Below are 72,089 nucleotides of genomic sequence, written 5' to 3'. Positions count from 1 at the left end.
TGTCAGTGTTTTTCTTTTTGCACTGATCACTGTATTGGTGTCACTGGGGATGTCAGTGACCCCAAGTTAGTACCCCCCAGTGTCAGAATGTCCGCTGCAGTCCCGCCATAAGTCGCTGGTCGCTGCCGTTATTAGTATAAAAAAAATTAAAAATCCCAGTATCTTTCCCGCCATTTGTAAACGCTATAACTTTCACGTAAACCAATTAATATACACTATAAAAGGAATAGCACTATCCTCTCTCAAAACAGACTCCCCATCAAGTTACCACCACAATCCTTCCCCTGAAGTACAAAAAATTCATCAAAGTATAGTAAACTTGATTACCATCTAATCACAATATAGTGTAAACATAATAGCAAACCCCAAAAATTAATAAAAATAAAAAAATAAATAGAATATAAAAAATAAAAAAAATATATAAAAAAATATAATAATAAATTAAAATAAGAAAAAAAAAAAAAGAAAAAAAAAAAGTCACAATTCAAACACCCAAAAAAAATGTCCAAAAAGGAGTCCCAAATTTTCCAAATCTTTATCTGTGATATCTTAATTCTTCATATCTTCCAACATTCTTAGTGATATACTTCAAACCCAATCTTCATATACCTCAAGAAAAAGAGCTCAACATGTGTGATATCTTCAAAAAAAGGTTATCTAAACAACCGTGCCACACGTGTTTCATGCACATAGAGAATAAATGTGCCACCATAACCGTGAAAAAGAAGATAACCCTCAACCTTAGGAGTCAATCCACTGCATACCACCAACGGGAGTTCATAGTTACCCTCAAAGTGATATCAAGGGTCTGAGTATTTTCTTCCACTTTATAGGTATTCTTCCAGCCTTTCCAGCCACTTCCCACAGACCTCAATAACAGACCATGGATCAGTATATATCAAAAAACTTATAACACTTTATTGTAGCAACTTACATTCAAGTAAGATGACATCAGCTTCACAAACGGTATGTTCACAATCCTTCCTCTCATCGCAAGTGTACAGATTGCCACACTATTTCACCTCCGAAGGAGGAGCGATTGCCGTGGGTTCCCAGTCCCTCAAAACCCCATGAGGATTGCAATAAACACATCCGCATGCACCAGGATCAAAGATGGCCGTCGCCGCACTTCCGGAAGAGTGTACCTACGTCACCACGTCACGTGCCCCGGACGCGTTTCGTCACATCCGGACTTTTTCAACAGGGATCCCTGTTGAAAAAGTCCGGATGTGACGAAACGCGTCCGGGGCACGTGACGTGGTGACGTAGGTACACTCTTCCGGAAGTGCGGCGACGGCCATCTTTGATCCTGGTGCATGCGGATGTGTTTATTGCAATCCTCATGGGGATTTGAGGGACTGGGAACCCACGGCAATCGCTCCTCCTTCGGAGGTGAAATAGTGTGGCAATCTGTACACTTGCGATGAGAGGAAGGATTGTGAACATACCGTTTGTGAAGCTGATGTCATCTTACTTGAATGTAAGTTGCTACAATAAAGTGTTATAAGTTTTTTGATATATACTGATCCATGGTCTGTTATTGAGGTCTGTGGGAAGTGGCTGGAAAGGCTGGAAGAATACCTATAAAGTGGAAGAAAATACTCAGACCCTTGATATCACTTTGAGGGTAACTATGAACTCCCATTGGTGGTATGCAGTGGATTGACTCCTAAGGTTGAGGGTTATCTTCTTTTTCACGGTTATGGTGGCACATTTATTCTCTATGTGCATGAAACACGTGTGGCACGGTTGTTTAGATAACCTTTTTTTGAAGATATCACACATGTTGAGCTCTTTTTCTTGAGGTATATGAAGATTGGGTTTGAAGTATATCACTAAGAATGTTGGAAGATATGAAGAATTAAGATATCACAGATAAAGATTTGGAAAATTTGGGACTCCTTTTTGGACATTTTTTTTGGGTGTTTGAATTGTGACTTTTTTTTTTCTTTTTTTTTTTTTCTTATTTTAATTTATTATTATATTTTTTTATATATTTTTTTTATTTTTTATATTCTATTTATTTTTTTATTTTTATTAATTTTTGGGGTTTGCTATTATGTTTACACTATATTGTGATTAGATGGTAATCAAGTTTACTATACTTTGATGAATTAATATACACGTATTGCATTTTTTTTTTAGCAAAGACGTCGCAGAATGCATTTTATCTGAAATTTATGACGAAATTTGATTTTTAAATTTTTTTACTGGACATGTTTTATAGCAAAAAGTCCAAAATATTGTTTATTTTTCTCAAAATTGTCAGCCTTTTTTTTTATAGCACAAAAAATAAAAAACGCACAGGCGATCAAATACCACCGAAAGAAAGCTCAATTTGTGGGAAAAAAAGGACGTACATTTAATTTAGGTGCAGTGTTGCATGACCGCGCAATTGTCAAAGTAACGCAGTGCCGTAACACAAACCTCTTCTGTAACCGCTTCCTGACCACCCTATAGCAGAAATACTGCTACAGGGCGGCATGGGTGCGCAAAATCACATATATATATACATGATTTGCGCTCCCATGGTTTTTCACACCCCTCCCAGATAGCGTCAGACTGCCCGTCAGTACACCAGTCATCACATTTAACCCCTTGATTGCCAGGAACACGCTCATGCACAATAATCCTCCATTGCTAGTATAGCGTCTGAACGGACTAATATCTTTGATCAGGTCAGCACTATACCAGCGTTCACATTAATATAGCGTCCCCAAAAACGCAGCGTTAGCAGGATCAGCCCCGGCACCTGCCAGCACCTGCGTTTAGCCCCTACCCTTACCTCCCCCCTTCTCCCCCAGCAAGTGCAGTGTCAGTAGGTCCCTGTCACTTGATACATTGCACACAAAACCACAGTGTTTGCAGAATCAGGCCTGATCTCTGTTAGCACTTGTCAGTAAATTTTGATAACTCTCATATGCAGCAGAGTGCCAGTACTAGTGCCATGCTACCTTTTGGCGCACTGGAGAGTACCAGCGGTCTAGTACATCTTGGTCTTTCACATATCTCTTAGATTGTAAGCTCCCAGGATCAGGCCCTCCTAACCCTCTTGTATTGAACTGTATTGTTCTGTGTTGTCTCCCGTTATATTGTAAAGCACAGAGCAAACTGTTGGCGCTATATAAATCCTGTATAATAATAATAATAATAATAATACCAGCACTGCAGTATGACTTGGTGAAGTGGCGAGTCCCATAAGTCCAGTACAAGCCGGTGCGGTGGCAAGCACAAGTATTGTCCCGCAACCACCAAGAATTTGCACACAGGCCCATAGAGCTCCTAGTATCCTTCCAGATGTGCTTGCAAATCTCGATTGGCAGCCCAAAAATTCTGCAGCACACGTACTTCCCCCATTCACTGCCCAACCTGGAATTCAGTTGGAAATAGCAAATTTAACTACTCCCCTTGATTTTTGGAGCTGTTTTTCACAGAATATCTGTATGCGTTGATTGTGGATCAAAGCAATTTATATGCACAACATTTTATCACTGCCAACCAAAATTCAAACCTTGCCAGACCAGTCGCATGGAAACTCATTACGGTTCTCGAATTTACATTTTTTTGGGGCCTAACCCTCAACATGGGCATTACTAAAAGAAATGAATTGCAGTTGTATTGGTCCGCAGACCCGATTCATCATATGCCGTGTTCTCTGCTGCCATGGCCAGGCATAGATATGAGAGTATAATGTGTTTTATGCATTTCAGCGACAATACACTCTGTCATCCTTGGGGTGACCCTGAATTTGACCGGCTCCACAAAACTCAGCCCCTCGCAAATCACCGTAGCCAAAAATTTGCAGATGTCTATACTCCCCAGCAAAAAATCTGTGTTGATGAGTCCCGCAATAATTTTTCTGGCCGCCTTGCATTTAAGAAATTTCTCCCCACAAGCGTGCCAGATATGAGGTCAAGATATAGAAGACCTGTGAGAGGGCAACAGGCTATACTTATAAGTTTCGGATTTACGATGGAAAAGATAGTCACGTGGAGCCCCCTGGATGCCCAGACTACATGGGGAGCAGTGGCAAGATAGTTTGGGACTTGGTGTCATCTTTTTTCCATATGGAGTACCACTTATACGTGGACAATTTTTATTCAAGCGTGCCACTATTTACACATTTGTTCAATCTTGGAACTGACGCTTGTGGCAAAGTGTGACCTAATGTGTGCCCACCACTAGAAGTGGGTGGATGCAGGGTGGTATATTCTAATGGTGGGCATACCACACAGTTTTTCTGGCAGAAATTTATTTTCTTTTTTTCATTCAGCCCACAGGCTGCATACAAAAAAAATTGTATATACACCCAACAAGGACCAGTGACGTACTGGTACATCACTGAACTTTGAATGGTTATATCAGGATGATGCCTACAGCTGCAGGCATCATCCTGGTATGGTTTTTTTCAGCCGGCGATCGGCTTTCATGTAAAAGCAATCCTAGTGGCTAACTAGCTTCAGGATTGCTTTTACAAGCAGCGGGAGATGATGCACCCCCTCCCCCGCTGCCTTCCACGGCCTTCTCAGGCAGTCTTGTGCCATCGGGGGAACCTGAGAATGCAGCCGGTGTTTCTGCCAGCTGACCATAGAGCTGATTGGAGACCAGAGTGGTGCCATCATCTCTATAGTCTAAGAATTTAGAAGCTACGAGCATTTCATCACTTCAGTTTTGCAGGATATAAACAGCGCCATTTGTAAATTGGGAAAGCATCTGATCACACCGATTTTGGGTTGATTTGATAATGTAAGGGCAGAGGAGATATCTAGAGTCTGATAGACCCCAGATTTCTCAAAAAAGAATATATGACAATGCCCATTGAAGTTATAGGGGAGATTTGAATTCCCTGTGATAGCATTAAAAGTGATCAAAAAATACAGTGTAAAAATAATTAAAAAAATCAAAATGACTAAAAAAAAAAAAAAACACCACGCACACCTGTGTGCACAAGCGTTGACCCTGTTGCGGTATGCAAACAGCAGTTGCACCATGCATGTGAGGTATTGCTGTGAACGTTAGATCAAGGGCAGTAATTCTAACACTAGACCTCCTCTGTAAATCTAAAATGGTAGCTTTTAAAGGCTTTTAAAGTGTTGCCTATGGATATTAAAAATGCATGCAGTTTGTCGCCATTTCACGGGGCATGTGCAGTTTTAAAGCATGTCAATTTTGGTATCTATTTACTCGGCATACCATCATCTTTTATATCTTACCAAATAATTGACCAATATATTGTGTTTTTCTGCATTAAAAGTAAAAAAAGTGTATTTTTTAAAAAAAAATTGCATTTGAAAAATCGCTGCGCGAGTACTATGTGCCATAAAAAATTGTAGTACCCACCATTTTATTCACTAGGGTGTCTGCTTAAAAAAAATATATAATGTTTCGGGGTTTAAATTAATTTCCTAGCAAAAAATACTGTTTTTCATGTGAACAAAAAGTGTCAGAGAAGGCTTGATCTTCAGGTGGTTAGAAGAGTGAGTGATGTGTGGCAGAAACTTCTAATGCTGGGCATAAAACGCCCCCACCCCCCCCAAAACGACCCTTTTTGGAAAGTAGAAACCCCAAACTATTTGCTGAGAGGCACGTTGAATCAATAGAAGAATTTATTTTTTTACCACAAGTTTTTGGAAAATGACAAAAAATATATATTTTTTTTTTTTACACAAAATTGTCACTTAAATGATTGCTTGGTCACACATGCCATGGGTATATGTGGAATTACTCCCCAAAATACATTCTGCTACTTCTCCCGAGTATGGGGGTACCACATGTGAGAGACGTTTTGGCAGTCTAGCCAAGTACAGGACCCCAAAATCCAATAAGCACCTTCAGGCTTTTAAAGGGCTATATTTCCTCATTACACTTCCTGACTACAGGTTCGGAGGCCCTGAAATGTCAGGATAGCACCAACCCCCCCCCCCCCCCCCCAAATGACCCCTTTTTGGAAAGTAGACACCCCAAGGAATTTGATAAGGAGTATGGTAAGTATTTTGCAGATCTCATTTGTTGCCACAAGTTTCTGGAAAATGAAGAAAAAAACAAAAGCATATTTTTTCTATTCTTTTTTTATATTTCAAAACCTTGTGAGAAAAAATGAGATCTGCAAAATACTCACCGTGCCTCTTTTTAAATTCCTTGAGGTGTATACTTTCCAGAAAGGGGTCATTTGGGGGGGGGGGGGGTTGGTGCTATCCTGGCATGTCAGGGCCTTCGAAACTGTGATAGGTATTGAGGAAGTGAAATGAGGAAGTTACGCACCTTCAGGCTTTCAAAGTGGTCACTGGATTTCAGGCTCCTGTATGCGGCTAGGCTCCCAAAAAATCCCACACATGTGTATACCCATACTCGGTAGAAGTAGCAGAATGTATTTTGGGGTGTAATTCCACATATACCTATGGCATGTGCGAGAAATAAATCATTTAAATGACATCTTTGTGTAAAAAAAAAAGTTTTTGGCAATTTCCAGAAACTTTTGGAAAAAAAATAAGTCTTACATGGACTCAATATGCTTCTCAGCAGATAGCTTAGGGTGTCTACTTTCCAAAAAGGGGTCATTTGCGGGTGTTTGTACTGTCCTGGTATTTTAGCACCTCAAGAAATGTGATGAGCAGTCAGAAAGTAAAAGCTGTGTAAATTCCATTATCTATACCATAGTTTGTAGACGCTATAACTTTCACACAAAGCAATAAGTATACACTTACTGGGATTTTTTTAACCAAAAACATGTAGCAGAATACATTTTGGCCTAAATTTTTGACAAAATTTTTGTTTTTTTGGATATTTGTTATGACCGAAATGAGAAAATGTTTTTTTTTTTTTTAAAAATTTTCTTCAAAAATTTTTTGTTTATAGCGCCAAAAATAAAAAGTGCACAGGTGATCAAATACCACCAAAAGAAAGCTCTATTTGTGTGAAAAAAAGGACATAAATTTAATTTATGTACCGTATTGCATGACCGCGCAATTGTCTGGTAAACTAGCACAGCGCTGTATAGCAAAAAAATGGTGTAAATTTCACTATCTATACCATAGTTTGTAGACGTTATTACTTTCACACAAAGAAATCAATATATACTTATTGGGATTTTTTTTTACCAAAAACATGGAGCAGAATACATTTTGGCCTAAATTTATAACTAACTTTGAGTTTACTATATATTTTTTATAGCTGAAAGTAAAAAATATTGTTTTTCTTCAAAATTTTTGGTCTTTTTTAGTTTATAGCGTGAAAAATAAAAAGCGCACAGGTGATCAAATACCACCAAAAGAAAGCTCTATTTGTGTGAAAAAAAGGATGTAAATTTCGTTTGGGTGCAGCATTGCATGACCGCGCAATTATCAGTTGAATTAGTGCAGCGCCGAGTAGCAAAAAGAGGCCTGGTCATTAAGGGGGGTAAATCCTCAGGAGGGCAAGTGGTTAATTGCCACTGCGTTATTTGTTTTTTTTTTTTTAAAACACAGAAAAAAAACACATTTTCTACAATGAAAGTTTGAAAATAAACAATCTTTCCTGATAAATTTAAGCCAACATGTATTTTGCTACATTTCTTTGGGAATAATAACCCAAATCAGTGTATATTATTAAGTCTGTGTGAAATTAACACAGGCTACAAACTATTATTTATATATATATATAATTTTTTTTTTTTTTAGGTGAAAATTGATCAATCCTGTTGTACTGACGACCTATCTTATTTCTTGAGGCCCTGAAATGTCCCCCTCCACATCCCAAATGATTCCTTTTTGGAAATTAGACGTTCCAAGGTGCTGTATTTAGTAAGCGGCATGGGGAATTTTTTTTAAGTTATAATTTTTGGGAAAATTAAGGAATTCAATTTTGTTTTGTTTTGTTGCCACACACAGCATATGAATACTTAGAATTACACCACAAATCACATTTTGCTATGCCTCCCGAGTATGGGAATACCATATGGGTGAGATTTTTTCACAGCCTGGATTCATAGAGGGGCTCCACATCCAATGAGCACCTTTGGGCTTTCAAAGAGCATAAATTACATATAAAGTACACATCTTTTGTCCTGACTACTTAATACAGTATTGGAGGTCCTGGAAAACCAGGACAGTGGAAACACCCATAAAATGATCCTGTTTTGGAAAGCAAACACTCTGATGTATTTTTTGAAAGGCAAAATAGGTTTGTTGAAAATGTAATTTTTTTCACCACAAGTTTTTGGAAGTGCAGAGAAGAAAATTAAAATGTATTTTTTTTTTTTACACAAAGTTAATTAATAGATTATTCCCCACACACATCAAAGGCATACTTATAAGTACACCCCACAACACATCCTACTACTCCTCCCAAGTATGAGGATACCACACGTGTTCACAGCCTAGCCACACAGAGGGGCCCAAAATCCAAGGAACACCGTCAGATATTCTAGGGGCATAAATTGGGCATCTAATTTCCTGTCTACCTATCACATTTTTGAAGGCCCTGGATCACCAGGACAATAGAAACACCCACACAATGATGACATTTTGGAGAGCAAACAGCCCAAGGTATTTTTTAAGAGGCATGTGGAGTCTCTTGAAGATTACATTTTTTTTTTTGCCACAGGTTTTTGGAAAATGTGGAATGAAAATGAAAATTATTTTTTTTACACAAAGTTGACAAATTAATAAGATACAGTATTTCTCACATGCAGCATGAGCATACTTAGAATTACACCCTAAAACACATTCTGCTACTCATCCCAAGTATGGCAATACCATATATGTGAGTTTTTGTTTTCATTGTTTGGACTGATTATGTACTGGACATTGTATCTTGTGTATAAGACAATTCAACCAATTGTGTCAAAACCAATGTACTGTAATGGTCATCTCTATACGAGTGGCTAGAGAATGTAGTTTAGTGTAGCATCACCTATAGCAGTAGCAGTTCATATAAGCCTAGCCTGATGGTACATGACTGCCCCCAGGAATGCCTTGTTCAATGGCCTTGTACCTCACAGGAATGTAGTCAGCAGGATGTGTAGATAGATCATTTCAAGCAGCAGGCAGAGAGATCATCACCAAACAGGCAAAGGATCTGTTGAGGCAGCAGGTGGAATTATTGTCAATAAACATGCCAAGGATAGTACAGGTGGCAGGCAGAGACAACACTGTACTGGTGTGGTGGTGAACAGGAGCACTGTAACTTGTGTGATTAAGGAGAAAAGGACTGGTGTGGTGAGGATCGGGGACACAATAACTGGTGTGATGGTGATCAGGGACTATATGATTGGTGTGGTGGTGATCAGGGACAATATAACTTGTGTGGTGGTTATCAGGAACAATATGACTGGTGTGATGGTGATCAGGGACAACATGACTGGTGTGGAGTGATCAGGGAAAGTATGACTGGTGTGGTGATGATCAGGGACAATATGACTGGTGTGACGATGATCATGGTCACCATAACTGGTGTGTTGGTGATCAGGGACATCATGACTGATGTGGTGGTGATCAGGGACAACATGACTGGAGTGGTGGTGTTCATGGACAATATGACTGGTGTGGTCATGATCAGGGACAACATGACTTGGGAAAGGAGCACCCCCGCAACTGGTGTGCATGCTCCGAAATGTCAATGCGTCACATCCAGTCACGTTTTCACGGTAAATGCTGTGGTCCACCTGCGTTCCACTGCATCCTCCAAAGCTTATCTGGCCTTGCTCTATGCCACAACCTGCCTTAGATTCAGCTCTTGTAATCCAAAAGCCTACTGTGGATCCAGCTTCTGCACGATTCCCATCCGCAGCAGGTCCACACCCGCCCCAGAAGATAACCATGTATCACAGATGTGCCTATGTATGCCTCCCAAAATTTGAGTGTATTTTCAGCTAATTTGTAATAAAGTGTTTTACAGTATGCACTCTTCTCTTTACATGTCAATTTGGAAATCTGCTTCTGCTCTACTCTGTAAGGCCAGCCTTGAAGTGTGCACTGTTCTGGAGCCCCTGAGGATCCTCTGCCAGACTCAGAGTGGGTTTCTCCTCCAGCCCCCCCAAACCTTCTCTCTTTCCCCTCAGGTGGGACTATGGACTAACCAGAGGACATTCCTTTGCGACAACACAATTACATGCATCAGGGACAATATGACTGGTGTGGTGGTGATCAGGGACACAGTAACTTGTGTGGTGGTGATCAGGGACAATATGACTGGTGTGGTGGTGACCATGGACACAGTAACTTGTGTGGTGGTGATCAGGGACAATATGACTGGTGTGGTGGTGACCAGGGACAATATGACTGGTGTGGTGGTGACCAGGGACACAGTAACTTGTGTGGTGGTGATCAGGGACAATATGACTGGTGTGGTGGTGATCAGGGACACAGTAACTGGTGTGGTAGTGATAAGGAACAATATGACTGGTGTGGAGTGATCAGGGACAATATGACTGGAGTGGTAGTGATCAGGGACAATATGACTGGTGCAGTGGTGATCAGGGACAATATGATTGGAGCGGTGGTGATCAAGGACAATATGACTGGTGCGGTGGTGATCAAGGACAATATGATTGGTGTGGTGATGATCAGGGACAATATGACTGGTGTGGTGATGATCAGGGACAATATGACTGGTGTGGTGATGATCAGGGACATTTGACTGCTGTGTTGATGATCAGATACAGTAACTGGTGTGGTGGTGATCAGGGATCATGGAAGTGTTAAATGCATTAGCAGAGTTTAATACAAATAACAAACTGAAGCCAGACTCCAGTTCACACTTTATAATCGGCTACAGCAAGCATTGCTTTTTCCTTTTGGGATAAAGGTTTTACATGTGTAGTGATGTGTTAATTTCTTTGCCCATTTTCCAGTGTATACTTCTGTTAAGCAGTGTTTGCTTTGCCCTTTTCCAATATGGCTGCTATGCTCTCTGGGCACTGAGGATGAGGTCATCAGGGAAAGCACTTATGGAATAGAGAGTGGTGTGGATTTCCCTGCATAGAGAAAGCTCAGGCTGTAAGTGTTGCAGCTTCCCCTCACGGGGACATGCAGAAAAGACTGTTAATGCTTTAGTGTTCCTGTTTGGAAGATACATTATGTTGGCTGGTTCACTGAATGTTATTTATTCAATACATGGACTTTCATATACACTGCTGTGTGGATTACTGTCTATGTGGATGATACATTTCTCAGTTGGGATTTCACTTGTTATCCACAAGCCCCAATTGAGTGGAGGCACTAGCGCTTGTTAGAGATCTTGTCCTGATCACACGGATTATATAGACTCTGCTCCTAATTACTGTACAGGTGACGCCATCATACCCCAGTAGCCGCAAAGAGTGTAAAAGTAGAGCTACACATGAATAAATAAAAGCTGCTCATTTTAATCACCCCTGTCAGTGGTAAATAGATTGTCTCATCCGTGTAAACTGATACATTCTGCTGGAAAGCTTGAACTTCTGAAAAACAGCAGAGTTTCTGGATAAATCACCAGGTGAAAATAGAAGAAAGAAAGTCTAAAAAAAAGAAAACAAATACAGCCGTCACACCAAAGAATTAACTGCAATATAATAAAATGTTTGCTTTTGGATTTAACAATGCTTTAAATGAAAAAAAAAATAAGGACCAATAAACTGATATTAGTGGAAAAGGAAATAACAATCACTATAGTACATTCTAATAGTGTCAGAAATTCTAATGCTAGCCAGTATTAATTGGTTTTGTGAAGTGTTAGGACCTAATGGATACATTCTCAGTATTGGATATAAAGTTCAACACTGTAAATGCGTATGTGGCACTTTTAAAGCTACACGGTGAATGGTAATGTAATCAGAACGGTCCATTTGGTAGGAATCATTAATGAAGGTCAAGTGGCTTTCCTGATTTCAGAAGAGTAAGCAAAGTTTTTCTGTTAAGACAATAAGTTCTTACATTCCCATTTGTTTAGAGCTAGACTCCACAAAGAACTTTTTCTTTCATTTTGGATAGAGCAGGGAAGAGTTGTAGCCTCTCTCTGGTGAGAACACACCAGACACAGGATCATTATGCGGAGTCAATCAGGGAAGTGAAACATCTACTTCCATGCATAGCTCCTTCACCATGATCAAAGGAGTGCCACACAGAAGCAGATAAGCCTTTTGGCATGAATTTTAACCAGTAAAATGTTCCTCTCTCCAGCTACAGTATTGCTAGCTTGAAATTGGCCTTAGTAGGACCTCATCTTGAATATGTAGTTCAGTTTTGGATGCTTGAGTGATATTAGTGCAGAGAAGGGCAACTAAATGAATAACTAGAGTGAGCAAAATCCTCTCTTGTATTAAAAGAGGTACAGACTCCAGAGAGAGAGATATCATATTACCCCGGTACATATTAGCCCGGTAAGACCTCATCTGGAATATGCAGTTCAGTTTTGTGCACCAATTCACAAAAAGAACATTGGGGAACTAGAAAAAGTACAGAGAAGGGCAACCAAACTGATAAGAGGCATGGAGGAGATCAGCTATGAGGAATGATTAGAGGAACTGAATTTATACTCTCTTGAGAAGAGGAGATTAAGGGGGGATATGATCTCCATGTATAATACATAAGGGGGGATATGATCTCCATGTATAATACGTAAGGGGGGAATTGATCGATATGTATAATACATAAGGGGGGATATGATCTCCATGTATAATACATAAGGGGGGAATTGATCGATATGTATAATACATAAGGGGGATATGATCTCCATGTATAATACATAAGGGGGATATGATCACCATGTATAATACATAAGGGGGATATGATCTCCATGTATAATACATAAGGGGGGATATGATCTCCATGTATAATACATAAGGGGGGATATGATCTCCATGTATAATACATAAGGGGGGAATTGATCGATATGTATAATACATAAGGGGGATATGATCTCCATGTATAATACATAAGGGGGGATATGATCTCCATGTATAATACATAAGGGGGGATATGATCACCATGTATAATACATAAGGGGGGATATGATCTCCATGTATAAATACATCAATGGTTCATATAGTGAACTCGGTGTAGAGTTATTCACCCTGAGGTCATCACAGAGGACAAGGGGGCACTCTTTACGTCTGGAGGAAAAGAAATGTAATCTCCAAACACGGAAAGGTTTCTTCACAGTGAGAGCTGTGAGAATGTGGAATAGACTCCTTCAAGAGTTGGTTCTAGCCAGCTCAGTGGATTGCTTCAAAAAAGTCCTGGATTGTTTCTTAGATACACAGAATATAACTGGTTCCTAACATTTATAGGTAAAGTTGATCCAGGGAATATCCGATTGCCTCTTGGGGGATCAAGAAGGAATTTTTTTCCCAGCAGGAGCAAATTGGATCATGCTTTGCTGGGTTTTTTGCCTTCCTCTGGATCAACTGTGGGTATAGGACAGGGGTGGGCAAACGTTTTGACTTGAGGGCCGCAATGGGTTCATATATTGGACCTGGGGGCCGGACCAAGAGTAGATGAATGATGTGTATGTGTCATCCATAGTAAGTATAGTAATATTCCCCCATAGTAAGCATAGTAATTAATCCCCCATATAGTAATTCATCCCCCATAGTAATTCATCCGCCATAGTAATTCATCCCCCATATAGTAATTCATCCCCCATAGTAATTCATCCCCCATATAGTAATTCATCCCCCATATAGTAATTCATCCCCCATAGTAATTCATCCCCCCTATAGTAATTCATCCCCCCTATAGTAATTCATCCCCCATATTAATTCATCCCCCCTATAGTAATTCATCCCCCCTATAGTAATTCATTCCCCATATTAATTCATCCCCCATATTAAGTCCTCAAGTCCCCCTTGTGTCAATTCACTTACCTTTGCTCCGCGCTTTCCTCTCGCCGTGTTCCCGCGCCGTTACGGTGTAGCATGAAAATCTGTCTCCTATGAGGATCTGTCCCCCTTGACGTATCTGCGCATGTGCCAGTTTCAGGCACATGCGCAGATACGTCGAGGGGGACAGATCCTCATAGGAGACAGATTTTCATGCTACACCGGTCTTCAGGGTGGACTGTGAGAGGAGCCTAGCGGGAGCCTAGCTCCGCGGGCCGGATTAAAAGGTCCGCAGGGCCGTATACGGCCCGCGGGCCGTAGTTTGCCCATTGCTGGTATAGGATTATAACCTTTTTTTTCTATGGATGAACTGGATGGACTTTTGTCTTTTTTCAGCCAGCCTAACTATGTAACTTTGTAACGGGAATGGAGGAGCTGAACCATGAGCAAAGACTAACTGAACAGAATGTATTCTTTCTTGAGAAGAGGAGATTAAACCTTGGTTCACACCTTTGCATTTTTTATACCCAAATGTATGTTCCCCGACAGTTTATACTGTGACTTTTAAGACAACTCAAAACAAATAATGTAAACAGGTAGATAATTTATTACAAAATCATTGTGAAACATCATAATTTAACACATTACATGTGTGTTTTACACAAATGTTAAAATCAAACATGAGAAGTAATGGCAAAAGCATCTGTAAACTTGCTGTAGGATGAAAATTGGTATTCATCCTGTCCTGTGTGCCAGAAGAAAGTGAAGGGCGAGTCAACTTTAGCTGAAAAGACCCGACGCGTTTCACAGAAAAAAACCTTTCCTCGGGGGGTATGCTGAAGAGGAAGGATGGCCAAGAAACATTCTACAGAATATAGTGGACATGAGTAAGAATTAGCAAAAAACATCACTAATAATATACAGTCAAAACATTTATATATATATGTACATCCTACATACCATCCAATTTTCATATATATAATTTAGCTCACCACAATTGTACAAAAACAAAGAATGATCTTCTCTTGATGTGCTCACCAACGACACCTTGATGCACCAAGGCTAGATGGAAAGAGGGGGGTGTGGAGAGACCAGCCCCCAGAGTGAATTTCTCACACAAGGATCACCGTAGTGGAGACAGTGAAAACCACTTGAGTGGCTAAAAGAGACAAAAATGAATCTATAAAAAACAATATAAGCTTTTACTATGAAGTATGCCCTCATGACTTGGGATGCCAGTTATCAGGCAAATCAACGTAATATGATAAATCAAGGAAAATTAAAAATTTAAAAAAATAAATCACATATATATATGTGAATTTACTGAAATGAAATGACATATCAACACCAAAAGCTTTTTGAGGTGAAGGCATATACATATACAGTGTATAGGGATATGAATATATAGGCTCCACAATAACCACAGGCTCCCTACACCTAATGTTATCCAAACAGTTTAAGTCCTGTCGGGCAACTAAACAAGATAATTCATAGATTATATATATGGATCTAGGTATATAAACTTTTAATAATATAGACGTATACATATATATAAGTAGCTGTATATAAGTGCCACAGTAGCCACAGGCTCCCTGCACCTAACATTATCCAAATATTTAAAAATATTGTCAAAATCTAGGCAGGATACTGAATGGACCACATACACAGATCAAAATATATGTGTAGGGATTCATTTTTACTAGCATAAAGATCTTATTATAGAGGCACTAGATACAGAAAATGGTCAAATGCATGATTTTATTTCAGGAATATCCTGCATAAAAACAGCAAGTCAAATACAACAGAGGGCTTTTTAAATACCCCATCAAATCCACCCAAGGAGATTAGTTGTACAAAAATGTATAACCAAAAAAAAATAGAAAAATAGCCCTTTCATACCTATATCCCCACAGAGGTCTCCTGAGGTGAGCTCATCGTGATAAGGCAACCTGTGCATCAGACGGTCTGCAGTGTACTACATGGATCGAGATTTAATTATGGCGTTGAGATGTCCGCACGTGCGCAGTGTGTGCTGAAAACCACTTGTGCGCAAATCCGCTGTTATGGTGACCCCCCCTCCCTCGAGGCGTCTACACGTGTCGCCACCCTGCCCAAAGGGGCAGGATGACGTCACCCGTAGCGCCCCGCTCCAGTTCCAACAAACTGGCAAAACGCCAATAACATGGCAGGATGGATTCACCCAGAAGGAGGGAAGTGCACGGTAAAACCCTCCACTCCCTCTCAAAAATCCTGGAAAACGAACAGGGCCAGTCGGAGAGACCCGGCCCTGATGCACTGGGTGGAGAAAACACACAATTTAGGGGAGGTACCTCCCCAAAAACAAAACTCCGCAGCATGTGAGCGCTGGATCACACCGTGGTGACATCTGGTGGTGGCAAGGAGAAACATACAGTTGCAAGAAAAAGTATGTGACCCCCTTGGGATTACGTGGAGTTTTGCATGAATTGGGCATAAAATGTGTTCTGAACGTCATCTAAGTCACAACAATAGAAGAACACAGTCTGCTGAACATAATACTACACAAACATTAGATGCTGCCATGGTTTAATTGCACACAACATGTAAAAATTCACAGTGCAGGGAGGAAAAAGTATGTGAACCTTTGGACTTAATAACTGGTTGACCCTCCTTTGGCAGCAATAACCTCAACCAAACGTTTCCTGTAGTTGCAGATCAGACCTGCACAACGATCTGGAGTAATTTTGGACCAATCCTCTTCACAAAACTGTTTCAGTGTAGCAATATTCTTGGGATGTCTGGTGTGAATCGCTCTCTTAAGGTCATGCCACAGCATTTCAATCGGGTTGAGGTCAGGACTCTGACTGGGCCACTCCAGAAGGCGTATTCTGTGCTGTTGCAGCCATTGTTTTGTTGAATTACTTGTATGCTCTGGGTCATTGTCCTGTTGCATCACCCATCCTCTGCGGAGCTTCAGTTGGCGGACAGATGGTCATACGTTTTCCTGCAAAATGTCTTGATAAACTCTGGAATTCATTTTTCCATCAATGACAACAATGCCCTGAGGCAGCAAAGCAGCCCCAAACCATGATGCTCCCTCCGCCGTGTTTTACAGTGGGGATGAGGTTTTGATGTTGGCGTGCTGTGCCTTTTTTTCTCCACACATAGTGTTGTGTGTTCTTCCCAAACAACTCAATCTTGGTTTCATCTGTCCACAGTATATTTTGCCAGTAGTGCTGTGGAACATCCAGGTGCTCTTTTTCAAACTTTAAACGTGCTGCAATATTCTTTTTAGACAGCAATGGCCTCCTCCGTGGTGTCCTCCCATGTACTCCATTCTTGTTTAATGTTTTCCTTATTGTAGATGTGTCAACAAAAATGTTAGCATGTGCCAGAGATTTCTGTAGGTCTTTAGCTGACACTCTGGGATTCTTCTTTACCTCATGCAGCATTCCGCGCTGTGCTCTTGCAGTCATTTTTACAGGGTGACCACGCCTAGGGAGAGTAGCAACAGTGCTAAACTTTCTCCATTTATAGACAGTCTGTCTTACCGTAGACACATGAACATCAAGGCCTTTGGAGATACTTTTGTAACCCTTTCCAGCTTCATGCAAGTCAACAATTCTTGATCGTAGGTCTTCTGAGAGCTCTTTTCTGCGAGGCATGGTTCACATCAGACAGTGCTTCTTGAAACCAATAAACCCAAAACAGGTGTGTGTTTTTTAAGGGCAGGACAGCTGTCAGCAACACATCCAATATCATCACACTGATTGGAGCCAAGTTTGGCTCACTCCTGGCTCCAATTAGCTCTGGGAGAAGTCATTAAGCTAGGGCCTCACATACTTTTTCCTCCCTGCACTGTGAATGTTTACATGTTATGTGCAATTAAACCATGGCAACATCTAATGTTTGTGTAGTATTATGTTCAGCAGACTGCGTTCTTCTATTGTTGTGACTTAGTTAACGTTCAGAGCACATTTTATGCCCAATTCATGCAAAACTCCACGTAATCCCAAGGGGTTCACATACTTTTTCTTGCAACTGTACATACAGATTGATCATTGAAATTAGACAATACAGCTTAGTATAAACAGGCTAAATATGAACATAATAAACGTATATTGCATAGAACTGGCAAGCATGAAACTCAAGGTCTCAGATCTGGGAGATGGTATAATGTATAGGATTACACCTTAAGGTCCAACATTATGGGAAAAAAGACCCCATGGACATACAGAGTGACATACAGGGATGGACATAGACCTCAATTTATCTTTCCCACCTATCCCAGACAAAGCCATCCAAAAAGGGCTTGAAACTCGGTGTATCATTGAACCCTGGAGGGGTGGTGGCATTAAGAGATACAATCCACCTGGTCTCATTTTGAAGTAGAAGTTTGTTCCAATCTCCCCCTCTACCACTGGGGGGGACTCTGCCAAAGACGGTAAAGATCACTTTGGGAAACTTGCCGTCATGAATATCTCTAACATGATGACCCAGAGGCAGATCAGAGTTTGCTGACTTCATACTGGAAATATGGTGGTATATGCTTGTTTCCAGAATTCATGTTTTGTTTTTTCAATATAAAAACCTCCACAGTGACAACTTAAAAGATAAACTACTCCTACAGCCTTACAATTGGCAAAATTTCGAGGCCTATATCTCTCTCCATTAAGTAGGATGATGTTACTGTTGATATTCATGTATTGACAATAGCCCCCTCATATAAAGGTGCCCAAGTTTTTACAAGGGTCTTTTCTAGAGCAGCCTACAAAATCACTAGGTACCAAATAATCTTTCAAAGATATCGCTTTACGTTAAGTTATTGTAGGAATCTCTGAAATATGAGGACTAAGTAACGGATCTAATTGCAAGAGATGCCAATATCTCTGAAAGATTTTTCTGATTTGTTTATGCTGTTTAGTATATCTCGTAATAATGCTGACGCCTCTAGTTTTTGTGGCGGAAGATTTCTTGGAGAACAGGAGATCCTGTCTAGATTTTGCTCTTGCTTTTCTAAAGGCTTTTTTAAGACAAGTGGGGGTATAGCCCTTTTGGAGTAATCTCTGTTTTTGTTAAGCTGCTTGCACTAGGAAATCATTATCATTTGAACAATTGCGCCTAATGAGCAAATACTGACTGTATGAAATTGATGAAATAAGGGACTGAGGATGTGAACTCTGAGCATGGAGAATCGTGTTACCTGCTGTTGCTTTCCTGTAAAGATTACTTGTAAGAACTCCATTTGAATCTTTGTTAACCCCTAGACGCCGAGCGCACGCAAATATGCGACCTCTCGGCATCTGGGCATTCCATTTAAAAATGCATACATTGAGGAACAGAAGTTTTTGAACACCCTGTGATTTTGCAAGTTCTCCCACTTAGAAATAATGGAGGGGGGTCTGAAATTCACATTGTAGGTGCATTCCCACTCTGAGAGACAGAATTAAAAAAACAAATTCAGGAAATCACATTGAATGATTTTTAAAGAATTTATTTGTCTTGCACTGCTGAACATAAGTATTTGAACACCTAAGAAACAGCAAGAATTCTGGCTCTCAAAGACCTGTTACTGTGCCTTTAAAAAGTCCACCTCTACTCCACTCATTAATATAACTTAGTAGCACCTGTCTGAGCTCTTTAAAATACACCTGTCCACCCCACAGTCAGTTGGACGCTAACTACTACCATGGGCAAGATCAAAGAGCTGTCAAAAGACACCAGAGACAAAATTGTGGACCTCCACAAGGCTGGAAAGGGCTACGGGGCAATTGCCAAGCAGCTTGGTGAAAATAGATCAACTGTTGGAGCAATTGTTAGAAAATGGAAGAGGCTAAAGACGACTGTCAGTCTCCCTCGGACTGGGGCTCCATGCAAGATCTCACCTCGTGGGGTATCACTGATGATAAGAAAGGTGAGGAATCAGCCCAGAACTACAAGGGAGGAGCTGGTCAATGACATGAAGAGAGCTGGGACCACTGTCAAAGGTCACTGTCGGTAGAACACTACGCCGTCATAGTTTCAAATCATGCATTGCATGAAAGTTTCCCCTGCTCAAGTCATCACATGTCCAGGTCCGTCTGAAGTTTGCCAATGACCATCTGGATGATCCAGAGGAGGCATGGGAGAAAGTCATGTGGTCAGATGAGACCAAAGTAGAACTTTTTGGTCTAAACTTCACTCGTTCACTCGTTGCATCCCAAGAACACCATCCCTACTGTGAAGCATGGAGGTGGTAACATCATGCTTTGAGGGTGCTTTTCTGCAAAAGGGACAGGACAACTGCACTGTATAAAGGAGAAGATGAATGTGTGAGATGGGGAAACAGCTCTCATTCTTTGAACACTGTTTGTTTGCAGTAAATTATTGTGTGGAGTAAATTAAATGTTCTGGAGTGACATTCTGCGGTTTAGCCACAAGATGCCACTGTTTTCCTAACACAGCCTCAGACTGCATAGATATTTCTATATTCATGAAGAGGTGGGGTTTTCACACAGAGTTTAAGAGAACAGTAAGGAGAGAGACAGCAGCCATGTTTAGAGGATGGTGAATGCAGGAGCCGTGTGAGCAGAGAATCTGATGGCATCCAGGTGTGAGAGCATCCCTCAGTAACCAGAGCTGCAGCTAGGTGAAGCTGATCGTGTCCAAGACCCTGATCCTGTTCAGAGAAAGGAAGATTGCTGCCAGGAATGCTGATGAGAGCAGAGGAACAAAGCAACATACACTGCGATACCGCATGCACATTGGAGAGACATTTGTTCTGTTCAGAGTCACCAGTGGATGCAAAGCAGACCCAGGTTGGTAAGATCGTGCACGCACCTCATTTCAGTGTTGGCACCTAGAGACTGGGTCCAGGCCTATAGTTAGTTAGTTAGGGTCTCTGTTTGTGTCAGGTCACAAGTGTTATTACTGATCATTGGAAGGACTCCATAACTTAAGGTGACATTTCACATTGGAGAGCTGATAACATCCCACCAACTCAAGCCAGACTGGCGTTTTGCTCAGAAGGAATACTCAGGCACGTGCTACAGGACCAGTTATGGGAGGGGGAATACTGTAGATTTGTGTAAGATTGTAAGCTGTTGTGCTGCACCGCAGGCCAGCCCATACCGTACACCCATACACTGATTCTTGCTCTTTTAGGGTAATAACGGGTAAGGTGTGGCAGCTTAGTTGTGCCCACCAGTAAGTAAATTACTACACCTTCTACCTTCATCCATCAGGAGGCGCCATGCTGTGCAGCACAAGGGTCTCAGCCTTTGGGCTGGGTGTATGTAAATTTATTGTATCCTCTCAGCATTTGTGGTTGTGTTTATTTGCCACATCTAAGTAAAATTCTGTTGTGGCAAAAGCTGGTGTTGGGGTTGCTTTCCTCGTTCGTGACTTCACTGTATCCTGGGGAGCCCACCCCGGTACACGGCTTACAAATGGGGCCATTTATTGTGATATTTTGAGCAACAACCTCCTTCCCTCAGTCAGAGCATTGAAGATGGGTCGTGGCTGGGTCTTCCAACATGACAACGACCCGAAGCACACAGCCAGGATAACCAAGGAGTGGCTCCGTAAGAAGCATATTAAGGTTCTGGAGTGGCCTAGCCAGTCTCCAGACCTAAATCCAATAGAACATCTTTGGAGGGAGCTGAAACTCCGTGTTGCTCAGCGACAGCCCCGAAACCTGACAGATCTGTGTGGAGGAGTGGGCCAAAATCCCTGTTGCAGTGTGTGCAAACCTGGTCAAGAACTACAGGAAACGTTTGACCTCTGTAATTGCAAACAAAGGCTTCTGTACCAAATATTAACACTGATCTTCTTAGGTGTTAAAATACTTATGTTCAGCAGTGCAAGACAAATTCTTTAAAAATCATACAATGTGATTTCCTGAATTTTTTTTTTAATTCTGTCTCTCAGAGTGGGAATGCACCTACAATGTGAATTTCAGACCCCTCCATGATTTCTAAGTGGGAGAACTTGCAAAATCGCAGGGTGTTCAAATATTTCTGTTCCTCACTGTATGTGCTGAGAGTGTGCGCCCAGCGTGCTCCCAGCACATATGTCCGTGTCTCACAGAAAAGTCCCAATCTCACCTTACAATCGGGACCTTTTCCGATCATGTGACCACCGTGACATGACCCTAAAACCCCGCCCCGCCTCCCGGCTTCTGAAACTCTTAAACGGGCCGAGAGGTGCTGGCGCAAAGGGGTTAATTGTGATATCTAAAAAAGTAATCATAGCAGGATCATTAATCATTGTGAATTTAAGATTGAAAATATTGTTCATGGTTTCGACACAGCATAGGAGTAAATTGGAGGGTCCCTCCCAGATGAGAAAAATATCATCTATGTATCGATACCACATAGTGATGTGGTTGGTCAAAGACCCCCATTCCTTGTTCGCCAAAAAGGTACGTTCTTTGTTTTTGTACAGTTTTGTGGCAAGCTAAATTATAAATGAAAATTGGATGGTATGTAGGACGTACATATATAAATTTTTTTGACTGTATATTATTAGTGATGTTTTTTGCTAATTCTTACTCGTCCTCTATATTCTGTAGAATGTTTCTTGGCCATTCTTCCTCTTCAGCTTTCCCCGGAAAAAAAAAATTTTTTTCTCTGAAACGCATCTGGTCTTTTCAGCTGAAGTTCACTCTCCCTTCACCTTTTTCTGGCACACAGGAGAGGGTGAATACCAATTTTCATCCTACGGCAAGTGTACAGGCATTTTTGTCATTTTTTTCTCATATACGATTTTAACATTTGTGTAATGTGTTCAATTATGATGTTTCACAATGATTTTATAATAAAATTATTTACATGTTTTGAGTTACCTTAAAAAGTCCCAGTACAAGCTGTTGGGGAACATACCTTTTGGGATGTTGGCAACTAGAGAATGAACCCTGTGCTGGATCCACATTCTATGCATTTTTAGTGCATTTTACAGGAATGCACTACAGTCCATTTAACATGGTTTCCTATGGATCTAGTTCACATCTGTGCATTTTGAGCTGGTGCATTTCTTGGAAAGGTTCAGGGACTTTTTTTTTTCCCTTAGCAGATTGTGTTTTGCGTGGCATAGACTTCCGTGGACTAGCACCAAAACCGCAAATGTTGCTTTTTTTTTAATGTGTTCTGTGGCTTGACAGTATGATGGTACTGTTCATGTAGTGCAACTTTACACTCTCTGGCACTCAAGTAGCATCAAAGTAGTGCAGGAACCTTTGTGTGTCCAAAGTCAAATTTTTTGTTTTTTGCTAATAGGAAAGTATGACAGTTCTGTTCATGTAGTGCAACTTTAATGCAACTCTACACTCTCTGGCATCCAAAAAAAATCAAAGTCACAGTAGAGTAGTGCAGGAACCTTTATATGTCCCATGTTATAAGTCACATGTTAGGGTTAAGGGCTAGGCTTGGGGTTAGAACGCTAACCCTAACGATTACTGCTAACTCTAATGTTTACAGCTAACCCTAACTCTAGTCCTTAACCCTAACCATAACATTTAACCCTAACCCTTAACCCTATCATGTGAATTTGGAAACATAAATGTTCTTGCAATACTTAGATGCGACTTTAATGCTAATTTGATGCTACTTGAGTGCCAGAGAGTGTAAACTCGCCTCAAAGTCGCACTACATGAACAGCACTGCTATACTTTCCTGTTAGCCAAAATAAATTGACTTTGGAAACATAAAGTTTCCTGCTCTACTTGGATTTGACTTTGTTACTTTGATGCTACTTGAGTGCCAGAGAGTGTAAAGTCACATCAAAGTCTCACTACTTGAACAGAACTATACTTTTCTATTAGCCCCAAAAAAAACACAAAACGCACCACAAAACTCACTGGAAAAACACATCAAATGCAACCTACATTCATGTGAACCTGGCTTAAGGAGAGTTTTGATCACCTTCTATAAATACAAAAATGGTCCATTTTAGTAGACTTGCAAAAGTAAAGTTCCTCACATTCAAGAAAAACAAAAGGGTGCGGCGCTGAAATCTCTAAAATCAAATTGAAATATATGCATACATATAAATTGCACTAAACCCAGTTGTGGATATAAAGTGACAAACGTGCACAACGCAAAGATAAAGGTGATATTGTTGAGCACTAACAGTGTGCTAGGTGTTCATCATCATACACAGTCCTAAGAACAGTTCATATAAAGTGCTTAGAAGTGATGATCCATCTGAGAGGATCTCAGACAAGTGCTCCTTACAACATCCTGGTGACGTGCCGTGAAATTGTTAGGAATACGCACTCACCAGATGCGCATATATGTATATGTAAATCTCAAGGATGTCTGCTGGAAGTCTCCTTTAGAACCAGATCAGCCTGGTCTGGTCAAAACCGTTAAGGATCCCCTTCCCCTGGGCAGTTTGCAGCACCTAAGGTCTCACTCCGGGATGGGCTCTGTACAGGTATCCGCTCACTGGTACTCAGGATACTCGAACATATAGGTCATACTGCACCTGTTCCTCTCATAGGTGAAGAATACATCTCTGACACCTAAGGCTACTAACACCAGCAATATGCCATGAAACGGCGCTCGCTATCTTCATATTGTCCCTAGAGAACGAAGCCCTGGTCCTGCCATCAGTCAGTGAGAAGACAACAATGCTCCCTGGAAGAGCGCGCACACTGTCATCCTCAGCACTGCCCTGAGTTCTACATTTTCCACACATCCAGTTGCTCACATTAAAGTCCAACCTGAAAGGAGGCTGATGCTAAATCCCAAAGCAGATGGGCCTGTGGAGGAGGACATGACCATTGCCATTAGAGCTTTTTTTCACCTGCTGGGCTCTTTTTAAATACTGCTGAGCTTTATGGTCATTGTAATTGACAAGAGGGCACTCTTTGCATCAAAGAGAAGGGAATGATCAAGAGAAATCTATTGATTTCCACACCCACAATAAACAGTGTAGATGGAGGAATCGCCCCTGACAGCTTTTTTATTCTGACTGCCAGCACCCATAGTTATCAGAATACCCAAACAGTAACTGCTCTTGATGAATGCATTCACAACTTGAATTTCAATCGCTTTCATCAGTAACCATCCGAAATTCACTCCATGTATGGCCAGCTTTAATGCCAGGGTCTAATGCTTCAGGGTATACTTACCTTTAAGGAAGAACCAGTTTGAACAAACAAAAAGTAGTAGCCAGGACCTTTGAAGGAACATATAGATAAGAAGAGAGCATTGCATATATAAAAAAAAAAAACCTAAATTTTATTGGGGTATTTATTAAAAGAACAAAACACAAACCAACATTTGAGTACAGGGTTCAGTTATTGTTCAGATCCAATACACTCCACATGTAGATTTAAAGCATTTCAATGGATACATCAGGAGTTCACCATGATGAAACCCATGATTTGTGATTTGTTTATGTGTTTATCACAAGAATCATGGGTTTCATCATGCTGACTGTTCTACATATGGAGTGTTTTGGACCTAAACAATAACTGAACCCTGTACTCAATACGAAAGAAAAAGAAAGAAAAGAAAGAAAGAGAAAAAGAAAGAAAGAAAAAGGAAGAGAAAAAGAAAGAAAGAAAAAGGAAAAGAAAGAAAAAAAAAAAGAAAAAAGGAAAAGAAAGAAAAAGAAAAAGGAAAAGAAAGAAAAAAGAAAAAGAAAAAGAAAAGGAAAAGGAAAAGAAAGAAAGAAAGAAAGAAAGAAAGAAAGAAAGAGACAGAGAGAGAGAGAGAGAGAGAGAGAGAAAGAAAGAAAGAAAGAAAGAAAGAAAGAAAAATCCACAGAGCTCCCTTTTATATCAGAGTACATCTTACATTACAGGACTCACTGGGAGAGAAGGGAGAGGGGAGGCTTCACTCACAGTGGATGGATAGATCGGCAGACTGCACTTCCCGCCCACACATCTCCTTTCCCTGAGGCACAACACTGCCGGGGAGTGTGGGCGGGACAGACACAGGAGAGGGCGGGAGGAGGAGGAGCAGAACCAGCTCTCTCCTCTGCCATCCGTGCGGTTGGAGGGGGGAACTGTCAGTGCTGGCTCTGGGCTGTGGGAGAGAGACTCTGTCAGCTCAAAGCCCTGCAGCAACTGGGGAGCCACACAATACCCCCCCCCCACAGTAGCATCAGATCGGCCCAGGGGGCAATTGCCACTCTTCCCTCCAGTCCACCCGTGGCCACTGGACCCATATAAACCTAGAGATCAGCTGTAAATGGGTTAAAAAAAAACTTTTTTTGTGTTTTTCATCCAGGACTTTGGGTAAACACTCACAATACTCACAAGCTCATGCATGGCACTGTCAAGCTTTGCATTCTCCCATCCAGAGTTCTGTGTCTCCTGTGTCACCTACCATCAATGCAGAGAGCACAGCAAGTATAGGATGTGCTGTGGCTTTCTGCTTCAGCACATCCTCCCTGTTGATTGTCTCAGCAGCAAATCATGTACTACTAGAAACAGAATATGTAGTCATGGATTTTGTGTAGACGTATAGAAGAGAAACTGAGTACAGTAAAAATGACTATGTACCATTGAAAAATCTAATACACAACATTAAAAATTACTCTCCACCTAGGAGTACACAACACCCAGAGGTTCTGTTTAATGTGGACATGTGGAACTGACACATTTCAGGAATCGCTTTTCAGGAGCACATGTGACAAAATCCGTACACTGGAACCCAGGGGCGGACTGACCATTTGGAAACTCGGGCACTGCCGGAGGTCAGTAGGGAGCCCCATGAGATGCCCCTGGTACCTTTTTCATAGGCTTTTTTGAGTTTGGGCAAGGACACAGGGGCCCCATGATCCCCTATTGCCCGGGGGCCACATGAGTTGTCAGTCCACTCCTGCTGGAACCCACTCCTAATCTTTAATAGAGTAATATCAGTCAGCAGGGTAGACTTGAATTCATAGCCTGTGCATTTTGCCCATAGAGCTGCAAATGAGTAAGCCAAGGTCAAACCACTGCCACTTGGGTGGGAAATTCAAGTACATTCAATAAACAGCCAATGGCCTTGTACACATCATTTTAAAATAGAAGGACTGACTTCCCAGTGGGTAACCTTCCAGACCCAATGTAAATAAGGACACCATGTAGACAGCATGGTAGTCAAAGTAGTCAAGGCACATACAGTTTACTCCACCTATCAAGAGCCTGGATACTTTTTGGGCCTGGATACTTTAACCACAAGCCTACAGGGCACTTATACCCCCTTCCTGCCCAGGCCAATTTCCACCTTTCAGCGCTGTTGCACTTTGAATGACAATTGCGCAGTCATGCAACACTGTACCATATGACATTATCATTTTTTTGTGACAGAGCTTTCTTTTGGTGGTATTTAATCAGCTCCGGGTTTTTTATTTTTTCTTAAACAAACCAAAAAACCACCGAAAATCTTGAAAAAAAACAAACATTTTTTCTTAGTTTTTGTTATAAAATTGTGTAAATAAGTGAATTTTCTCCTTCACTGATGTGTGCTAATGAGGCTGCAATGATGGGCACTGATAGGCTACACTAATAGGTGGCACTGATGAGGAGGCACTGGTAGGTGGCACTGATGGGCATTGACAGGCATCACTGATGGGCACTGAAAGGCAGCACTGATATATGGCACTGATAGGCGACACTGACTGGCACTGTTAGGTGGCACTGACTGGCACTGATAAGCAGCACTGATGTGCACTGATAGGTGGTACTGATTGGCATTTATAGGTGGCACTGACTGGCACTGATGGGTGCCACTGAAAGGCAGCTCAGATGGGCACTGATATGTGGCATTGATGTGGCACTGATGGACACTGGCACGTGGCACTGATGAAAACTGACAGCTGGTACTGATGGACACTGACAGGTGGCACTGCTGAGGCTACACTGATCATCAGGGCACACTGATCATCAGTGCCCTAATGATCTGTGTACATGTCCCCTCCATGGAAAGCCGATTACCGGCTCTCCTCTCCTCACGCGCTGTCAGCATGACAGCTCGAAAGGAGAGAAATGCCGATAACCAGCATTTCCCTGTTTACATGTGATCAGCTGTGATTGGACACAGCTGATCACATGACCGAGCCGACATCTTCAGCTCTTTCCGTAGATCAGTGATCCGCTGTGTCCGAGGGACACCACCGACACACTCGCTGCACGCTCCGGGAGCCGCGCATGCGCGGTTACAATGGGAGGACGTTATATGACGTCCTCCCAGAACGAGAGAACCACCTTGTGTCCGTCATATTACTATATGGCGGGCGGGAGGTGGTTAAAGAAGGGTTTCTCAATCAAGGTTCTATGGTACCCTAAGGTTCCTCTATAGGTTGCTATAAGGTCCTTGAGCAATGAGCAATGTCTGCCTCTCCAATAAGTTCCCAATGACACCTTTTTAGCTATCTGTAAGGTGTCAATTCTTCCCAATGGTCACAAGAGTAAGGCGCATTCTGCTCACACTAATGTATCAGGAGTTGTAGATATAGTCATTTTTAGCAGGGGTTCCCTGAACTGGAAAGTTATTTCAAAGATTCCTGTGTTTTGAAAGGGTTGAGAAAGGCTGATCTGCTGTGGGATCTATTAGGTAGAAGCATGGATTGGCTGCTTAGACAGAAATAACAAATAAAAGCCTCTCTCCATATACAGATCCTGCCCCCTACTGTGGCTTAGACCACGATGCAACAAACTACCTGTTCACCTTTATGTGCTGTTGGTATGTTTTTATGGTCCAGTCTGCGGCATACGTGCACATTAGTCACTTAAGGGTTGGGATATGACATAAATAGAATATACAGGAAAAGTAACAGACTTCACACTTAACTATGCACTTAGACCATTGTAGATCAATACTAAAAGCTAACACATTTAAAGTCCATGTAGCAGCTAAAATCATTTCCATTTCCGCCAAAGATAAGGTGACCTCTTAGAAGAAAGAAAGATGCAAGTTGTAAGACTTTTTGTTAGTGAATAATAAAACAAAATAACGCCTTTTAAAATCTGAAGGTAGTAGGGCATTGTTCGCTTTGCTTTGGCAACCAATCAGATAGCTCATTTTAATTGTAAGCTATATTTGAAAAATGCTGAAAATTCTAAATGCTTTATTAAAGAGATGCTGTTAGGGAAGAAGTACAGGAGATGCCATCTCTAACTTATTTTAAGGTTGCATGATCCATAGTGGTCATCCTCAGTTATTGTGATTAGTCTTTTTTTTAAGCCTCTAAATACCTCAATGTCCACGATGTACAGTTGCAAGAAAAAGTATGTGAACCCCTTGGGATTACGTGGAGTTTTGCATGAATTGGGCATAAAATGTGCTCTGAACGTTAACTAAGTCACAACAATAGAAGAACGCAGTCTGCTGAACATAATACTACACAAACATTAGATGTTGCCATGGTTTAATTGCACATAACATGTAAACATTCACAGTGCAGGGAGGAAAAAGTATGTGAGGCCCTAGCTTAATGACTTCTCCCAGAGCTAATTGGAGCCAGGAGTGAGCCAAACTTGGCTCCAATCAGTGTGATGATATTGGATGTGTTGCTGACAGCTGTCCTGCCCTTAAAAAACACACACCTGTTTTGGGTTTATTGGTTTCAAGAAGCACTGTCTGATGTGAACCATGCCTCGCAGAAAAGAGCTCTCAGAAGACCTACGATCAAGAATTGTTGACTTGCATGAAGCTGGAAAGGGTTACAAAAGTATCTCCAAAGGCCTTGATGTTCATGTGTCTACGGTAAGACAGACTGTCTATAAATGGAGAAAGTTTAGCACTGTTGCTACTCTCCCTAGGCGTGGTCACCCTGTAGAAATGACTGCAAGAGCACAGCGCGGAATGCTGCATGAGGTAAAGAAGAATCCCAGAGTGTCAGCTAAAGACCTACAGAAATCTCTGGCACATGGTAACATTTTTGTTGACACATCTACAATAAGGAAAACATTAAACAAGAATGGAGTACATGGGAGGACACCACGGAGGAAGCCATTGCTGTCCAAAAAGAAGATTGCAGCACGTTTGAAGTTTGAAAAAGAGCACCTGGATGTTCCACAGCACTACTGGCAAAATATACTGTGGACAGATGAAACCAAGATTGAGTTGTTTGGGAAGAACACACAACACTATGTGTGGAGAAAAAAAGGCACAGCACACCAACATCAAAACCTCATCCCCACTGTAAAACATGGCGGAGGGAGCATCATAGTTTGGGGCTGCTTTGCTGCCTCAGGACATTGTTGTCATTGATGGAAAAATGAATTCCAGAGTTTATCAAGACATTTTGCAGGAAAACGTATGACCATCTGTCCGCCAACTGAAGCTCCACAGAGGATGGGTGATGCAACAGGACAATGACCCAAAGCATACAAGTAATTCAACAAAACAATGGCTGCAACAGCACAGAATACGCCTCCTGGAGTGGCCCAGTCAGAGTCCTGACCTCAACCCGATTGAAATGCTGTGGCATGACCTTAAAAGAGCGATTCACACCAGACATCCCAAGAATATTGCTACACTGAAACAGTTTTGTGAAGAGGATTGGTCCAAAATTACTCCAGATCGTTGTGCAGGTCTGATCTGCAACTACAGGAAAGGTTTGGTTGAGGTTATTGCTGCCAAAGGAGGGTCAAGCAGTTATTAAGTCCAAAGGTTCACATACTTTTTCCTCCCTGCACTGTGAATGTTTACATGTTGTGTGCAATTAAACCATGGCAACATCTAATGTTTGTGTAGTATTATGTTCAGCAGACTGTGTTCTTCTATTGTTGTGACTTAGATGACGTTCAGAACACATTTTATGCCCAATTCATGCAAAACTCCACGTAATCCCAAGGGGTTCACATACTTTTTCTTGCAACTGTATCATATTATTGGGAAACCATAATGACTAATTATCTTTCATTTTAATCTTTAATCTTAACGATTTCACTTAACCACTTCCAGTCTGGACTCTTTCACCCCCTTCCTGTCCAGGCCAATTTTCAGCTTTTAGCGCTATCACACTTTGAATGACAATTGCGCGGTCATGCAACACTGTACCCATATGACTTTTTTAGCATTTTTTGAGACAGATAAATCTTTCTTTTGGTGGTATTTATTCACTACTGGGATTTTTATTTGTTTTGCTATATAAATGAAAAAGTCCAAACATTTTGAAAAAAAGTGTTTCTTATAAAATTTTGCAAATAAATAATATTTCATCACAAATCTTGGCCAAGATTTATTCAGTCATCTTTTTAGTAAAAAAAAATAACCCAAATTAGTTTATAACCAAAAATTATAATTTCTTTTAAAAAAATTTAAATTTTTATTTAAATTTTTTATATTATTTATGTTTTGTTTTTGTTTTTTTACATACTGTCATCCTAGCAGTGACACTGGTGACACTGTACTACTTGTGGGGGGTGATGAAGATTTTTTTTTTTTTTTTACACTGATTGCTTTAACGCCCATAAAGGCTGTAAAAGCAATCATTTCTCCTTCTCTCTGGCTGCATTTTTGGCAGCCATTGAGAAATACTGTGTGAGCTGTGATTGGTCATAACTTGTCACATAGTACAAGGCTGTTGTGAATAGCCCTGTACCATGTAATCTCTGTGATCATTCACAGATTTCACACGTAGTAAGCAACGATGTCAGAAGTGATATCTTGCTTACTACTCTGCATGTGATCACTGATTGGCCAGTTATCACATGATTGGGACCAGACACAGAGGTCGCATACGACGATCAGTGTTCCACTGTGTCCATAGGACACAGCGGGCACCGGACCACGGTGCTGAGCGCTCCCAGGGAGCATGCACAGTCCAAAATGGCGGGCGCTGTTTATGAACGGCAACCCGCCCCTGGACTGCCACCGTCCGGCCATTTATATACATGCAGCTGGACGGCAAGTGGTTAAATTTTAATTATATTTAATTTTTGGGGTTTTTTTCAGTTTAAAGCCTAATTGTACTTTTCATTTAAATCAGCAAGATACACTACAGGTACATCAAAATTAAAGGTGTGCTTAAATGGAGTTCCACCCAAAAGTGGAATCTCCGCTTTCTGCCCCCCCTTGCCACATTTGGCACTTTTTGAGGGGGAGGGGGGAGCAAGTACCTGTTTTTTTACAGGTACCCCTCTCCCACTTCTGGCTCAGTTTGCCGCGGTGAACTGAACAGGAAGTTCAGCACCACCCTCAGCCCTCTGCAACACTTCCAAGGTCCAAGAGGACTGCAGCCCATTCACAAAGTGCAGTGTTCTTCACGCATATGTAGTAGAAAACTGGTGGTGAAGCTGTAAGGCTTCACTGCTGGTTTCCCTTAGTCAAGATGGCGGCGCCAGCACCCGACAGCCGATTAAATAATCGGCTCTGGGTGAACACACCACTGGATGCATGGACAGGTAAGTGCTCTACTATTAAAAGTCAGCAACCACAGTATTTGTAGTTGCCGACTTTAACCTCTTTTTTTTGAGGAGGTGGTGGGGGCCAGAACTCCACTTTAATCTTAAGCTGGCCATAGAGAAGTAGAATTTCAGATAAAACTTCTTAGGAAAATTCATGCAAAAATTCTCAAAACTTTCTCAGAACATTCAAATGCCGTTCGAAAGATTTTGTTTGCTGGTAGCATTTGATTTTGGAATTATTATTATATAGCGCCAACAGTTTACGTGGCGTTTTACAAAATGAAGGTAAGACATTACAGTTACAATACAATTTGGTACAAGAGGAAACAGAGGGCCCGGCACGTTAGAGCTTACAATCTAGGAGGAAGGGTTGAGTGATACAAAAGGTAATAGCTGTGGGGGGGGGGGTGAACTGATGGAGGAAATAAATGGCGTTTACTAGTTAGAAGCAGCATAGGCTTCTTTAAAGATAAAGGGATCATCTAAAGGTCGATAGATTAAGAAATAGCCAGACAGATTGGGGTAGGGAGTGCCATAGGATGAGAAGTCATGGAGACGAGCAAGGGAGGAGGTGACACGGAGACTAGAGAGCAGGGGCGGACTGACCATTTGGAAACTCGGGCATTGCCCAAGGGCCCGGGGTCAGTAGGGGGCCCCATGAGATGCCCCTGGTACCTTTTTCATAGGTTTTTTTGAGTTTGGGCAAGGACACAGGGGCCCCATGATCCCCTATTGCCTGGGGGCCCCATGAGTTGTCAGTTCATCCCTGCTAGAGAGCAGAAGGTCTTGGGAGGATCAAAGGGAACGGTTTGGTTGATATTTTGAGACCAGGTTGGTGATGTAGCTGAGGGCAGAGTTGTGGATGGCTTTGTAAGTTATTGTTAGTGTTTTGAATTATTTGGATGAGTGGAAGCCAGTGGAGGGATTGGCAGAGAGGGGTGGAGTACACTGATTGGAGGTCAGTGGAGGGATTGGCAGAGGGGGGTGGAGGACACTGATTGGACTTCAGTGGAGGGATTGGCAGAGAGGGGTGGAGCACACTGATTGGAGGTCAGTGGAGGGATTGGCAGAGAGGGGTGGAGGACACTGATTGGAGGTCAGTGGAGGGATTGGCAGAGGGGGGTGGAGGACACTGATTGGACTTCAGTGGAGGGATTGGCAGAGAGGGGTGGAGCACACTGATTGGAGGTCAGTGGAGGGATTGGCAGAGAGGGGTAGCAGACACTGAATGGTTGGTAAGGTGAATGAGTCTGGCAGTAGTATTCATGATGGACTGAAGAGGGGATAGCCAATGTAAAGGTAAGCCAATGAGGAGGGAGTTGCAGTTGTCGAGGGGAGAGATAGCCAGGGAGTGAATTAGGAGCTTTGTGGTATCATTGGTTACAAAGGGGCGTATTCTGGAGATGTTGCGGAGGCTGATGCGGCATGATTTGGACAGGGACTGGATATGGGCCTGAAAGGATAGTTCAGAATCCAGGGAATGAATGGACTTTACCTAATGAAAACCACATTCACTGTTAGAAATTTGCTAATTCCAGAAAAATATTCCATCCTGCTTCTTCAAATTTTCTCATCACTCCGGTCAAAAATGAACATTGATTTGACCACATTATGATAAGAAAAAAGAACAAACTTTCTTAGAACATTCTTTTCTTAAGAATTTGTATTTAAAATTCTACATCTATGGCCAGCTTTACATTTGTTTTTCTTTACAAAGCAGCCACATCCTGCATATAACAGCCCATTCTCTGCCACCATGCTTCATCACTAACAAACACATTTCTCAACTTGGAGGCATTCCAAAGTATAGACCTAGGACTGCAGGATACAGAGGGACATTGATGTGGGCACTGCAACTTCCACATATATTTGCAAATGTGTGCAGTGAAACCCTCTGTTTTAAAGTGAATTGCTAGACAGGGTAAATTTGGTTTGTTTGCAGGCTTGGTGATAAGTGTGCTGGGTAATTTGTTAGTTTGATGTGCGCATTGCCCTTCCATGTGCACCTTACTGCAAAGGCTAATTATAAATTGGGGTGGTTGACATCTTTTTGTATTGCCATCACGCTGCAGAGAAGGACCCTTGCTCTTTGTGTGGAAGCTGTATTTTCTCTGTAGAGTTTTGACATACCCCCTTGCTGAGTCTAACCTATCCAATCATCAAAGGGAATAAGCTTGAACATGAGCAGTGTTTGACCTTTGCAGAGGATCCACTGCTTCCACACAGCAAGAAAGGATCCTTCTCTGCAGTTCTAATAAGTTAAAAGAGACGTATGGCCAAAAGCCATACTCGAAGGATCCCAACAATAATGTCAGGATGCACCCGAATGCCTGATCGGCAGCTTGCCACTGAGAGCCTGAGCCAGCCGCTACCACCCGCTCCACTGCCTGATGCTCCAGTGAGCACTGGAGGGTACAGCAGACAGTGCTGACGAAGCAGTCATGTGATTGCTCAGTTCTGAGCCTTGGAGACAGCAGGGAACATCTGCAGCATTACTCCGATGATGCAGCATGGAGGCAAGTATGTACAGTATGTTTGTGTTTTTGTGCTGTTCCCACACTTCTACTTCAAATACATTCCAGGATCCTTAAAATTAAAGGCACAGATTATTTTCTTTCTAGAGCAGCAGCAGATGTCAGACATGCCCCCTAACTGGAGAGCTCTGGCCCTGTCTTAGCAAGGAGGACGTCAGACTTTTGCAGAGACCACTGCTTTCACACAAAGAGCAAGTGCCCTTCTCAGCAGCATGCTGGCAAAGGACAGCCATTTCTACTTTGGCTGCTGCAGCTTTCTAAAAAAAACAAAGTGTAAGACTTTAAACACCTTTTGGTTTTATGTGCTTGTTCTGCCTTCAGCAGGGGAATATATTATGCCTGTCCTGCCTGCCATATCAAATCTGACCACTAGACGGAGCCAGTAATAAATGTACTGTTTTGCAGAAACTAGAAACTGTTTCAGCTTTAATAAAAGTTCCCATGATCCTCCAATCTAAGAAAAGGAAACACGTGCATCCTGAGAGCTCAGATTCCATCTTAGAAACTGTGAGAGAAGGCTATCAGAGCACATGCTGGATTAAGACTTGCATCCCTTTGTATCCCCTAAATCAGGGGTGTCAACCTCAATTTAGTTGCGGGCTGCATCAGCATTATGGTTACCCTCAAAGGGCCAGTTGTATCTGTAAGACTAGATGCACAGAGCACCCCTTGCCCCCTTACATCAAATGTCAAGACCCCCCACATACACACACACACCATCAGAACTCAAGAGTTCACCCTTCTACAGTATACCCCCTTACGTTGTGCTGCTGCTGGGAAAAAGCTGGGGGAGGAGCTGGGAAGCAGAAAGTGCAGGGTCTGGAGAAGGACCAAAGAAGGGCTGGAGTCAGCTGCCAGAGTCTGCTGAATGCTGAGACCAGGGGAGGCAGAGAGGAATGTGTGCTGTGGCTGTATAGAGAGGTGCAAGATCTGTAGGAGGAGCTCTGTCCTCCTCTCTGCTGCCAAGCGATGAGATCGGGGGCAGCAAAGACTAGCCTCTACGCAGCTGCACAGAGAAGTGCTGGATCTGCCAGAAGAGTTCTGTCCTCCTCTCTACTGCTGACTGTTGAGGACAAGGTGGGTACAGTGCAGCAGAGGTGTGAGGGCTAACTGAAATAGTCTGGGGGGCCAGATTCAGCCCTGGGGCCTTGTGTTTGACACATGTGCCCTAAAGGCAGCATTGCTGGTAAGAATAACTTATCCCCATCTATAGTCCAACTATTCATTGTGTTTTCTGTATGTTCTTACATTCATTATATATATTTCTCATCTGTTTTGTTTTTTTTAATAGTTTCACACACCCAGTTTGGTTTATAAAGCTTCAAGATTACATTCAGTCTGGCTTATTGCAAAATAGAAAGGTTTAGCCGCATGTCAGGTTACACAGGGAAATGTGTAGCGAGGACAGAACAGTGCTTGAAATGTATTGAGTGGATTTTAACTGAAAGTTCAGTTAGGCTGTAAAGACTAAATCCATCTTTCCCATGTTTCCTAATATGTATCCCGACCTCAAGCTGCACCCTTCTTACAGGAGCTGGGGGTCTATCTCCAAGCCGGTTCCTGTCATATGTTGATTTGGCTATGCTGCCAGAGCAAAATTCATTTATAGGAAGTTGTGAATGAAAAAAATGCAGCAGAGGAACTAGGGAGTTTTCAAAGAACACAATCACAGTGTCCATTGACACTTTCTACAGACCTGTAACCCAAGGTCTGTACCTCGGTGTGGGCCAGCAGCTGCAGAAAAAGTCAGCAGGAGTCTGTGCATTGAACTGGTGATCCAATGACCACAGGTGTAATGCCTTCCAGGTCCCTATGTAAAAAATAATAAATCAACATGTTTTAAAATGAATGTAGCACCCTCTAGTGTGCTACTAGATTAGTGTAGTGTATTGCAGGTAAAATCATTGTGTATGATTCATGGTAACTGTGTGAGATTGTGATTGAGGTTGGGTTGTTGCAGGTCAGCTGGATGACTTAACAGGTTGTGGCTCTATCACTTCCTCCAGACTCTACAGGACCATAGAACCTTTCAGAAGTCAGTAAGCAGGAAGGGGTGAAGACCTAATCTGCATGTTTATGGGAGTCTGGCCAATCCCAGTTTTGAATGCCCTGGTAGAGTGGTGGACTGGCCCATAAATATGGGAGAGTCAGGCTGACAGAGGAGTTGGGTGAAAGATAGAGTGCTGAGGAGACTGTCGGTGCCTGGGAGGGGTTCCCTAGGTCTAGGGGGACTGGCCTCCAGGCTGGGCTCGGGCCGGCCCAGGAGGATACTTTCAGCAGTGAGGCATGAATGGGATCAAGACTTGGAGCAGCAGGGAGCAAAGTGGACAGAGTAAGTACAGCAGCACTCTCTGGGATCTACAAGGGGAAAAACTGCCACATGTAGCAAGCTTTCTAAGAACAGCACTGGGCTCAATCCTTTATCCTTTTCCCGGGAGATCTTCCAAGAAGCCAGCAGGGCTGGTAGTGCTGGGAGCAGCTGTACAAGGGGAGAGAAGACATCCCTTCATGTAGTTAAGGGAAGTTAAGTTGATTTTTGAGGGGCTGCTAGTTCCTCACCCCCATAAAGGGCAGCTGCTACTGGTCCGCAGTGACTGACGGCTTTCAGGGAAAGAACAGTCCAGGATCTTCCTTTGTACATAGGAAGGAAGTGTCCCCCTTTTTTGTTGAATCTAGGCAATTGGGCATCCCATATTTCCCTATCCAAGTGGATTTCCCGTGATAAAATAACAAAACCAAGCCTATGGACTGGTTACTGTCTCTTGGATGCAAATCTGTGTGAGAAATATTTGTTGCCTGGCTGTGCAGAGAGAAGGGTTACCCACAACAGCAGCCTTCATGAGGGTAGCGCCACATGAATATGGGTGCATGTATTTTTTATATTTCAAAAAGGTGGACTTAGCCTTTAAACTTACAAACTTTAAAAAGATAATTAAACATAATTGACCCAAAACCATTGTAGCGTCCCATTAATATGATAAATTATGGACTCTGGAGTACTTATATGCCAAAAAGACTAATCACAAAGCTTTGCCACTATAGAGTTGCAAAATGGCACTTCTGAAATGGAAAACACTGTCATGTTCAATGGCCTGAATGGCATTCTTAAACAATGCATTGAAAAGCTTTCAGGAGGAATGATAAAACACTCTCAAGAGAATATAGTGATTTCCTTTAATTGCTATTTCCTGAATTAAGATAAGCTTCAGAGTCTCAATATCCAATCAATAGATATCTCCATGGCTAAATATTTCATACGTTTAGTATTTGTACAGAAAAAAAAAGGACAAAGACAATTGTTTCGGCAAAGCGAGTACAATGACCATTATTTTATAAGTTGTAAGGATGTTAGCATTGAGGAGATAAGTCATCCATTGTCTTTCACAAGCTAGGAACACATGACATCTCTATGAAGGTTCTCATTTATCCAGGTCATGGTATAGCTAGCAGTGGTTAGTCCCGGTTATCCAGCCTTGTTCTGTAATGCATGTTGAAGATGTTTCGGTACTCATCCTAATTGCTTCTTTGGTTCTAATGATTGCAGGAACATAACCCAACCTTTGTTGGTACAATGTCTGCAAGGTAAAACATATCGTTAGATACAACAGGAACCACCATGTACAACCTCATGGAAAGAAAGGATGAACATAATTAAAACCATGAAATATATTAAGAGTGTGAGCAAGGTTCAGTATGGCAGAATTTTCATTATGAAGCTAAGATCAAGAATATGAGGTCAGAATCTTTTCAGCTCGCTGTTGGCTGAAAATGGGTCACAGGTGTGCAGAACGAACTAGACTCCTGTGATCTATAGAAGTATGGCCAAAAAAGCTTTGGCTATTCTTCTGCCTAAATTTTGTTAAAGGCACATTGTGCTGATTTCCTACAAAAGATGAATTGAGGGGACAGCCTCAAGAGACTTTCCTTTTTTTTTTCTTTTTTTTTACTTGCGGCGCCATATTTTTATGATTATGTTTTATGTACAGGTTCTTTCCTGACTGCTCCATGTCAGCACAGCTGGGTAAGGGCCCTGTCCCCCCATGCTTCCAGGACCTAACTCATAAATTTGAGCCCACCTGCAGCCTCAGTGTTCCTCTTTTTTCCTCCCATGTGCAGGACCTAGGTGTGCTTCCCTGCCTGGCCAGTCTAAAGCGCTGGCTGTCCATGCATGTGGGTTTCAGCTGGACGCGGTCCCTGGTGTACCAGCTAAATGACACATAATCCAGGGAGCCCCACTGCTGGTCCTCAGGGCAGCTTTTATCATGGCTAACAGCCTTGTCTGGGGTCTGCTGGGTCCATGTGAAGTGGGCAGTGGTGTCAGAAGAGTCTCCTCTAGGCACGCACACCCACACAGTGCCAGTGTTTACAGTCGGATGGTGAAGGTTGGGTGAGCTAAATGTAAAAATGCTTTGTATCCAAATGAATGCCGCATTGCTGGCTTTTGTTGTGCCTTGCTCCCTGCAGCCGCTGTGCATACCCTGAGCTCCTCCATAGATAGTACTCTGCATACCAGGTGTACAAAGTAATAATTTGTCTGTTCACACATGGCATTTACCTGTTGGCGGCTTCTCATATTTGCTTTACTATTGTGCTATTATTCCAACCCCCTCTAAAGTCCCAGAGAAGGTAGAGGAGTCGCCTGTGGATGACTACCATAGCCACATTGCCAATTAGAGTATAGGACATCCCTTTAATATTTGTTTGTGCTCTCCAGTTTCTCAAAAAAAAAAAAAAAAAAGGGCTTTATAATGTCAACAATTCCCTTGGATGACTTGTGTACATTGCAGAACATTGCAATTCTGATGCAGATTCCTACCTTTTTGTTCATTTTCATCATGTCCTGTTCTCTGGCAGGGCAATGTTTGGGTCATTAACTACCTGGTGACTGCAGAGCTATGGTTGGAAGCTGAAGTATTGGCATCCCTCTAGCAGTGGTTACTAAGCAAGTTATTTTCTACTTCATGCATTGTGGGTTTTTTTTTTAGCTGTTTTACCCACTTCCGGTCCAGCCCATGTATATAAACGGCCTGACGGGAGCAGTGCAGGGGTAGGCAGCCCTTTTATAAATGTCCTCCCTGCTTGTGCGTCCTCCCTGGGAGCACACAACACCGCGATCCGGTGAAGGCTGTGTCCTCCAGACACAACGGAACACCGATCGTTGTATGGGACCTCTGTGTGAGGTCCAGATCATGTGATCACTGATTGGCCAATCAGTGATCACATGAATAGTAGTAAGCAAGATGTCACTTCTGACATCATTGCTTACCACTAGTGAAATCTGTGAATGATCACAGAGATCACATGGTAAAAAGGCCATTCACAACAGGCTTGTACCATTTGACAAGCTGTGACCAATCACAGCTCACACAGTATTTCTCAATGGCTGCAAGAATGCAGCCAGAAAGAAGAAATGAGTGCTTTTACAGCCTTTATGGGTGTAAAAGCAATCAATGTAAAAAAAAAAATCTTCATCACCCCCCACAAGTAGTACAGTGTCACTATGGTGACACTGTAATGCGAGGGTGACAGTATGTAAAAAAAAAATATTAAAAAATAAAATATAAAAAAAATTTAGAAAAATTGGAATTTTTGGTTATAAACTAATTTGTGTTTTATTTTTACTAAAAAAAATAATTGAATAAATGTTGGCCAACATTTATGAAGAAAGATTATTTATTTGCAAAATTTTATAAGAAAAGCACCTTTTTTCAAAATTTTTGGACTTTTTCATTTATATAGCAAAAAAAATAAAAATCCCAGTGGTGAATAAATACCACCAAAATAAAGTTTTATCTGTCTCTCAAAAAAATGTTAAATTCATATGGGTACAGTGTTGCATGACCATGCAATTGTCATTCAAAGTGTGATAGCACTGAAAGCTGACCTGGACAGGAAGGGGGTAAAAGTGTCTGGACTTGAAGTGGTTAAGTAGCAGGCAAAACCCTGTGAAAGGATTATCTAGTCTGGCAATGAGCAGTCTCAGAGCTTTCCTAAACAAAACAAACCTCTTCAGACTTTTCAAAAAAGAAGACACAGATGAGCAGGACAATGTGAACCTTGCTTTGTTCAAGCAACCAGAAATGAGGATGATGACACCCAACACATTGTCACATTCATTAAGTGGCCAGCGCACTCAAAGGGAGTTGTTTCCACTCACCCTGTGAAAGGGTTATATGTTTTGGCGATTAAAAGACTCAGTCCTGCCAGACAAGACAGTCTCTTCAGACTCTATGAAAAGGAAGATGCGGACGAGCATGACTATCCTGCTAGTTTAAGCAGCCAGGGATAGAGATGACACCTAACAGAATGTCACATTCAATAAACACATTGTCAATACACTAAAGGAATGGTTTCCAGTTACCCTTTGAAAGGGTTATCTGCTTTGGCAATGAGAAGCTGCCTAGTCTTCCTAGGTGAAGCATCCCTCTTCAGAATTTCCACAGAGAACGATGTGGACGGACATTACTGCATAAATACTGCTTTGTTCGAGCAACCAAGGATAAAGATGACACCTAACAGGTTGTCACATGACTAATACACTCTGAGGGCCAGTTCACACTATAGAAACGCTGTCCAGATACGTTCCGGATGCATTTCCGCATGCATGTTTTTGATGCATTTTTGATGCGCTCCAATGCATTTTGTATGCCTTCCGGTTCATTTTCCCCTTTTTTTCTTCAATTTAAATAGGGACATGTTCATTCCAGTGCATTGTTGGTGCATTCTGGTGTGTTTTTGATTCGTTTTACCAGGTTCCAGTGCAGTTGTGTGCAGAAAAGATGCAGCATGTTCTACTTTTTGTCTGCAACCGGAACACACTGAAACTACAAGCACTGATGTGAACTATGACATTGTCAACCATATAACCTACTTTTTGTGTGCTTTGGATGCAGATAAAAAGAAACTGAAATACATGTAGTGTAAACTGGCTCTGAAGGAATGTTTCCACTCACACTGTGAAAGGGTTATCTGTTCTATTAATGAGCAGTCAAAATGCAGACAGGGGACAGGACAAAGCACTCGGAACAAAATGTATGTGAAATGGTTTGAAACAGCAATGTTTTACTATGTAAAATTTGTTTTAAAAAAAATGAAATTTTTTAAAAATTTTCAAATTTCCCGCTGCCGGCGGCGCCCGTACATCCCGACGTCACAGGGACCAGAACACAGAAGCCGGCATCGGCCGGAGGAGATGGCCGGGGATGCTGCAGGGGACACATTGCGGGAGCGAAGGACAAGGTAAACTCTGCAGGGACTCCCTATGCAGCACCGCATGGTAAGCCCAAGTGTAGCTCGGGGTTACCGCTTTTGGTACTTACATTTTACCCCGAGCTACACTCGGGAATACCGCTAGGGAGGTTAAATCATAAAATGAATAAGTGACTTCTGGGTATTTAAGCACGGGCTCATATCTCCGGAGAGATTAGATTGTATTATATTTTAGTGTCTTTAAACGCTTGGTCAAGTTTATTGCCTATCTATATGCAATTGCACTGTGTGTTGGCAGATTGCGTGCCGATTGTGAAGGTAGCAGATCTGCCAGATGGAGATCTGTGTGTGTGTGGTGTCCCAACAGACCGTTCTGTGGATAAACTGTTGGGTGGTGGCAAGCTACCGTTTGTGGTGTGTCTGATGTTGGGGTGTGTGGACAGTGGAAGAGTGATTAACACCAGGGGTTCTGGCTTGTAGAATAGCTGGAGGAATCCTAGAAGGGTGTGTGATTACTAGGCTGCTCTTCAACCCTAGTTAGTGCATCAGATTGTATGTAAGATTTGTATCTGCCAGTGTGTGGTCGACCAGCTGGATTGGAGTGGAGTCTCCCTCCAGTGGTGGCCAAGAGGTAGTGCGGGCTGTGAAAGTGTATCACAGCCGGTCTTATATACTTTATATATTAGAAGTTAAGTGCCCCTTATTCCCTGTTACCCCAAGTCACGGCCGCACGTGCGCGCCTCGGTTAGCTAGTCGCTGTGGGCGTGGCATGTGGGTGAGCCGTGACACTAGTCTCAGAGCCTTCTCAAGCCAATCAATCCATCAGTCCCTTCTAAATAGGAAAATGAGGACAACCTTCGTCTAGGTTGTCAATTCCTCCTTTTGTAAGGCTGATACAATTCCTTTAAATAGAAGCAAAGCTGTGGAAGTATTTCAAGTTCCTTCAGAGGACGGCTTGACAATTCCCTTATGGTGACTGAATCAAGTGCCTGTTCCACAAGATTGGAGCATGTTGTCACAGCTGGATCTCAAGAGTTTTGAATCACCCCTTTGCTCAGTGTGTCCCTTATGGGATTGGCTAGATACATGACTATACCATTAGAAGATGCTGTGGCCTTCAAGGACATACTCAATAACTGCATTTTTCTTGATCTTGGAAGGTGAAGTCTGAATTAATAGTGGTCAGTTTGGCTTCCTGCTTCAAGATGAATATCTGTTGAGTTAAAGGAGACTGAAGTTCAAGAGTCCGTTTCCACGATCCCTCCAGAAAGAGTAGCTTCTGCATTTCTGTCTGGGAGTCAAAGGAAAAGCCAGCACATAATCTAAGAAGTCAGCGAAGAGCTTCATGTCAGGATCTTTTCTGGTATTTTGGGAATTGTGCCATCCATACATGTCTTATGGGCACTTGGTGGTTCCTCTTTGGACATAGGTACAGCATTGGTGATGGACACAGTCACTCAAGGCAAGCATTTCAGGACATATTTGGGAGATCTTTCATCCTTCACGTCTCAGATCCAGCAGGTCAGGTAAACTCAGTTGAAGTCACACCCCCTATCAAGTTGGGTTTCTGGACTGGTAGCAGTTAGAGGGCCTATGTAAGAAGATATGGATTACACCCTGTATGGAATTGAGCCAAAACTTGTAGTTGGGAATGACATCACAGAAAATTCTGCTTCTCCATCTGACGACCTAGTGGCTGGTGGTGCAGTAAGACAACAGCAAAGTTGGAATCAAGAACTGAAGTTCAGGCTTTCCTAGCCTTCAGCGACCTCATCCATGGTGGATCTAGTGAAATTAGACAGCAAAACAAGGGGGCACTTAGTGTCTCCCTCCTGAAGGAGGTTTCTCTGACTGTAGGGTTGGCCCAAGTCAATACCTTGCAGCTACCTGGACGGAGGAATCTTTAGACAAACAATTTGTCCAGGGAAAACTTGCATGACAATGAATGGGCCAGACTGCTGCAAATCTTTCAAAAACTAACAGGCTTGGTAATCTCTTCCAGAGGTAGACCTGTTCACATCTTCAGCCAACACCATGTTGCTTTTTTTTTCAGGGTCCAGCATCCACAAGCAATTGGGGTGGAGGTGCTAATCACAGAGTGGATCTCCAGTACAGCTTATGTCTTTCTGCCTCTACCTCTGATTCTCAGCTTTGTGCTGAGGCTGGGGCAGAGGAAGGTGATAGTTCTGGTGATGATCCCAGATTGGTTGAAGGGGTCTTGATACCCTTCTGCCCCCCTCCTAATGAGTGCCAAGGATCCACTCCCTCTGTCAGTAAAATTGGATTCTCTAAAGTTACATTCATCCGATTCTCCAAAATCACATTCATCCAAGACCTGATAGGCTCGATCTCAAGGCTTAAGTCTTGAGAGGCAGCGGCTAATAGATCTCGGGGGCTCTGTAAAGTTTGTGAATACTCTTATGAAAGCAAAGAAGGACAGCACTAACAGTGCCTATAGTGGAATAGGACACAAATTCACAGGATTGCTGCTGATCAAGGTTTTACACTGGGCTCTTCACAAGTCTGTCACATTCTGAAGTTTCTGTAGGCGGGGCTTGATTTAGCTTTATGCTCAAGTACACCATGGGACCACATTTCAGCTATCTCTACCTTCACCGGCATACAATGGGCATCCAACACTCAGTTATACTATCCTTCAAGCTGCAACTTGGTTGAAACCTACCTAAGAGATTGTTTGTGAAGTGGGATCTCCCATTGGTGTGGGACTTGTTTGCATCAGATGCCTTCAATCAAAATGGCCACTTGTGGTACCTCTTACCAAAAACTGCTTTCCTGTTGGCAATTACATCAGCCAGAAGAGTGTCCGTATTAGGGGCCCTGGGGTTTAAAGAACCCTTTCTTTTGTTCATCCCGAATAGGGTGGTACTCATGCTAATGCTCAAGATCATGCCAAAGTGGCCTTCATAGTCCATATCACACAGAAAGTTGTCCTTCCTACATTTCTCTTGGGGAGTACCCAAGAATTTAGCCCATCAGATGTGGGTCAAGCTTTAAAATTTAACATCAAGGCGACATCTGGCCTCAGGAAGTCGGAGCACTTGTTTGTCATTCCAGGTGGAGCGTGTAATGATTTTATGGCTTCCAACAAGATTATTGCCTCCTGGTTGGCAAAGCTCGTCCCCTTGGCCTACAAGTTGAAAGGGTTGCTGTGGCAGGGGGCAAAAATCCCTCTAGAGCACAGGTGTCAAACTGGTGGCCCTCTAGCTGTTGCGGAACTATAAATCCCATGAGGCATTGCAAGGCTGACAGTTACAAGCATAACTTCCACAGGCATAGGCATGACGGGACTAGCAACAGCTGGAGGGCCATCAGTTTGACACCCCTGCTCTAGAGTGTGTACTTGTCTCACTCCAGAGCACTGAGTTTCATTTCTGTCTTCTGTCTCCTTCTTCTGCTATCGGAATGAGTCACTTTGGACAAATTTTCCTGACACCAAGAGGTAAAAAAAAAAGAGGAGGGATCCTAAGCACACAGCCTGTGATTGAAAAAACACTGTGCTGTGCGAAGGGAGGTGGTCTCCCTTCCCTCCATTCAACTCTCATGGAGCTTTACAGTGTGTAAATTCAATTCCCCACCCACTGCTTTCTAGAAGCTCAGGCAAGCTATATAAATACTGCATGTTTTAATGGCTGTAGAGAAGAGAGGGCTGCAGTCCAATTAGCTTCCACTAAGCTCTACAGAGTGTAAATTCAGCTCCCCACCTACTGCTTTCTGGAAGCTCAGACAGGCTGTATAAATTCCGTATGTTTTAATGGCTCTATAAAAGTGGGCTGCAGTCCAATCAGCTCCCACTAAGCTCTACAGAGTGTAACTTCAGCCCCTCGCCCCCTGATTTTTAGAAGCTCAACTGTATAAACTCTGCACTTTTTTTGTAAGTTCTCTCTGGTAAGTGGTCTGGTAAAAAACTTCTGTGCAGCCTCCTTCTGCTTCTCCATTGCTATACTAAATCTTGCCCAGCCGACTCAGCTACTGTCCGGACCTATTTTCTACTCTTTGCCATCATGGATCAGGGGGAGAAAGGGATCAAATGAGAGCAGTAGAGTCAGCAGTTCACCCCGGGGACCAAGGAAGCAAATCTGAGTGGAGGACATGGTGCTTATCAGGAGGAAAGTCAGGATCACCAGCGGAGCTAACTAGGCACATGTCCTACTGCATGCGATGCTAGCCACGCCCCCCTGCACTTTTTTTAATGGCTGTAGAGAAGAGAGGGGTACAGATAAACAGGTACAACTTATGTAGAAGGATTTGTTTCTTATCAGTGTATCACCTGAGGCCAGTCACTTCACTGGGTATGCGTAAGGATTTACAACCCCTTTAGTAAGCAATTTAGATATGGATAACCATGAGCTATAATTGGTACCAAAACTTGACTCCATTCAGACAGACATCTGTTTATACAGTTGAGGAGTTAGGAATCTACCCCACAGTCAGGATTTGGGAGCTCCCTGGACTTACAGATATTACTGGTGTAGTACTACTCCCTTAGGAATCAATGAGTTTTTGGGCCCCCCTATAGTCCGCTGTGTAACACACACTTGCCTCCAGCTTTGCACTTCAGAGACAGCAAACAGTCCGTAAACTTGTTTTTTTTATTTTATTAGGGGATTGTAACTTGGAGGGGGATTAGGGGTACATGGGATGCCCATGGAACTGTTGAACTGAAGACAACTTCCTAGGACTATGTACAAGTGCTCAGAAGAGTTTCCTTTTCTTGGAGAGCTATCCAGCCTCTTTTGGTGTTCCACCTCAGACCACAGATGGAATCTCTTCACCCAGCTGCCTGAGGGAATCTCTGGGCAAGAGAACCCAGAATCTGCCTCTTAAGATCAGCAGTCCCAGATGGGAGCTATTCAGGTTTCCTACCTGTATGCCATTTCCCCTTATCCGGCCCAGGGGGTGTGGGCTTACTCAGTCTCTCCTGCAAACTTGTGGGTTGGTGGCTACCTTCTGGCCTTATGCTGTGATGGCTCCTTACCTGGTTCCCAGGCTTTCCTTGCTCAGGGGACGATGAGGCTGAGAGATCCTCCCTTCCAGAAACTCTGCCTGTAGGTAGGCCCCTCTCCTGGACCCTCTCCCAGGCTCCACACACCATCCTGCTCACTCCATCTTCCACCCGAATTCTTCTGTTATTGAGGAGGCTTGATCACTCATAAGGACTGCCCTTGCCCAATGCCAAGCCTCCTGCTTAGGGATTGGCCAGGATCCCTTCAGAGTGCAGACCAGCTCCTCCTCACCCCCACCCACTGAATTCTAGAGACTTCTCCAAGTCTCTACATCAGGGGGAGGTTTCAGGGAACTCATTTGCAGAACCTCTCAGCCCTGACCCAAATTTGACCCTCTGACTATTGCGCAGGCTGCTATCCAGCCTTTAACTAAAAAATCATTATCTAGCTCCCCCTAGCTTTTCTAAGAGGGTGCTACATTGGTAAGCACCTTGCAGTATCTGCTCTTATGTAGCAAGGTTAGATAAATAAAAGTTGTGTTGTGAAAAAAAAAAGAAAAGAAACGGCAGGCTCAGATTGACGGAAACAAATTAGGCATGCATGTATGTCTAATATATGCACGGTCAGGTCTTTTTGTTAATTTTTCCAGCTAATTACCATCCCACCACAATTGTAATTATTTTATACACTACAAGCAATGTACACCAAAAAAAAAAAAAAAAAACTCTCCTATCGGCTCGCCAGCGAACTTTACCGCTGTGGAACAGCGTCTGATTAAAATGCTTACAACTTGTAATGAAGTGCCAAAAGAAATTAAATATTTAATGAAACTAAATAGAAACAAATCCTCTGGCACATAACGATTGCAAATAATGTCAGTTTAATAATTCTAAGTTTAGAATGTTTGTCACACTTTGAGGATCATTGAGGTTTTGAAAAGATTTCCATAAATTAGATGTGAATGCTAAATACGGCAATTTAGTTGTTGCCGGAGTACATTCAAGGTCGTTCCTGTGCAGAGGGACTACAGCGGATACCTACCTGAGATCCCTTCAATTACATTTATAAAAGACCCAACAAGAGCATTGTGACCCCCTTTAGTGTGCTATTGCCACCTGCTTGTGGAAATTATATTGCAGCTCCACTGTTCAGGTACAGCCATGTTGCAAAACACCTACGGGCATACAATAGACTGTATACCAGGGGTCTCCAAACTTTCTAAGCTTACTACGTTTACTGTCCCTCAGGCTTTAGGGGAGCCTGACTGTGGCCAGCGGGAGTAGAAAATGTCCTGGCATCAGTGACCCATTATTGGTCTTAATGGGAGGAATAGTGCCCCATTGATGGTGTCAGTAGGGGGAATGGTGCTCCACCATTGGTGTCAGTTGATGGAACAGTGACCCGAGGGCCAGATAAGGTAAGTAGAGGGCCACATCCGGCCCCCGGGCCGCAGTTTGGAGACCATTGCTGTATACTGTCTGTATACCGGCTATGCTATAAGAAGGGCTGCATTATCAGTTAATTACAGGGAAGCCACACAGGGATTTAAAATGTTCATGAATTAGAAAGGTCCACCTAGTGGTCAATATTTATGCTAGCATTTAATGCCCACAAAAACACCCTACTCCTTGAGACACCCACCACCACTTACACACAATATTAAAATACTATATATTGCCAAAAGTATTGGGACACCCCTCCAAATAATTGGATTCAGGTGTTCCAACCACCTCCATGGCCACAGGTGTATAATATCAAGCACCTAGGCATGCAGACTGCTTCTACAAACATTTGTGAAAGAATGGGTCGCTCTCAGGAGCTCAGCGAATGCAAGTGTGGTACCGTGATAGGTTGCCACCTGTGCAATAAGTCCATCCGTGACATTTTCTGGCTACTAAATATTCCACGGTCAACTGTTAGTGGTATTATAACAAAGTGGAAGCAACTGGAAACAGCAACTCAGCCACGAAGTGGTAGGCCACGTAAAATGAAAGCGGGGTCAGTGCAAGCTGAAGCGCACAGTGCGCAGAAGTCACCAACTGTCTGCAGAGTCAATAGCTAAAGACCTCCAAACTTCATGTGGCCTTCAGATTAGCACAACAACAGTGCGTAGAGAGCTTCATGGAATGGGTTTCCATTGCCGAACAGCTGCATCCAAGCCTTACATCACCGAGTGCAATGCAAAGTATCAGATGCAGTGGTGAAAAGAACATCGCCACTGGACTCTAGAGCAGTGAAGATGTGTTCTCTGGAGTGACCAATCATGCTTCTCTGTTGGCAATCCAATCGGCGAGTCTGGGTTTGGCGTTTGCCAGGAGAACAGTACTTGCCTGACTGCATTGTGCCAAGTGTAAAGTTTGGTGGAGGGGAATTATGGTGTGGGGTTTCAGGGGTTGCACTTGGCCCCTTAGTTCCAATGAGGGGAACTCTTAAGGCGTCAGCATACCAAGATAGTTTGGACAATTTCACGCTTTCACACCAGTGCAAAAAAGCAAGGTCCATAAAGACATGGATGAGTGAGTTTGGAGTGGAGGAACTTGACTGGCCTGCATAGAGTCCTGACCTCAACCCCATAGAACACCTTTGGGATGAATTAGAGCGGAGACTGCAAGCCAGGCCTCCTCCCCCGACATCAGTGCCTGACCTCACAAATGTGCTTCTGAAAGAATGGTCAAACCTTCCCATAGACACCCTCATAAACCTTGTGGACGGCCTTCCCAGAAGAGTTGAAGCTGTTACAGCTGCAAAGGGCGGGGCCAACTCAATATTGAACCCTACGGACTAAGACTGGGATGCCATTATAGTTCATGTGCGTGTTAATGAAGGCATCCCAATACTTTGACAATATAGTGTATATGAAACCTTTATATACGTGGTTTATCTGGTGAAGTCACAGGTCCTTCATCCTCTCTAACAGCAGTGATTGGTGGTCTTTACTTATGCAGTGAACAGCACATGATCCCCTTTTAATGCAGTAGTACTCTCTGATCCCATGCAGACACGATGCTGGACCCTCGGGGGCATTTTCATGAAATCAGAAACAAAATATTTCTCAGCACACTTACCAGCAAGCCTGCAAAACAACCAAACTGACCCTGTATAAAAATTCACACTAAAAACAAAGGGTTTGGTTTGCACACATTGGCAAATATATGCGCAAGCCGCAGTGTCCACATCAAGGCCCCTCTGTAAACTGCAGTCCTAACTGTATAATTTTGAGTCTCCTAAATAGGAGCACGTAATGCAGTGGAAAGATTAAGGTCAGGTATGCCTACAGGGAGCCCACCCTTCCTTAAAGGCAGGGATGCATGTGATGCCCAGCAAGAACACAATGGCAGCCAAGGCATCTTCCTGCACCCAATTCAACCAACTGTACAGAAAAGTGTCAACCACCCCAACCTATAACTAGCCTTTGCTGTATGATGCACATGGAAGGGCAATGCACGTCACAAAACAAAAGATTTGTCAGCACATTTACCAGCCAGCCTGCAGAACAACCAAATTGTCCCTGTCTAATAAATTACATTAGAAATAGAGGGTTTCGTTTAATTAGTATTCCCCTCTGAGGAATGCTGATTACCGGCTCTCCTTTCCTCACAAGCTGTCAGCGTGACAGCTCGTGAGGAGAGAAATGCCGATAACCAGCACTTCCCTATTTACATGCGATCAGCTGTGATTGGACACAGCTGATCACATGACCGAGCCAACATCTTCGGCTCTTTCCGTTGATCGGTGATCCGCTGTGTTTGAGGGACACAGAGAACCACCGCTTGCCGCGCTGCGCACGCGCAGTTAGAGTGGGAGGACGTCATATGACGTCCCCCAGAACGAGAGAACCGCCTTGCGCCCGTCATTACCTTATATGGCGGGCGGGAGGCGGTTAATGAATTCCAGAGAAAAAATGTTTTTATTATTTTTACTTTATTGGGGCCAATTTTTTATTTAACTTGAGTTTAAATATATACATCAACTTAATATACAAAGCCAGTGCATGTTTTAAAAAGGCTTACTTGCCTTAGTTCTACTATAGTGGGGTCAAATTGTGACCGTTTTTAACCATAGTGATGAGGAAAAACTATGGGGAAGAATGGACATGTATCGCTCACCCCCGAAGGAGCCGTTGGAATTAATGGGCACTTCTGTCCTTACTTCAGTGATGAACCATATATATATATTGGATCCACAGCACACCAGTACACCTTGTGGGATGTTTTATAACAGGTTTAATAAGATAGGTAAAACTCTGCAAATAAACTGCAAATTAACTTGGAAAGTAGCAGCTAAATGCACTGAATACACAAACTTTCTAGAATTGGCTCAATAACATCAATAAACACAATATTCATGTATATACGTATATACCGGTATAGGTATAGATCAGAATTACTCCCTGCAACTACAGCAGCAATATGTCCCCAGCTAAACTGACATCTCTTTAGGCTCGGTCCCAAATTCACTTGTATGCTGTAGGATTATAACACTGTCAGGGGCGGACTGACCATTTGGAAACTCGGGCACTGCCCGAGGGCCTGGGGTCAGTTGGGGGCCCCATGAGATGCCCCTGGTACCTTTTCCATAGGCTTTTTTTGAGTTTGGGCAAGGACACAGGGGCCCCATGATCCCCTATTGCCTGGAGGCCACATGAGTTGTCAGTCCGCCCCTGAACACTGTGTGAGTCTGTGTTGCACAGGCCTGTGTTAGTAAATCAGTGGAGCGCTCTTAAGGACTGACATGTCACAGGTTAGCAGTTGCTCACCACATCCACGCAGAACAGTCTCCAGGGGTTAACCCTTGAAGGAATGATGAATGGGGCTCTGTCTCTCTGCTAGTTTTTTTCTGTTGTCAATTGTTGGTGCTGCACAATCTCTGAGGGGCCTCACCTGGGAGGGTCACACGCCTTCTCTGCGATTTCCAACACTCTGACCTCTCTCTGCTAGTTTTTTTCTGTTGTCAATTGTTGGTGCTGCACAATCTCTGAGGGGCCTCACCTGGGGTGGTCATACGCCTTTTCTGTGATTTCCAACACTCTGACCTCTCTCTGCGGTGGGAGCTGTCGTTGCTGTCGGTAACCGCCGTCGCAGGTGACTGGTACCAATGATCACAGTTGCTGACATCAGCTGCGGTAGATAATCGTTGTCCTTAGCAACCTCTGCTGTTCGGGAAACAGTGTCAGTGTACTACAACAGTAGGGGCTGCAGACTAGCTCCCACGTGTCCTCTGCAAAGACACATGTGGCTCTCCTCTCCCTCCTCCTTGCAAAGCCTCCTGGTCCTGTAGTCCTGTGCAGTATAAAGTTACATTGTCTGCCTCTGTGATGAAACTGCAACTCCCACAAACACTCCAGTACTGCTGAGAGCTGAGCCAATCAAACCCTTTCTGACAACATGCAGTCTTAAAAGGGAAACCGTTCTTTAAAAGGGAAAGAGCAATGGCCCCTCTACACTCTCCCCCCACTTAAATCTTTGGGTCCTCCCAAAGGATAACTCTGTATATACAAATTTCAACAGTTCTTTAAAAGGGAAACAGCAGTGGCCCCACTACAGACATTTTTTTCAAACAATTCTGTGGGGGTGGATTTCATTAGAAAAGAATTGTACTTCCTGTAAATATGCATGTGCATTCTGAAATCAAAAGGAAAATTCGAAACAGTGGCAATGAAAATTCTTCAGGGTTTTTATATGAAATTTATGGAGTCCAAAATGCTTTTATCAACAGCTCAATTGCTTTGAAGAAAATTCTGACTGCGTATTGTCAGGCTTAGCCGACTGACTTAAAACAATGCACACCCTGTGTGGCTGATCTCTTATCTCAACAGCAGATAAAGGGAAACAATAATGGGACTGGGATACATATTTTTTTTATTTTTTTAGGTTTGTATGTTTTTTAACTGAAGGTTTCTATCTTTGTATGCATTCAGGCAGTTAGAATCCCGCTGTTCTAACTTCAGGTCTAAGAAAAGTTAATTCGCCAATAGCCAGGAAAATGCTCATCCAACTGGCTGGAAACATATTGATCATTTTTCATATCTGCAAGCCATTCATGATGAGATATAATGAAGGTAATACATATTTTAGATTCTAAAGTCTTTTCCTCTACATAGCATCAACATGTATTTTGAATCTAATTTAATATTGATACCATACTATGAATGTGGTGATTTATTTATAAATCATTCACTACTCATGTTGACTTCCTAGGATTCTTTCAACATGTCACTCCTATGGTATATCCAGAATTGATGACCATACAAATGAGGTGAAAAGATGTATCCTCCTACAGTCAGGTCATTATTGGAAATCAAGAAGGAACACTAATTGTGAAAACAGAATCACACAGATCATATTGAAAGTGGACTTTCCATACATTACTACAACCCCTCCTAAATGAAGATTTTTTCTTATCCATATTTTACCGTTTCCCAGTGTAGACACAAAACATTTTTTGCTTTTAACTCACTGTTTTTATTTTTTTTATTGACTGTGTTCACCATGTCATATGCCTACCTTTTCAGATGATCCTAGTGATCATAATAAAGAAATTATTTGCATCTATTACTGTTTTTTTTTACTCTGCATTGGATTTAAAATACCATCTTTTTTTTACAGTTTGCTCTAGTCAACTGCTAACCTTTTCTCATTAGTTATTAGTACCCCTGCAAGATAACAGTCAACCACTAGTGCTCCTGCTATTTGTCAGTCAGCCATGAGTGTCTCTGCTAGTTGGCGGTCACTAATGAGTGCCTCTGCTTGTTGGCAGTCAACAGTTAGTATCCCTGCTATTTGGCAGTAAGCAGTCAATGCCCTGCTAATTGGTGGTCAGTGGTTACTGCCCCTGTTAGTTGGTGGTCAGTGCTGCTGCTAGTGGTCAATCCTGAGAGCCCTGCAAGATGGCAGTCAGCCATAAGTGTTAGTTGGTGGTGAGCCTGTAAGTGCTCCTGCAAGTTGGCGGTCAGCTGTGAGCGCCCCTGCTAGTTGTTTGCCAGTGGTTACTGCCTCATTAGTTGGTGACCAGTGGTCAGTGCTCCTGCAATGTGGAGATCAGTTCAAATTCAGAATCCTGATAGTTGATGGTTAGCACCATTCATTGGCAGTCACTGGTCAGTGCTCCTAAAAGGAATGGATAATGCCCCTGTTCGTTGATGGTCAGTAGGTACATGGTAACTTAAATCATTGGTGTTCAGTGGCTGGAAAGAATCTGTGTCACTCCCAGGTCTCTACTGAATGACATAGTTGGTCTGGAACTTTGCAGGAAGGTTTGGGGAGGATATCACTCTGTCTTGTAAACCAGTAGAGGTGTAGGTAGGCTGGTGTGCCAACACACATTGAGCAGGCATAGTCATCTGCTGTCACTATCAGGAAGCCAATCCACAGCAATGATGGGAAGCCAATACTGGATCAAGTGCACACAGCCAGGATATGGTTGAAAGGGAACGGAGATTATTAGGAGAACTGAAATCATGGCCGGATCTAGGAGGGTGCTGGGGTGAGCTATGCCCACCCAAACTTTAGTTGTTCCCCCCCAAAACCACTATGCTGCCCTAACTTGCCACTATATTGTCTCTATACTGCCCAAACTTGCCACGTTACTGCCCTAACCAGCCACTATACTGCCTCTATATTGCCACTATGCTGCCCTAATCTGCCACTTTACTGCCCTAACCTGCTACTATACTGCCTTAACTTTCCATTTTACTGCATTAAACCTGCTACTATGCTGCCCTAATCTGCCACTTTACTGCCTTAACCTGCTACTATACTACCTTAACTTTCCATTATACTGCCCTAACCTGCTACTATACTGCCACTATACTGCCCTAACCTGCCACTTTACTGCCCGAACTTTCCTCTACACTGCCCTAACCTGCCACTATGTTGCCCTAACCTGCCATTATACTACTGCTATACTGCCATAACCTACCACTTTACTGCCCTAACCTGCTACTATACCACCCTAATCTGACACTATGTCACTTTAATCTGTCTCTCTGCTGCCCTAACCTGCTACTATACTGCCACTTTACTGCCCTAACCTGGTAGTATACTGCCCTAACCTGCCACTATACTGCCATAACCTGCCACTATACTGCCTCTATACTGCCATAACCTGCCAATTTACTACCCAAATGTGCCACTATACTGCTTAAACCTGCCACTATACCACCCTAATCTGACACTATACCACTGTAATCTGTCACTTTAATCTGTCTCTATGCTGCCGTAATCTATCACTGTGCTGCCTTAGCCTCACACTATACCATCCTAATCTGATACTTTACCATCCTAGTCTGACGCTATACTGTCCTTGTCTGGCACTATACTGACCTCAACTAAGCATTGTGTTGGGAGGAGGAGCTCTGCTGCCTGTGCCCAAGTTGTGTGTAGTACAGGAATGTAAGAATGAGCTCAGTTGAATGCCCTGCCAAAAGTCATTCTGTCCTCAGCTCTGCTGACCACTGTACACTGCCCTACAAACTAATGGCCTCTGTACACTTCCCTACAAACCAATGGCCTCTGAACACTTCCCTACAAACCAATGGCCTCTGTACACTGCCCTACAAACCAATGGCCTCTGTACACTGCCCTACAAACCAATGGCCTCTGTACACTGCCCTACAAACCAATGGCCTCTGTACACTGCCCTACAAACCAATGGCCTCTGTACACTGCCCTACAAACTAATGGCCTCCGTGCACTGCCCGACAAACTAATGGCCTCCACGCACTGCCTGACAAACTAATGGCCTCCACGCACTGCTCTACAAACCAATGGCCTTCGTGCACTGCCCTACAAACTAATGGCCTCCGTGCACTGCCTGACAAACTAATGGCCTCCATGCACTGCTCTACAAACTAATGGCCTCCACGCACTGCTCTACAAACTAATGGCCTCCACGCACTGCTCTACAAACTAATGGCCTCCGCATACTGCCTTACAAACTAATGGCCTCTGTACACTGCCCTACAAACTAATGGCCTCCGTGCACTGCCCTACAAACTAATGGCCTCCGTGCACTGCCCTACAAACTAATGGCCTCCGTGCACTGCCCTACAAACTAATGGCCTCTGTACACTGCCCGACAAACTAATCACCTCTGTACACTGCTCTACAAACTAATGGCCTCCGTGCACTGTCCTACAAACTAATGGCCTCCGTATACTTCCCTACAAACTAATGGTCTCCGTATACTTCCCTACAAACTAATGGTCTCCGTACACTGTCCTACAAACTAATGGCCTCCGTATACTTCCCTACAAACTAATTGCCTCTGTACATTGCCCAACAAACTGTTGACACTATCATCTGCCCTGCTGACCCCCCCCCCCCATACACTGTCCTGCTGACCTCCCATCCTCTACCCCCTGACAATTTGTGCTGCACTCCCACATTGGACAGGCTAGATCCGGCTCTGACTGAAGTGGAAAAAGGAAGAAAAAAGATGGAAACAGTATTATATGGGAAAAAAAATTAGCAGTTGTTTATGAGAAACAGTGCTTTGCAAACTAAGAAAATGTAATTAGGGAATCAATCTACTTCACATTTATAGACAAGAATATTGACAGTTTATTTAAAAATGCTTTAAATGTTCAGTTTATAAACGTGGTAACTTTTTAAACAAGTAAAATTAATTTGACAAAAACCAAAATACGTCTTACCCTCTTTGTTTGACTCATCTGCTCTTGCATTCAAGTTTCAAGGATCACAACACGCAAACATATATATCTACTAAGTGAACCCAACTGGAATCTGGATTTATTTACTGTAAACCAACCAACTTTATTCTGCGTTCCCCAGAAACTTTCCTTCTGAGTGGCAGCTGTAATAGATATTACATATTGCTCAGTTTCCTCGGGGTCGGCGTGGTTAATGTATTCTGACATTAATGTAGAAGTCATTGATTTCTCTTCATATGGCCCTCATCAGATTAATCGCAAGAGAAATTTTTAAATGGAAATCCCTCACCATCTGTCTTAATGTTGCAGATGAGATAATTAGATGCGATTAGACCTCATCAACGGTTCACTCTTGTTTAAATACTTTATTCATAAAGCGAGATGGGAGTGAAAATCCCTGTAGCACTCCCTGTTTATATTTTCGAATTAAAATGTTTGACTACGAGATGAGGCTTATTAGCAGTAGTAAATAGCGTATTTCATGCTACATCAAAAAGCAGTTAGCTGGTAAGTTTTCTACATATTTCAAGTTACTTTTGTGATCTTGACTGCTTAAAGATGACCCTTGCTATCCTTTTTTTGCTGTCACATCTAAGAATATCTGTGCATAGAGGCTGTAGTAAGACCTTTATTGCACCCTCGCAGGAGCAGTATTGTCAAGTCAGCCAATAAATTGTCCTTAAATACAGTATGCCAAAATGTGCCGCTCTGGGTTGTTCATCAATACCAGAATATGCGTTTCATATACATTACATATCCAACACGACCATATTGGTGGAATAAATTCATCATTAATTTTTTTTTTTTTTTTTAACCACTTGAGCTCCAGAGGATTTACCCCCCTTAATGACCAGGCCTCTTTTTGCTACTCGGCGCTGCACTAATTCAACTGATAATTGCGCGGTCATGCAATGCTGCACCCAAATGAAATTTACTTCCTTTTTTTCACACAAATAGAGCTTTCTTTTGGTGTAATTTGATCACCTGTGCGCTTTTTATTTTTCACGCTATAGACAAAAAAAGGCCAAACATTTTGAAGAAAAACAATATTTTTTATTTTCAGCTATAAAAAATATATAGTAAACTCAAAGTTAGTTATAAATTTAGGCCAAAATGTATTCTGCTACATGTTTTTGGTAAAAAAAAAATCCCAATAAGTGTATATTGATTGCTTTGTGTGGAAGTTATAGCGTCTACAAACTATGGTATAAATACTGCAATTTACGAAATTTTTCTGCTATACAGCGCTGCGCTAGTTTAACGGACAATTGCGCGGTCATGCAATATGATACATAAATGAAATTTACATCCTTTTTTCCCCCACAAATTGAGCTTTCTTTTGGTGGTATTTGATTGCCTGTGCGGTTTTTATTTTTTGTGCTATAAAAAAAAAGGCTGACAATTTTGAGGAAAAAAACAATATTTTGGACTTTTTGCTATAAAACATGTCCAGTAAAAAAAATGCAAAAATCAAATTTAGTCATAAATTTCTGCCAAAATGCATTCTGCGACATGTCTTTGCTAAAAAAAAAACCCAACACATGTAAATTAATTGGTTTATGTGAAAGTTATAGCGTTTACAAATGGCGGGAAAGATACTGGGATTTTTAGGGTTTTTTTATACTAATAATGGCGGCGATCAGCGAATTATGGCGGCGATCAGGGACTTATGGCAGCGACCAGCGACTTATGGCGGGACTGCGGTGGACATTTGACATTGGGGGGTACTGACTTGGGGTCACTGACATCCCCAAAAACACTAATACAGTGATCAGTGCAAAAAAAAAAAACTGACACTGTACTAATGGCAATGGGAGGAAGGGGTTAACTTTATTTTGCAGGGAAGGGTTATAGGAGTGAGGGGAATGTTTTACTAGGGGGCGGGGGTGTGTACTGGATGGGACAAGGCTGATCGAGAAAGAGAAACTCTTCTTTCTCGATCAGCTCATCCTCGAGCTGACAGGGAAGTGACAGACAGCACAGCTACTGCAGCTGTGCTCTCTGTCACTGTTTGCCGCCGATCGCCGGGACATAGCCGCCAAGGAGCGGCCGTGACCTGGCGACTGACATCTGTGGCGGTGAACCGCGGGACAAATAGGGCGGCGGCGCACCTCGCGCACGCCCCCTATTTGTTTACAAAACACACGTTTTAAAACGTGGTTTTGCCTGTGAGTGCGGCCCTGCCACCGTATATGTACAGTGGCTGGGCGGCATGCGGTTAAATATGAAAAAAAGAGTACACATTTTTAATATTTAAAAATATTAAAACTGCACAAAATCCGAATAATGTATGTCTTCACAAGAATCACCACCACCATGAGAACACAACAAAGGCTTACCAGAAAAACATGATTGTAACTGAAGTTATAGAGAAGTTATATTAAGCATGATGTAATCGTTCCAGTAATAAACAGGCAGAGCTCAAACTATGACCCGAGAACAGCTGGCTGGAGATACCACAAGGACAACAATCTTCAAGTTCCCAATCCCATATGCACCATGTTCAAGGAGAAAAAAAGTAGACCAGTGCTCCACAAAGTGTTAAATCCAATGAATCAATTAAATAACATGAATATATTGTATTGCACTCACCTAAATACTGGCATCACAGCATCAGAAATGGCCTAATCGCACCTCTGGGGACACTTCAAGTTGAGTGATGACGTCATGTAGCGTGACTGCTGTGTAAATTGTCCCTAGTTGACAAAAATACATTTTGTTAGAAATCTTCTCCTTTCTTGTTGCTCTCTGCACACATAGATCTACCATGAAGAAAAGGACACAAATTGCAAAAACATGGTCGATTTTTGTTAAATTTTCAATAAAACATTCTAAAGTTGGCCATAAATGATTCATCTAAGACCAGTAAAAAAAAAAAAACAACAGATTCCTCCATCCACACAAATAAGGTGGATAGAAAAATCACCCGGTGGGACATTAAGATTCTGACAAACCAGTTCCAAACCTCCTAAACTAAACAGAAAAAGAGGGCAGGAGTAACAATGGGACTGTTATTGTACCACATGGAGACAACAAACCCACAGCCATTTAAAAGGGCTCAACATACAACTTTATTATATCTCGGATATAAAATAAGACCTTAAAATCAATTGGAATAACACCATCAATATATAACAATATTGTTGAATATAGCTTGCATGACTTTACATATGTAAGGTGGTCACAGTCTCACAGAATACATAAAGTCAAGTATTATTATTATTATACAGTATTTATAAAGCGCCAATAGTTCGGTCAGCGCTGTACATTACAAAGGGGGACAGAACATGTGACAGAACAATACCAATACAATGCAAAAACATGAGGGGATCGAGGGCCCTGGCACTAAAGATCAACCCGTTTCATGACTTTGCGCTTCTTCAAGATCCACACCCCAAAAGCTTCATGAACGAAGGTGTACTAACCTAAGAATGATGGTGTACTAATCCAGGAACCTAAGGCAATCGACCATTTAGAGTATCAATAACCAGAGAGTGCAAAGGTTCATTTACAACTGCCATCATGGAAAAGAGAGTGAAGGAAGGGCACAAAAGTACAATAGGACAAGGATAGTATGTACACCAGCAGTACACGATGTATACACAGTAAAAAAAAAATCCTTCCACACTACATAGAGATTAACTCCTAAAAAAAAATGCTGAAAGGACTGGCAGTTTCTGTAAGGAATGGCCAGAAAGTTAAGGACTCCAGTCAGGAAGCAAGATGGCGACATCGTTTTCTCACAGCAGGGACTCTCTGCTGTCAGAATACACTGATCAGCAACTGCAGATGATTGGATGCAGCCACTAGCCGACAAAGGTTTTCTAGCTTGTCAATTCGACAGAGGTTGATTTAACGGCCAACTTTTCTCGAACAGGGACAGCCACTCACTGATCAAAATTCAACTCGTCTCTGCTAAACCAGCCAAATTTATGTCTATGACCAGCTTAAGTGAACAAAAAGACCAGTGTTTTATCCAATCTTTTTTATCTACTAGGAGAGTGAATCTCTGGCCCCCGCGCCTAGAAATGGTGCCATTGGAGAACATGGACTGTGGATGGTGAGAGGAAAAATGCTTCATAGCTCATGAATTGGTGAGAGATACTATAGGATAAGATAAATACTTTATTTGTCATTGTCAAACATTCAATTAAATTTCTCAAAGCACTCTTTACAACAGGAATGTTAAAAATTCATCACAACAACACATACTGTACATACTTCCTAAAAGCCATACCCACATGTTCACTTTTAGATATGTAGCACCCTCCTAGATAGCTATTTCTAGTCAGAGGCTGATTAGCAGCCTGTGGTGATAGTCAGAAGGGGGTAAAATTTTGTTCAGAGCTGAGAGGCTCTGCAAGTCAGTTCCTTGATACCTCCCCCTGCTCTAGAGATTTTGGAGAAGATTCTAGAAGCAGTGGGCAGGGGTGAGGGGGGCTGGCCTGTACACTTAGGGGAACCTGACCAATCTCCAAGCAGGAGGCTTGGTATAGGGCCAGGGCAGCCCTTAAATGTGAAAGAGCCTGCAGGAGAGTTCAGGTGAAAGATTAAGTGAGAGGCTGGAGAGCAGAAGCCTGGGAAGGGGCCCAGATGGGAATAGGCTCACCTACAGGCAGTGGAGCTGGAAAGGAGGAAATGTCCATACCTCATTAGCCTCCAGAGCGAGGACCATCTGTGCAGCAGTGAAGGAGCGGCCCAGCGGAAGGCCTAAGAGCAGCCAGCAACCCATTAGTTCACAGATAGAGGACTAGTTGGGTAGACCTATACCCCCTGGGCCAGAAAGGGGAGGGAACACTAGTGGGAAACTGGATTAGCTTGCTATACAAAAAGGTGGTCACTGCCGCAGTCTATAACTGGCTTTTACAGCAAGGAACATGGACAGGCATCGCATATCAAAAAAAGGAAAGAAAATACCCATTTCAACTTGCCAGGGGTTTAGTTAGCACACATTTGCAAATACATACGTAAGCCACAGAGCCATGTCACGGCACTTTATTCTGTGGTCCTATCTCTACAAATTTTGAGAGCCCTCATAGTAGAGGCTAGGACCACAGAATATCAGGGTGCCGTGATGTGCCTAAACCCCTGTTTTTAAACACACGTTGTTAGACAGGTTAATTTGGTTGTTGGCTAGCTGGCTGGCAAGTTGAACTGGGTATTTTCTTTCCTTTTTTTGATATGCGATGCCTGTGTATGTTCCTTGCTGTAAAAGCCAGTTATAGACTGGAGCAGTGGCCATTTTTTGTACTGCTGAATTGTAGGAAGTGGGTGCACTGGACACCTTAGCTGCCATTGTGCTATATGCTGGGTGTCCTGTGCACTTCCATGCCTTTAAGGAGGGGTGGGCTCCCTCAGGTTCACCTGCCCTTGATCTATCCATTAAATACATGTGCCTCTACTATGGGGGCTTTCAAAATTTGTAGAGATAGCACCACAGAATATTGGGGTGCCGTGACGTGGCTCTGTGGCTTTACATACTGTATGTATTTGCAAATGTGTGCTAACTAAACCCTGTTTTTAAACACACATTGTTAGACAGGTTAATTTGGTTGTTGGCTAGCTGGCTGGCAAGTTGAACTGTGTATTTTCTTTCCTTTCTTTGGATTAGCTTGCTACCCTGGACTGTCTCCTATGTAAAGTGACAGGCACTGGATCCCCTGCCCAGGGATTAACCTAGTACAGCTGGATGAGGAAAGGATTCATCTGGGGTCTTGGGTGGTACACCAGGAGATGCAGGCTAGCTCTCCAACAAGAGAATTTTTGCTGTTGAAGAGAAAGATTATCCTTCTGACGTTCCTTTAGGCATCCCAATTATCCTTTACCGCATCCAAGTTCAATTCCCCTAATTAAATCCAAACAAACCAAGCTCAAAGACTGGTTACCATCTCCTGGATGCAAGTCTCTGTGGAAAATGCATGTTGCCTGGCTGTGCAAGACAATAGGGGGACCCAAAACTCAGCAAATCCTACAGGGGGTAGTGCTACAGATATAGCAAAAAAAAAAAAAATAAATATGCTAAAAATCAAATTTTAAAAATCCAAACATTCTATTTCTAAATGACTCTCTCCCGTCCCTACCCGAGGCTAAACTTTCTTCGGACCTATGCTCCTTGAGACCACCCCATGAGGTAATGTGAACCTGTTTTTTGTCTTGTCCTTTATCCTACCCACTTCCCGTGTCATGGGGGTCCTCCTCCCATGCGCTTTGTCCTATCGCTCCGAGCCCCTTCTGCAAGAAGGATCAAAACCATTGTGTGCTGTGAGCTGCTGGTCAGGTCTGATAACTCAAATTTGGGCTCTGCTTTATACATGGGCACTCACAAGAAACAGGATATAGCTTCACTTGGTATCAGAAACCATGAGGTTTGGAAGCTGCAACCCTTGTTTAACCACATGCCGCCCAGCCACCGCATATAAACAGTGGTAGGGCGGCGCTCGTAGGCAAAAGCATGTTTTAAAACATGTGCCTACAAAACAGGTAGGGGGCACGCGCGAGGCATGCGTCCGCCCTACCTGTCCCGCGGGTGTCAGCAGCGGGTCTCCGCCGTCGGGTCACAGCCGGTTTTTACCGGCCGTTTTCCCGCGGTGAACACTGAAACAGAGCAGGGCTGCATTGTTTACACACAGCCTGGTCTGTGACAGTTCGCCGCCAAGCTGCAGAGGGAGAGAACAGTTTCTCTCCCTTGATCAGCTCCCCCCTCCCTCCCCCCGTCCAGTACACACCCCCGCCCCCTAGTAAAACACTCCCCTCACACAGTGAACACTAAAAATGTTAACCCCTTCCTCCCCAGTGACATTAGTACAGTTTCAGTGGTTTTTTTTCACTGATCACTGTATTGGTGTCACTGGGGATGTCAGTGACCCCAAGTCAGCTCCCCCCCCCCAGTGTCAAAATGTCCACCGCAGTCCCGCAGTCCTGCCATAAGTCGCTCGTCGCTGTCATATGTCGCTGATTGCTGCTATATGTCGCTGATCGGCGCCATTATTAGTATAAATAAAAATTAAAAATCCCAGTATCTTTCCCGCCATTTGTAAACGCTATAACTTTCACGTAAACCAATTAATTTACACGTATTGGGGTTTTATTTTAGCAAAGACATGTCGCAGAATGCATTTTGGCTGAAATTTATGACTAAATTTGATTTTTGAATTTTTTTTTTACTGGACATGTTTTATAGCAAAAAGTCCAAAATATTGTTTTTTTTTCCTCAAAATTGTCAGCCTTTTTTTTTATAGCGCAAAAAATAAAAACCGCACAGGCGATCAAATACCACCGAAAGAAAGCTCAATTTGTGGGGAAAAAAAGGATGTAAATTTCATTTATGTACCGTATTGCATGACCGCGCAATTGTCCGTTACACTTCTTGGGATTTTTTTTTACCAAAAACATGTAGCAAAATACATTTTGGCCTAAATTTATAACCAACTTTGAGTTTACTATATATTTTTTATAGCTGAAAGTAAAAAATATTGTTTTTCTTCAAAATTTTTGGCCTTTTTTTGTTTATAGCGTGAAAAATAAAAAGCGCACAGGTGATCAAATACCACCAAAAGAAAGCTCTATTTGTGTGAAAAAAAGGACGTAAATTTCGTTTGGGTGCAGCATTGCATGACCGCGCAATTATCAGCTGAATTAGTGCAGCGCCGAGTAGCAAAAAGAGGCCTGGTCATTACGGGGGGTAAATCCTCTGGAGCTCAAGTGGTTAATTGCAACATATAAACAAACAGTATATAGATTGAATACACCCTGCACTAAATGTTAATATGAAAACGTATGTGGACCAAAAAAAATTCCCTTTAAGAAAGTTGAAAATCCCTTTAAATTGACACATCCACACAGGGCAGATTTATCACCCAATTCATCTCAAAAGTTAATTTTGGTTTTGCAGAGGGGACCTGCCCTTACACCGTGAGGAAATGATAGAAATGTTCATCAAGTACGGCTTCTAATAGAAACTCTTGGGATTGGCACTAAATTATTGCACCTACCGATAGACTAAAATGAATCTATACCAAAATGGAATAAAACTAATCTATATTCTATAATGAGATTTTTGCAATTTAATGATTATATTTAGGAGGATATTAGAAAGTCTCATACCCATTAATCCTATTGTGAAATTTTTCATATTATCTGGTGATATTATCTCATTAAAACAAATCTTTCACACATAAGGCAGGAGTACAGTATTATAGAACAGACTCTGGAGAAATCGCTTTAAAGTGTGTGAACCCTTACCTTGCAAAACAACCTATCCAGTTAAAAGTGGAAATTCAAGGCAAAACATTTGTATGTATCCACTTAAAGTGGTAGTAAACCTTATTAACCTCTTCCCGTCTGGCCCACGTCGATAAACGGCCGGAAGGGAGTGCTGCCTATGCGGGAGGACGTTTCTAAATGTCCCCCCGCATCCATTGCCTGTGCGCACTTCCTGGGAGCAATCGGTGCCCACTGTGTGCAGAGGACAGATCGCTGTACGGGATCTCTGTGTGAGGTCCCGATTCATGTGATCAGTGATTGGCCAATCAGTGATCACATGAATAGTAGTAAACAAGATATCACTTCCTGACATCATTGCTTACTACTTGTGAAATCTATGAATGATCACAGAGGTCCCATGGTACAAGGCTATTCACAAGTCTTTTACCATGTGACAAGTTGTGACCAATCACAGCTTTCATAGTATTTCTCAATGGCTGCAGGAATGCAGCCAGAGAGACGGAGAAATGATTGCTTTTACAGCCTTTATGGGTGTAAAAGCAATCAGTGTAAAAAAAGAAAAACAAATCTTCATCACCCCCCACAAGTAATACAGTGTCGCTATGGTGACACTGTACTGCTAGGGTGACAGTATGTTAAAAAAAACAAACAATATAAAAAATAAAATAAAAATGTAAAAAAAATTACAAAAATTATCATTTTTGGTTATAAACTAATTTGGGTTATTTTTTATTTTACTAAAAAGATAGATGAATACATTTTGGCCAGGATTTATGAAGAAAGATTGTTTATTTGCAAAATTTTAACTTTTTTCAAAATTGTTGGACTTTTTCATTTATATAGAAAAAAAAAATTTAAATCTCAGCGGTGAATAAATACCACCAAAATAAAGTTTTATCTGTCTCGAAAAAATTAATATGGGTACAGTGTTTCATAACCGCTCAATTGTCATTCAAAGTGTGATAGCACTGAAAGCTGAATATTGGCCTGGACTGGAGCGGGGTGAAAGTGTCCGACTTGAAGTGGGAGACCTGAGCAGAGGAGGATAGGAGCTTCTCTGTGGAAATCCAGTAAGTGTGGCATGTTTATTATTTTAATGAAAAAACCCAGGAGGCTTTACCCCCTTCATGACCAGAGCATTTTTTGTTATTTGGCACTGCGCTACTTTAACTGGCAATTGCGCGGTCAATCAACACTGTACAAATAATAACATATATATACTTTTTTCACACAAATACAGCTTTTTTTGTCGTAGTTGATCACCACTGGGTTTATTATATAAATGAAAAAAGACCGCACATTTTGAAAAAAAAAACGTTCTACTTTCTGTTATAAAATATATCCAATAAAAATATTTTAAAAAAATCTAATTTCTTCATAAATTTAGGCCAAAATGTATTTTGCTACATGTTTGTCTTTGGTAAAAATAAAAATCCCAATATGGGTATATTAATTGGGAAAGTTAGAGTCTACAAACTATGGTATATATATTTCAAAATTGATCAGTCCTGATATACTCAAAGAGAATTAGCTGTGCTTGGATAACTGAACATAAATATGAATAAATATAGAAGCTGCCAGGGTACATTTGTTTGATCATGCATACAATAAAATACACCATAAACATGCAGCGCATAATATACAATGAAAATTGTCCATAAAAGAATAACTTCATCTAGAAGGAAGGGAAGGAAGCCCAAACACCAGCTTGTGTCTGGAATTATTCAACCATAGCACCACAGTGATGAAGCCAAACAGCTTACCAAATATTAAGACCCTCAAATTATAGAGTGGTCTTAAATGCTTGATGTACTTGTAGGCATCCCGGTCTTCCAACACTTTATCCACATCCAACCTTCTAGGTCCTTATTAGGTTGATAATAAATGAATGCTTCCCATTGGACTCCATAGAGATTAACCCAGGAATGTCATCAGAAAAAAGGAATATTCTTCATATGAAGTCTTTTTTTAATCTTCATTTGAGGAATATTTATTTCTGACTGTAAGGGGTCTATATCTCCTAGATTGTAAGCTCGAAAGAGCAGGACCCTCAATCCCCTCATGTTTTGCATTGTATTGGTATTGTTCTGTCACATGTTCTGTCCCCCTCTGTAATGTACAGCGTTGAGCGAACTATTGGCGCTTTATAAATACTGTATAATAATAATAATAATAATGTTAAAGTTAGTGAGAAGCTTTGCAGTAAAATAAATGTGATTGCAAGCACTGGAAGGAGCCCATAAAGTCATGCCAACAGCCGTTGCCTGTGGCTGGAACAGATGCAGGCTCACTTTACAACCCAACTCCAGGTTCTGTTCCTTACCCCCCCCCCCCCCATCTAGCGACCCACCCTGACAGTTTGTTTTGCTAGCACCCTAGTATTACATGTTTCCAGAGCTCCAGAGCAACTTAATGGGTGGAGCTGGGGATCTCTGTCATACACAAATGCAGGACTAGTATTAAGTGTTCCCAGAACTGCAGGGAGACTTTATTGGTGGAGGTGGGTGTCCCTAACCTGAAGAATCAGGGCTCTTATTAAGCCTTTCCAGAACTGCAGAGAAACTTCATGAGTGGAGGTAGGTATCCCCATTCTGAAGCATCACATGCTTACTATTGGGTGTTTCCAGAACTTGAGAGAGAATTGATGAATAGAACTGGGTTTTCTTGGCCTGAAGAATCAAAGTTCTACTATCGAGTGTTCCCATTACTGCAAAGAGACGTGATGCTTGGAGTTAGGAATGCCTGACCTGAAAAATCACAACCCTATTAATAGATGTTATCAAAACTGCATATAGACTTCATGGGTGGATCTAGTGATCTCTAGTCTTAACAATGATAGGCCTAATATTAAGTATTCCTAGAACTCCAGAGAAATGTAAGGGGTGGAACTGAGAATCTTTGGCCGGAGGAATCACAGGCCTAATATTAGGTGCTCTCAGAAATCCAGAGAGGACTTGATGGGAGGAGCTGGGAAACTTTGGCTGAACAATCATATATTTGATGGGTGTTGTATGGTATTTTCTGACCAATATTATGTGTACTCAAAAGACCAAGTTACTAGCAACTGGAGGATTTAACAGAAGCTATTCAAGTACCGTGAACAACTTTGGCCCATCTTTATTTTATACTGCTGTGTTGACTGTACATAACTTTTACCATTCTGAGGGCGTTCCTGTACCCATGTACTCTGTGTCTTTTTTTGTGACAATTACTAATTGCTCTGTAATAAGCCATCCACTTTTGCACAAAGCCTGGTCAGTGTCAGGGAAATATTAGCCTGTTCAGGAGAGAAGTCCCTTACCAGCTGTCTTTATGTAGCACATTAGATAATTAGTTGCCATTATACATCATTAGCGTGACTTTCTTGTTTAAACACTTTATTAATAAAGCTAAATGGGAATTAGAAACACATTAGCTGCTTCTAATTTATTAGAGTGTCTATTTCGGTTGTTTTAACTTTCCAAAAAAATGTGTTATGTCACGGTGAAAAAGTTCAGTTTACTTTTTATATTTGCATTTTTCCAGCTTGCTTTTAATAAATAATAATAGACAACATATGGAAGATAATATAGGACTCTGACCCTAAAAACAAGCTAATATTTATCTCTTCTGCTTCCTATGCCACTGAACACTGCTCAGATGATGACAAATTGCTGATGGAAGTCTTCTTCAGAAACTATCATCTCGTGGAGTGTAAATCTCCTAGTCCCCCACTGTCAGGGATCCCCGCGGCGCTGGTCCCGGCGCAGGCGCAGTGCGCCGCCCTGTGCAGGGACGTGGGCACTAGGTCCTGGCTGGCCGCGGCGTTCGGGTTCGCGCATGCGCAGTAGAAGCCGCGGGCACGCGCTTGGCCCCAATGACAGCGCAGGGCACGATATTTAAACGGCCCTGAGCTGTCATTCAGTGCCTTCTGGTCTCTCCTGTATCCCTGAACCTGCAAACCTGTGCCCTGTAAGTTACTGACCCGGATTGTACCTGACCTTGCTGTATTCTCCTACTCTGACCCTTGGCTTGCCTGACCTCTCTCCTGAATGCCCCTTATTAGATCTGACCTTCTGTTGCTGACCTGGCGTGTGACCCGACTAATCTCTGCCCGCTGCTTTGTACCGCACTGTCCCCACCGTTACTGACCCGGCTTGTCTGACCTCGCATCTGCTCAGCCATCCATCCATCCATCCCAACGGGGTCATCCGACCTCCTCATATCAGGCTCTTCCCCGTGGGAGCCCCTGGCGACTACCCCTACCACTGACAGGTATACTCAGTAGCCACGACCTGGTCTCAGGGTACTCCAAGTCCATCCCCACCATCAGGGGCCCTGGTGAACAAGTACTCTGGGGCTTAGATTCCGTGCTCTGGGGACGCCTGATCAGTGGAGTGCTAGTGGTACCGCCGGGCAGTCCCTTACACCCACTGCCTACAGGGGTTCCTCTTGCCGCCCCCATGTCAGTACTGTATACTGTAGTGACTTAAGTGTAGATCTTGTGTACTATTTGCTTATTAAACTTCAGAGTGCACAAGTGAAGATGAAGAATGTCTCCAGTTAGATTTGTAACACCCACTTCAATAGGTTCATTTAAACTTCAGGAACTTTCAAGGGCAAACTGCAGATACTTCAGTTAAAGGAAGGTCTATATTTCAGGCCATAACATTTGGCTCACTTTTCCATCAGGTGAACGCCTTAACTCTAGAGCCCTCTCTATTCCTGGTTGCTCCAGGCACTGTACAAGTGGCTGATGTTCCAAACAGGCCAGTGAGATACTGAAGCCTCAAGCAGTCAACCTGATTGAGTTAATGGGGGACCCAGCACTTCGTTTTGACGTAATGTCCTCCTTGTATAGGCTACCGCTTCCCCACAAAGCTTATTAACATCTTCCTTAACCAGGAATTGGCTACACCATTGTCTTCTCAGAAAAAATGGAAATACTTGATTGTATAACATGTATTGCTTAATTGATGTTTAAGAACAGCAAAGCATACAACATATTCAGTTCAGGGCACAATAATTTCCATAGCAAGATTTAGAGCACATCAAATTGATTTGACTTTTCAAGGGACATCATCATTAGCACCAGTAAGAGTCTCAGTACCCAAAAGTGGATTACAGTCTCTAGTCCTCATTCTCAGCAAATAGTAGCACAACTCAAAGCATACTTTCCCAACTAGGGAATACTCGCACTTTCCCCCAAGAAGGAAAGTAATTTACCACTTCATTACATAGTAGTGCATGAGAACATCAACTAAGAACTGAATTTATTCTTGAGAAGAGGAGATTAAGGGGGGATATGATCTCCATGTATAAATACATCAGTGGTTCATATAGTGAACTCGGTGTTGAGTTATTCACCTTGATGTCATCACAGAGGACAAGGGGGCACTCTTTATGTTTGGAGGAAAATAAATGTAATCTCCAAATATGGAAAGGTTCCTTCACAGTAAGAGCTGTGAAAATGTGGAATAGACTCCCTCAAGAGTTGGTTCTGGCCAGTTCAGTGGATTGCTTTAAAAAAGTCCGGGATTCTTTCTTGGATACACAGAATATAACTGGTTACTAACATTTATAGGTAAAGTTGATCCAGGTCCGATTGCCTCATGGAAAATTAGGAAGAAATTTTTTCCCCTGCAGGAGCAAATTGGATCATGCTTTGCTGGGTTTTTTGCCTTCCTCTGGATCAATTGTGGGTATAGGATTATAACTTTTTTTTTTATAACATGAGTCTTTTTGAATTCAACGGCTGCTACTTTATTCATGAACTGCTCCCCAACATCCCTTAAATACCTCTGGAGAGCTTACATTGTGGACAAGAGGGCATTTTTATCAACCTCTGGGTAGGACTTTGCCATAAACCCTATTGCAGACTTCCTCTAGATTTGAACACTTGCTCCAGACAAGATCCTGTCTCCACTCCAAACAGCGGTGACTTTGGGCAAGCCAGGCAATGAAAAAATTGTTTCTAATTTTTTGAGGTTTGCATCAATGTGGATCTGTCAAGGCTGGTGTAGTTTGCTTATTCTAGCCTTTTGGTGCTGAAAACAAGTGCAAATTAAAAAGTGTTGGCACCCATGCCTTTGGTCTTTAATTTATTCTTAACAGGTAATCTGACCCTAGCTCTTCTGCTTCTTCATTCAGTGTTGGAGGATGAAGGAAATAGGTCGTGTGGCGGAGCATGTGAATGAAGATACACACTGAAGATTTTTAGCTCCCATTGAGCAAGTCTGAACTTGATAATATAAATATCTCATCAGCCTCTCCATAATTATCCTGCTTCATGGCTTCCTCTTGGGTGCACCATCCATGGGGCATGGCCTGGAATGCAATGAAGTAGGGCGCATACGAAGAGAGCTTTGTCTTCCTAATATCCTTCAGTTGGTATCCTGCTGAATAGCCTGCTTTCCTCTCACCTAACCTTGGTTCCAGAAGATTCCTGCAACCTACCCAACATGTCTTCCCTGCACAAAGCCCGAAGCCAGCTCTAAACTGGAAGACTGGAGAACAGGGCGCCCAAGGGGAAGATGGCAATGCCTCTACCTCAGATATGGAGACCCTGGCAACAGACTACTAAGGTCCTGGAAGTGATCCCTATTTGTCAAGAGCGATGTTAGAAGAGATCAACATTTTCTTAATCCACTAGGCTTTCCATAAACTACGGAACAGGGTCACTGAAGCCGCGTCAGCAGAGTGGAGGACACGTTGCGTCTGTTCAATAGAGCACATACAACACCAGGTACAGCAAATCACACAGAAGCAGGACGACCTAGAAAATCACCTGTAACCTTCCTTTTGTGGGCCTTCCAGAGGGAGATGAGGGATGCAATCAAGCCTCCCTTCTGAAAAATCTCCTGATTGCCACCTACAGCAGGGCTGCATTCTCTGCCACATTTGTGGTAGAAAGGGCCCACTGTATGTCTGCTTGCCCGCCACTACAAGGAGCACAGCCACGCACCTTCATAGCCAAACTTCTCAATTATTGTGATCAAGATGCAGTTCTCGGCCTGGCTAGAGAAAAAAGCAAAGTCCCATTCCAGAATGTTAAGATGGCCATCTTTCCCAATCTCTCGGTGGAAGTCCAGCACTGAAGATCGCACTTTGATGCGGTTAAAGGGTGCCTTCGTGTTTAACATCTCAAGTATGCTATATCCTGCCAGGCCCTGAGTGGAAGCAGAAGGGCGTGTCCACTTTTTTGAAGATCCTGAAATGGCGGCCATCTTACTCAATCAATGGTCTGTGGTAGATGCTGCTCCAGCTTGACCCTCTACTGCTTGAGGCCTCTCCGTGAGTACTTTTCTCCCTTGCCCGTCTGGCTGTTCACCTTTGAATCCAGCAACTACCCCACTTTCCTGTCCTCCACATCGGTACAATTGAATTTCTGACTCTGGCCCTCCACCAGACATTTATTGCTGAGTGC

At 42.5% G+C, this 72,089-nt stretch overlaps 1 long non-coding RNA gene across 1 annotated transcript; it reads right to left on the bottom strand.

The window, feature by feature from the left end:
- Positions 1–37,778: 37,778 nt before the first annotated feature.
- Positions 37,779–59,151, bottom strand: LOC149462563 (uncharacterized). The gene is made up of 2 exons (XR_016312649.1): positions 59,054–59,151; positions 37,779–38,193 (listed from the first exon to the last, which is right to left on the bottom strand). It is a non-coding gene; the product is annotated as an uncharacterized LOC149462563 (long non-coding RNA).
- Between the last annotated feature and the right edge of the window lie 12,938 nt (positions 59,152–72,089).

Source organism: Staurois parvus, unplaced genomic scaffold (genome assembly GCF_062004578.1).
Source record: "Staurois parvus isolate SC_StPar_1 unplaced genomic scaffold, SC_StPar_1.0 ptg000173l, whole genome shotgun sequence".
NCBI classification, from domain to species: domain Eukaryota; kingdom Metazoa; phylum Chordata; class Amphibia; order Anura; family Ranidae; genus Staurois; species Staurois parvus.
Note: the sequence above shows the minus strand (reverse complement) of the source record. Positions and strands in the feature narration are given on the sequence as shown.